Source organism: Nuphar pumila, chromosome 3 (genome assembly GCF_984573655.1).
Source record: "Nuphar pumila chromosome 3, dmNupPumi1.hap1.1, whole genome shotgun sequence".
Lineage (NCBI taxonomy): Eukaryota > Viridiplantae > Streptophyta > Magnoliopsida > Nymphaeales > Nymphaeaceae > Nuphar > Nuphar pumila.
In genome coordinates this window covers 64,319,356-64,391,444 of record NC_143251.1, presented here as the reverse complement: position 1 = coordinate 64,391,444, position 72,089 = coordinate 64,319,356, and positions in this window count along the sequence as shown.

Below are 72,089 nucleotides of genomic sequence, written 5' to 3'. Positions count from 1 at the left end.
ATTTCTCTTCGAAAGTTCGTTTTGCAAACGCCTCCACTTCAAGGAAGAGAGGAGTATCTTTTTATTACCCGTTCAGGTAAGGGTCAATCCTGAGTCTCTCATTTGGGGAAAGAAGAGGAGAATCTAGCCACGGATGTGTCATTTAGATCTCAAGTGATTTCTTTCACCAAGGATTCCAAGAATATTTTGCCAATTTGTCATGAAAAATAGTTGTTGATCTCACAATCTTTATTGCATAAATTGTACCTCGAAATACCTTCAGTATTACTTCCGAAAGGACAAAGCTTTCGCAAAAAAGGATTCAAAGTTCAAAATCTTTCTATTGACCAACCAAGAGGATGAAGAATAAATCCGCGATATGGCCAGCAAAGAATATTCAAGGTTGTTGCAAAGCCATGAGTGATTGATATTGATCGCAGTCAATGACACATTTTTAAAGACCTTTCTTGAAAAATAAAGCAGTCGAAATATCCTGGGTGATACAGAAAAATCCACTCAATCTCCATATCTCCTTAATCACCTAAGTTGTAATTAAATATCTGCAAAAGGGATCTCTCAACTGTCGTCAAGATGAAGGCGAATTAGGCGAGTAGACCCCCGGGGCCAAAGAAGATTTGAATCATCTCCAAGATGACGGAGTTTGTGACGGATCCTTCCAGGGAAAGTTTAGATCACCGTCGAGATGAAGGCGAGTGTGATGGACATACCGACAAACCCTAAAAGATATTTAATTTCTGCTATCATCAAGAGATTCCCAATCAATGAGCCAATAATCATCAAGATAATCCCTGAGAGAAAAGAAGGATCGGAACATCTCTAAGATGGAGTTTGTGATGTACCCTTCCCAAAAAGAGAGAAAAGTCAGGACATCTCCAAAATAAAGGATGATATAATTCCCGAAAAATCCAAGAGAGCTCCAATTCTATAAAAAAGAGAGTGCAGAAAGATCATCATGAGAAAAGAATCCCAGGATATCAGACTGTCGAATCTATCAAGAATCTTCTTTAATTTTGTAAAATTCTTTTATCAATATCCTTTCACCAATAGCTCTCGCAATATCAAGAATATATTTTTTTCCGCCCATATCAAGGAAATTGATAGCTTCCTTGAGAGAAAGTCAATGACAATGATATTTGAATTCGAATCTTGATTCTACGGAGTTAAGCCCAGTCGGAGGTAATACTTCAGGTAGACAAGAGGGAATATTTTTCATAAATATGCTTATCATTTTTTAATTAACTACAATTTTAATCCTATTGGCAATCTTTTCAAGTTATCCTGACATGAAGTGAGAGCTAGATGTCTATTTTGATGTATCCAGGCGTTGTTGTTATCCCTTTTAGGATCGGATGGCGGGAGTTGTCCAAGATCCTTCCCTTCTTGTTTTGATCTGAGCGCCTGGGCTCTCAGATTAGCACACTTCCCTGTGCTCCCCACTGTCCCACCATAGGCAGTTCCCGTTCAGGTTAAGGGTTAAACCTGATTTTTTTGCAAAAGGTCATCTGTTTTAAAATCCATTCAGTCTCAGCGATGAGACGCCCAAGATCAATCCATTTTCAAGCTTTAGGGAAACCCCCTTTCTTCCTTTTGCAAACCCCTCTCGGATTTGTTGTGCAAAATTCGAAGGTCCCATCATGGCTTCTTCATTTGAGGATTCTGTTTATCGTCCTCTTTTAGGTTAAGAGTTAAGCCTGAATCTCGTTTTTCCACGAGGTATTGTCCCCTTTCAGGTTAAGGGTTAAGTCTGAACCCCGTTTTTCCATGAGGTATCGTCCCCTTTCAGGTTAAGGGTTAAGCCTGAGCCTCGTTTTTCCACGAGGTATCGTCCCCTTTCAGGTTAAGGGTTAAGCCTGAACCTCATTTTTCCACGAGGTATCGTCCCCTTTTAGGTTAAGGGTTAAGCCTGAGCCTCGTTTTTCCACGAGGTATCGTCCCTTTTCAGGTTAAGGGTTAAGCCTGAGCCTCGTTTTTCCACGAGGTATCGTCCCCTTTCAGGTTAAGGGTTAAGCCTGAGCCTCGTTTTTCCACGAGGTATCGTCCCCTTTCAGGTTAAGGGTTAAGCCTGAACCTCGTTTTTCCACGAGGTATCATCCCCTTTCAGGTTAAGGGTTAAGTCTGAACCTCATTTTTCCACGAGGTATCATCCCCTTTCAGGTTAAGGGTCAAGCCTGAACCTCGTTTTTCCATGAGGTATCGTCCCCTTTCAGGTTAAGGATTAAGCCTGAACCTCGTTTTTCCACGAGGTATCGTCCCCGATCAGGTCAAGGGGTAAAACCTGAGCCTCATTCTGATGAGGTATTTCATTTGTCGTCCCATCGAGGTTAAGGGCTAAGCCTGAGCCTCATTTCGATGAGGTGAATCTTCTTCTTTACTAAATCTACCACCATCATTTGAACTAATTCTTTCATACCCAGTCAAATTTATCTAACTGGGGCATTTTTATAGTCTGAATTTGGTGTGTTTTTCTTTGCCACTAAGCTCAGCCTCTAACCGGCTTAGCAGCAAAGAGGGGCATCTGTAAACACCCCAAATTTTCCTCCTCATTCAGTATTCATCCATTTCATGTGTCATTGCTTATCATTGCATGAATTCAGCATATCATTTCATTGCATTGCATAGCATTACATGTCATTACATCTCATTTTCGAGATCCAGCACTCGTGTTTTCAAAATATTTAATCCAGATTTGAGTTTTAAAACTCTTTCTTTCAAAAATCAATTTCAAAACCTGGGTTTTTATTCAACATTATGTCATTTTCCAACCCCAGGACTTTATATTTCGAAATATTTTCTCAGAAAACAATTTGGATTTGTTTTAAACTCAATTTTCAACCGATTTCAATTCTCAGATGAGACTCATTTAGGTGGTTTCGCTTCTGGATTCCTTTACTTTTCAAAAATCACCAAAAATTTCAGAGTCCTAGTTGGATTAGGACTCTTTTTCCAAAGTCCAGTCGGATCAGAACTCTACTTTTTGCTACCTTTTTACCTGTTTTCAGAGAAAACCTATTAAAATCTTCTGATTTGGCCAAAATTTTAGAGTCTTGGTTGGATCAGGACTCTTCTTCAAGAGTCTAGTCGGATCAGGACTCTTCTTCAGAGTTTTAATCTGATTAGGACTCTAATCTTTTACAACTATTTTATCTTTTTTCAATCAAATCTTTTAAAATCTTTCAAAATGAGTCAGAAACTCATAGTTTCAGTCAAAGCAGGACTCTGTTCAGAGAATCCTAGTTGGATCAAGACTCTGATCCTGACTTCAATTTTGAGAGAATCTTTCAGAAATCTTTCAATCTACCAAAACTATTACACTTTTATCAAAGAATTTCAAAATTCTGAGATTTTATCTCAGAGTCCTGATCAAATCGGGACTCTCTCCCAGAGTCCTGATCGAAGTAGGACTCTATCCAAAATTGATTTTCTCACTTCATTTTCACTGGTTTTCAAAGGCTTTGCCCAAATTTCATCATTTTCTCATCAGAAAACCAAAATTCTTAGAGTTCTGATCGAATCAGGACTCTTTCTTAGAGTCCTAATCAGATCAGGACTTTGAACCAAAATTCAATTTCATCCTGTTTTTAACTATTTTTCAAAATTCTCTCATTTGTTTTCTTAGAAAATCCGAAGTCTTCAGAGTCTCAGTTGAATCAGAACTCTGTTTTATTCCAATATTTATTATTGTTTTCGCTGCTTTCACAAGTTTTTTCAACTGTTTTTCAGAAAATACTAAAAAAAATCTAGAGTTTCAGTCTGATCAGGACTCTGTCCCAGAGTCCTAATCCAGTTAGGAGTTTGTTCTAGAGTCTGTTTTTACTTCTATTTTCATTTATTTTTATTTGTTTTTCAAAAATTAGGTCATTTTGTAGAGTCTAGTTAATTCACGACTCTATTTCAGAGTTCTGATTGAGTTAGGAGTCTAACCCTGATTGTATTTTCTGACTTGTTTTACCATTTTCGATGAAATCTTTTCAAAAACTCTTTCATTTGGCTTTTAAAAAACCAAAATCACAGAGTCCTAAAAATCTAGGACTCTAGCCCAGAGTATCAGTTCGCTTAGAACTCTATTTTCAAAACTTTGAATTTCAACTGTTGATTTTAACCCTTTTTTAAAAGCCATTTTTAGTATTTATTTCAAGTTTTTCAAAACTTCAATGTGGGGCCCACCCCGTTGGCACCGTATATAGAGGAGTTCTGACTCAGTCAAGACTCTGTACCATTTCAAAACTTTCAATCTCAAAGTTTACTTTTGAAAATCTTTTGAAAACTTTCTCAATTTCAAGTTTTAAAATCGCTTTTTGAAAAACTCAAGTAGGGCCCACTCGGGGTGGCGCCATATTCGAGTAAGTCAAGGTTAGACTTGAGTTAGTCATTGTCCTAGTTAGGTTAGGGGTTTAGATGAGTCAAAATCAATTTTAAAAATACATTTTATTTAAGTTTTAAACCATTGGTTTTTAAAGGTTTTAAATTCAAGTTTTTAAAACGAAATGTGGGTCCATACTAGGTGGTGCCACATTTGGACTTTCTAGGGTTTAATTAGGTGTTAATTAGGGATAAATTAGAGTTCATTTAGGTAAGAATTCTCTAAAAAAATCGTTCTCCCCATGTGGTTTATCAAAAACAATTAAAAAGAGTCCAAAAAAATCAAAACTCTTCCTAAACAAATAAAAAAAAATCTATAAATAGGGGACCTAAAGGGGGTCAAAGGAAACTCTTTTTCTCTCAAATTTTCATGGGTTCTCTCTTCGCTCCAGCACCTCCACCTTCCTCCATTGCAGCTGCAGCCCCAAGGTGAGTTATTTAATATTATTTTATTATTTTTTTATTAGTTTTTCATAATTTTTCAATAGATTTCACCATGGAAACTCTTGTGTTCATGGATTTAACCATGGATTTCATCCAAGAACCCCAAAATCAATTCAAGAAGATGATATAACTCTATTCCATGCTATTTTTCATGATTCTAATCCATTAGAATCGTTTATTGCATTTTTTTTATATTATTAACCAATAAAACATGTGATTTACCTTTTTAATGGGTTAAATCCATGCTTTTAAAGATAACATCAAATTCCAGCCATTGATTCCCTGATTTTTATTTATTTATTTGTTTGTTCATGTTTATTACATGTTTTCCAGCATAGAAATAATTTTTATTTACTGTTTTAGTGTTTATTTTATTGTTTTTATTAGTTAATGCATGTTTTATTAGATTTTTTTAGATTTCTGTGTGTTTTTAGTTTAGAACAGAAAAAAACATGTTGTTTCGGATTGAAATATTTACTGTTAATTCCTGATTTTTTTTATGTGATACATGCGTATGTAAATGAACTACTGTAAAAAAATCAGAGTTTTTGGGATTCGGGAACCCTGTCAGAAAAATCGGACATCAAATTGAGTTTTTAAAACTTTAAAATCGTTGTTAAAATCAGGAAGGTAACTTGCTGTGATGATATTTTTCTCATCCTATATCCGATTTGAGATCTGTAAAGTGCCATGGATTTATATTGATTAGATCTATCTACTATAAAATGTTTAGATTTTTTTATATCTGTTTAGTATTTTTCCTCTGTCAGAGACTCTGATTTTCAATTTGAAACTCGTTAGGGTTTACCAAAACCCTAATCAGACTTGTGTTGGTCATAAATCTCAAACCACATATTCGATTCATGATCTGTAAAAAGTGAGTATTGTTATTTTTCTGTTTATTGTTCACTGCTAAAATTTCAGAGATTTTTGTTTAGGTTTGCTATTTATGTCTGTATTTTCAATCTGAAGTAGCCGTTTTAATCCCTGTTAAATGTGTTATATTTTACTTCAGATTGCCGGAAGGGTTTCTCCCTAACCGGAGATGTTTTTTCCGATCTGTAAATTGGGAAACCTCTGTCTTTCTTCCTAGTTTATCTTTATAAAAATTCAGAAGTTTTCATGGAGGATTGACCCCTGATTCGGGTCTAACTCTGAAACTGGTTTGTGACCTAGGTTAAAAATAGCTTATTTTAGGTTGTTAATGCAATTTTCGGATTAAAATAATGTCAAAAAAATATTTTTGCAATTCCAATCATATTTGAGGATCATAACAAGTGCAGGTACCAATTTTTATGAGTTTTGAAATCCATTTGATATCTGAATTGATCAAATTGCAAAACAGGGTCCCTGAAAGATCCAAAAACACTGCCACAATCACAATTTTTGTGATATTTTTGATTTTCGTGCATAAGTGTGTGGTTTTTAGGGTTACTTATGTCTAGAATCATATTAGGGTGTTTCATGTTTGATTTTGTATTTATTTCCATTATAAATCTCAAGTTTTATCAAAATCTATTTCAGAAAACCCTGATTTCAAGGCCATAGTCTTGCTATCGGAGGCAATTTGGTCATTTGACCTCAATTTAGAAATCCCTAACCCTAATTTTCATATTTTTGATCATGTCATATCATATTTGAGTTAATTTATCCTTATTTGTATTTCAAAACTTGCATTTTACCAAATATCTTTCTGAAAACCCTGATTTCAAGGCCATAGTCTTGTTATTAGGGGTATTTTTGTCATTTTGACCCCAATTTCAAAATTTCATATATTATATTTCTTATTTATTTTATTTTATTTCATATTTCATCATTTTAATTTAAGGGAATCATGGAAAAAAGGCTTATATCTAGCAAAATCCAACAATTTTCAGATATTGTTGGATAAATCTAGAAAAGCCAACATATCATCACTAACAAAGTTTTCTAGTTTTGCAGGAACATTGAAGACTTTATTTATTTCTTGTATTTAAATTTGAATAGTGATGTAATTTGTAATTAAACTTTGGAATAAGAATTTAAATTTCTGCATAGAATAGGATGCATTGCATATAGTTTAATTCTGCAAATTTTAATATCTGATGAATGCATTATTCATGCACATATTACAAATTCACTATGGTCTACACGAATGGCACGTGCACTAGCTCTTATGGAGTTGACAAACTTGGTGAAATATGTATTTATGGCCATAGTCAGAATACGAATGATACCCAGATTCGTAATCTTCGTATTAGCCACATTCAACCTACACTATTAGGCTAACTTCAAAAATGCATTGCATTTCTCAAAAATACAAAAAGATTTTCTCAATTCCTAAAATCTATATTCATTCATTTCATGCATTTGCCAATTCCAATTCAAATTTCAATTCAAAGAAGTTTATTTTCTCAAAAATTTCCTAAGTCTTATTTAAAAATCGATTTTCTCAAAATATTGATTTGCCAATGATATTTCAAGTATTTCCCAAGTTCCAAATTTGATTTTTCTAAGTTATATTTTCAATTTCAAAGTTTGAATTCAAAGAAATCAAGTTTTTCAAAGATATTTCACCTTTCTCAAAATCGATTTTCACAAAATCCTTATATTTCTTCAGAAATCGATTTTCACTTTCTCAAATACAGTATCTCAATCATGATTCACGATTTTCAAAGAGTTTATTTTCCAAATATTTTCCAATCTTTGAAGCAAACATCATGTTTTCAAATATGCATTTTCAGAAATTCATAGCACATGCCTGATTCTTTGTGCATTTAGGAATTAGAATATGGTTTAGACAAGTTGAACAGAGCAAAGCGGTAGATTGATCCTTGGTTCAATTACCCCTGGTAAAGGCGCCAGGAACGGTTGAACCTCGTACCGACAAGTGAGTCCCATTCTTTGGAATTATCCCGCATCTTAAAAACGGAGGCGAATTATTTTCAAAATCTTTTTCAAAGGTCAGTTTGACTCGCAAAAGTAAAAATTTTGCGATGATAACACTCGCTTCCCTTCTTATCTCGAATCTCCAGATCAAACTCTTGTAGTAACAGAACCCAACGAATGAGCCTCGGTTTGGTGTCTTTCTTGTTCAACAAATACTTCAATGCAGCATGATCAGAATAGACAACCACCTTCAAACCAAGCAAGTAGGACCTAAACTTGTCCAATGTGAATACTACAGCAAGTAACTCCTTCTCTGTCGTGGTATAATTCATCTGAGCATCAGACAGAGTTCTACTTGCGTAGTAAATCACATAGGGCTCTCTGTCAATCCGCTGTCCTAAAATAGCCCCCATAGCATAGTCAGAAGCATCGCACATGATCTCAAACAGGAGCGTCCAATCTGGAGGTCTAAAAATAGGTGCAGTAATCAAGGCCTCCTTGAGAATCTCAAAGGCCTTCATATAATCCTCGCTAAAATCAAAGGGTTGATCCTTCTCAAATAAAGTGCAAAGCGGTCGAGAGATTTTGCTGAAATCTTTAATGAACCGCCTATAAAACCCAGCATGCCCCAGAAATGACCTGATCTGCCTCACAGTGGTAGGTGGAGACAAACGAGAAATGAATTCCACCTTCGCTCTGTCAACCTTAATGCCTCTCTTGGACACAATGTGTCCAAGCACAATCCCCTCCTGGACCATAAAATGACTCTTTTCCAAACTCAGAACAAGATTTGTCTCCGCACACCTACTCAGTACTCGAGTAAGTTTTTGGAGGCAATCCTCAAATGAAGAGCCATACACAGAAAAATATTCCATGAACACCTCCATGACATCATCTATCATATCGGAGAAGATAGCTAACATGCACCTCTGAAAAGTTGCCTGGGCATTGCAGAGCCCGAACGACATACGTCTGAATGCGAAGGTGCCATAAGGACATGTGAATGTCGTCTTCTCCTGGTCGTCAGGATGGATAGCTACTTGGTTATATCCTGAATACCCATCTAAAAAGCAATAGTAGCTCTGTCCTGTGAGTCTCTCTAAGATCTGATCAATGAACGACAACGGAAAATGATCTTTTCGAGTTGCCACATTCAGCTTCCTATAGTCAATGCAGACTCGCCATTCTGTAGTGGTCCTCATCGGAATTCTTTCCCCCTTCTCATTCTCCATAACAATGAGTCATGACTTCTTCGGCACAACCTGAATCGGACTGACCCACTGGCTATCAGAAATGGGGTAAATAATCCCGGCATCCAACCACTTCACCACCTCATTCTTCACCACTTCCTTTATGTTGGGATTTAACCTTCTCTGCATATCTCGCACTAGTTTGACTTCCTCATCATAATGAATTCTGTGCATGCAGAATGAAGGATCAATCCCCTTCAAATCAGTCACTCCCCAGCTAATCGTTGCCTTGTGCTCTCGTAAAATAGTCAGCAATCTCTGCTCCTGCTCCTCAGTGAGCAGTGACGAGATGATCACAGGCAGGGTCTCATCACCTTCGAGGTATGCATACTTGAGTGAATCCGGTAAGGGTTTCAACTCAAGTTTCAGAGGACACTCGATCAAAGATTTGGCGGGGGACTCCGCAAGTGGTGGGAGAGGTTCAATGCTAGCTCTCCAAGGTGGTAACTCTGACGACACTCTAGACACATCTACACTAACTATACAACTAATTTTCTCTATATGGTACAAATCTAATGAATCCTCAGTAATATACAAATCGGGTTGCTCCTTGTGAACACCCCAAATTTTTCAAAAATCTATAAATATTCCCTTTTAGTCCTTTATCTTCATTTTTGGGTAATTGAGTCACTTTTAAATCTAAATTCTATTTTATTTCTCAAATTTTACATAAAATTAAATTCATTTTATATATTTGACTCAATTTCGGATCCGAATCCAGATAAAAGATCCAAATCTGAGCTTCGTTATCCAATTTTTAAATCAAATTCTCGACATTCCCAAAATAACTTTTTTGAAAAGCTCAGACAATTCGTCCGGTATCCGTTTGAATCCATCGAGTTGTATTTCTCAATTCGAGGTTTAAAACTCGAATATTTTCTCAAAACTTGGGTCCAAACCCATTTTCTGAAGAAATTTCCTCAAAATAGCCTTGGAAACCTTCTTTTGTAAATATTTCTCCAAAAATACAAAAAAAATAGTTTAAATCTTTGTTTTTCCGTAAATTTTAGGATTTTATTCCAAAAATATCAAAAAAATATAGAAAATGAAGAAAAGAACAATATATATATATATATACATAGAAAAAAATAGTTAAAAAAAAAAAGAATCACTTTTTAGAAAAACTCGTAAAGGAAACCGCCTCTCTGTAAAAACCAGAAAACAAGAAGGTCCCCTTTGAAATTGTTTTTTTAGGGTTTTTGTTGAAGACTTTTTCGTAAAAGAAGACGGGCCTCTTCTCTCTCTCTCTCGCTCTTTCGAGAAACCCATCGAAACCCTCTCTCCCTCTCTCGCCCAAACCCTCCATGGCCGGCCTATCCCCCTTTCGCTTTCGCCCATCCTCCTCATGCTTCGCCTCAGCCCTCCATCGCTAACGGCCTCGCACACCTCCATCAGCCACCCGATCTTCCCCTCCTCCCTCCGACCATCGATTCCTAACAAACCCTCCTCTTTCTCAAACCTTCGGATGCTTATAAAAATGAATATTGAGAAAGGGGGAGGGACAACCCCTCATTCGCCAAAGATCGCATCTCCTCCGATCCTTTCTTCCCCATCTTCTTTTCTCACCCTCTTTCTGGTGCTTCCTTTCTGGGCTATCAAAGAAGGCCTTCTTCTCCATCGACTGGAAGAAATCGATCCTACTACGGGAGCTTCAAGCAGTCTGACTCCCCTTCCTTTGGTCCTCCTCCTCTCCTGTCGGTTTCCCCTACAAGAGCTGAAGAATAATCCCTCAAGGCGCCTCCTCTGTGGCTGTTTGAAGGAAGTCCCATTTCTCTACGAAAAACAGGTAAATACCCCTCTTCTTCTTTGATTTCATTTGAATCTTCCCTTTTAGTTTTTTTTTTTATCTCCAACGAAGCACCCATGGTAACATTGATCTGTTTATAACAAATTAATCTGCCTCTGTGTGACATTAATAGAATGATTTGATTCTAACAATTTTTTTTTTTTTTTTTTCCTTTCTTTTGATTAATGAATTACAGTGGTTTCACGTATGTCGATTTTCTCATTATCATGATGTAGATTATGATTCATGTCTTATTTCAATTTCTTTTCTCATCTTTTTTTTTTTAGTTTCTTTTGGTAGATCGGCTTATATCTGGATCACTTATTGATTCATGGCTTCCTTCTCTCATGTCGGTTTTTTATTCCCTGTTTTACTTCAAATACTTGTTGATATTAGATTTCCTGCTTCAATAGTAGCCGATTGTATTTTTTTTTATATACATATATTTTGCTCATTATATGCGTGCTTTGTCACACACGCACTGTTTTCTTATTATATAACCCCTGCATTTTTTTTTATTGAAATAGCCGCTGCGTGCATCTCATCCTCTGTATTTAGTTACACCCGAGTTGTACATCAGCCATTCAACATCTCTATCTCATCATTTTTAGCTATAATCTTGACATTTGCTTTCATTTCATCCTTCGTTAGAGTTCAGTTCCACAATGAATCGCCATCTGCGGTGAGCTTGAAGCCGAGTTTTGCATGAAATTCATAATAAAGACGTGAAGCTTTTTGTCTTACAAATCATGTAATCCAGCGACCCCTCGATCTCTTGGCCTTGTTCATCTTCGCAAAAAAAAAAATGGAAAAATAGGTTGGATTTGTTGTGTATCATTTGAGTCGCAATGAGTCTGATCTCTAGCATCCCCACTACAGCATCTTTTTTATTTAGTCATTTATTTCATAATGCAGCATCCGAAAGACAGGTTTGCAGTAGCCTTTTGCATCCTATGAGAGCTTGTGGCTTCTTATACCTTCGTTTGGTACAGAATTTCTATAGCTTTTCCGTTGTTCCTCATCACTTACATTTTCTTTACAATGAAAGGAGGTATGTTCACTTACTGTCGTTGTTAACCTCTCTCGCACCTAAAGTTTTTTTTTTTATTTTGTTATTGTCGATTTTGCTTTTAGTTTTCTATTCCTGGAGGGTCATCCATGGTTGTTGTTATTTCATAAAACTCGATTGTATAAACTTGTTCAAGGTATTCCTCAATATATGCATGGTTTGTCTTTTGAGATTTTGATTGGTGTCTGGACCATTCCCTCTAAACCACTGACGTATGATCAGGTTCTGTGATAGACTTGATGTCATTTACATGTTTTCTTTATGAATATCAACATGTAACGATTGCTGTCTTATTGATTAAATACATCTCACACCCACCTACTACACTTACATATCCTTTCATTACAATTCATTTTTTTTTCTTTCTGTGTCCTAAGATTTCCTGGCAGTAACTACCCATTGGTCCATACAATGGTACATCCCCTTCCTGATTCACTGGTTCATCCATTGTTGAAACAATGAATCAGTAAAACCAGAACCACCTTCCCATGTAGTAATTCCAGCTACCGATTACATCAAAATGAACTTATGTGTTGAATTGGATTCAACCCAGAAGCTACTGAGGACCAGCCTTTTATAAAAAAAAAAAATCGAATTTCGGGCTTGCTTGGCAATATTTCTCTGGCTTAAATGTGAAACACCTGTTTTGCCATCGCCACATTAAAATTCTGATTTACTGTGTGATTTGCTTTTGGAGGTCTTATTGATTCGGAATCAGGTTTCTGATCTGCTATAAATCATGCTGATATGCTAACTTAAAACAAAAACTTGCCTTGTTACAAAAATATGTGCTCTGCTGATTCATGGCATGATACCATCCATATGCCCCCAGCAGCAGGTAATTTTATTACTGATATTAGGCTCTAATTCGTGGTGGCGCCATGAATTATGGCTGGAAAGGCATGGCTTGTGACATCCTCCTGGTAAAATCCAAGTGCGGTTCATAAGGGTGAATTCTGAGTGTGTACCATCTTCATTGAAACTCTATAAGCATTCACGGTAAGTCACAATTAACCTAACCTGTGAATTCCAGTCATGTATATGTTTTATCCATTAGCACAAATACTATACATATAATTTCTCAGTTGTTGTATTCCGATTACATGCACATTCTCATATACATATTTTCATTAGCTCGCGGTATTGTATTCTTATTTTTTTTTTTATCAGCATATGCACTTTCAGTATCTTAGTTTCCTTTCACAGTCTTGTGTTTTGCTCTATGCTCACCCTGTTTTGCAGGAGACACATGGAAATACTATTGTCCTTCATAAATTAGAAAATCTTTTGTAAATTCAAATCTATGGATACTAACGAGAATCTTTTTATTTTTAACTTTTAGATAGAATGTATGAGCATTGTAAATATCATGAATTGCTTGTGTTCATACATTTTTTTATTATTATTTTCTTTCTCAAATTCTCACAATGGTGAAACACGAATGGCACGTGCACCGTTTTCGTAAGAGGTAATTGATTCTAAGTTGATGATCCATATCAATGGCCATAGTCAGGGTATGGACAAAACTTAGGATTTTTAGCTTTTACGAAATAACACTGGATCCACACTCGATCCATTTTCAAAATTCATTATATTTTCCCTAAATATTTTCTTTTTTATCAGAATTTAACTTAAAATTAACTCAAAAATATATACCAATGGCCATAGTCAGGGTATGTTGAGAGTTAATTTCATTTTAAATTCTATAAAAGCACCAAATGTGTTTTATTCTTCACTTGAATTTAAATATAGATTATTATACAATACATTCAATGACCATAGTCAGGGATGTATTATATCTTCAATCTTATTTTAATTCAGTTCAAGAATAAGATAGCTTTTCAAAATCTAAATTCAAAATTCTTTAAATTCATTCATCATTTAGGATAGAGTTGCATCATATTTTCCAAATCCTTTTCATAAATCCAAGTGATCCTTTCCTTCATTTCTCAGATCCAAATCCATTCTAGGATCCAGAACCCAATTCAACTTTGGATCTTAGACTTCAGATCTAAATCCATTCTAGGATCCAGAACCCAATTCTATATTTGGATCTCAGACTTCAGATCCAAATCCATTCTAGGATCCAGAATCCAATTCTACTTTGGATCTTAGACTTCAGATCTAAATCCATTCTAGGATCCAAAACCCAATTCTACATTTGGGTCTCAGACTTCAGATCCACTCCATTTTAGGATCAAGAACCCAAGTCCATCTTGGATTCCAAATCTCGGATTTCATTCTGTTTAGGATCCAGAATCCAATTCCAATTCTAGATTTCATTTCTATTTTTCGGATCTAATCTGAATCTCTTAAATCCATTTCTATTCTTAAATACCATTTGATTTTCTCAGTCCATTCCAATTTCAAACTTCAAACTTCAAAATCCAAATTCAATTCCATCTCAAGTATTCATTTCCTTTCCTAAATTCAAGTTCAAAATTCAAAAGTCCATTTCCGACTTTGAAACTTCATCTCCTTTCATTTCAAAACTTCAAATCATTCTTTCTCAAAGTCAAGATTTATTCTTCTTCCAACTCTAAAGACTTAGAACTTCTCCGATCTATCTCAAGTTCTAAGTTAGATTCAATCATTTCTTCACTCCTTTACCAAGTTCATCTAAGAATACTTGGAAATTTCCAAAACATTCTTTTCAAAAGAGCATACATCCTTGCATTGCACAAATATGATTCTTTGTGCATTTAGAGTTAGAATAAATTCTTAGATTATATTTAGGCAAAGCGAAAGGCATAGATTCAATCCTTGGTTCGATTACCCCTGGTAAAGGCGCCAGGAACGGTCGAACCTCGTACCGACGAGCGAATCCCGTCTCTCCAATTTTCCCGCAATATTTTCAAAACGGAGGTGAGTTAAATTTCTAAATATTTTCAAATTGAGGTCAAGTGAGACCGCGCAAAAGAATTCCTCCATTTTCCTTCCTTTCTTTTCTCTTCTCTATTCTTTTCTTTCTTTTATTCTTCTCCCTTCAAAAAGGAGGAAAATAGAGGTTAGAAAAGAAAAAGAGAAGGAAGAGAGAGAAACCACTAGAGAGGAAAAATTTTGCGATGATCACAGTTTTGGCGACCGTGATGGGACCCGTCTTCGTCCGGTCGGATCTATGCCTTTGCTTTGCTTTAATATTATCTAAGTCTTTTTCCTTCTATGTCAGCTTCATTTCCATGCAAACCTTAGTTGCCTAGACTCTGTCCTAAGCTGACATTATTTGCATATAGGATCTAAATATGGTTTGGTAGGACCATATTGAGGAGATTATTCCATGTTCACATTAGACTTAGGTCATAAATACAACTCTCCTCAATTTTAGGGATTGAATGCAAAACAATGTATGCAAATGTATGCAAATGTATGCTTCTCTTTATTTAAATCTATCTCTTTAGGACTTGCATTAGAGCCTTCTGTTTTTTAATTGCATGTTGATCATATTTTGAAAACATCCCTACCTATATTGTCCCGGTCTTCACATTGCTGGGTTGTCTCACTGAACCATAGTTCGGGAGAGAGCCTCACAACTGGACCACTTATTTGGGTTCGCGCCCCCCTACCACGTACCTAAGGGCCATAGTCCGAGGTATATCTGTAGATGCTCAAGGATGTTTGAAAGCCATTACCTTAGAACCGAAGAGATATCTTATATGCCACGTACTTCGAGCTTCGGCTTGAGTATATCGGCATACCTTGATTGGAAATAGATGATATAAATCTTAGAGTTAGGATTAAGGTCCTATAAGTCATTTCAAATATTGCATATAGAGTCAGCTTTAGGGAGTGTTGTTTGCGCATCCTTGCTTGTATATCTGTGATTGTATGATATTTTATATCTTCCTTATATTTTCCAAAACCCTGGGTATATATTTCAAAATTTTCCTTCTTGTTTCTAAAAAACCAGGTGTATTTTCCTTTCTCTTCCTTCTAAATTTCTTCAAAAAATTCTTCTGATCCTGCCTGCAAGTTCTTCAAATTTTAAATCTTTACCATCTATTCTCAAATTCCATTTTTCCTCTTATTTTATATTCTTGTTTATATTTTCATAAAAATCTCTTTCCGTCAAGAGATATCCTTTTCAAAATAATATTTTCTTTTTCATATTTTTAGTTGGTTACTCCCCCTCGCAGAGTAAACAACGCAATTGTCACAAATTTTGTGGCGACTCGATCCCTAGTAATGGGATACAATTGTTTAGATTTCAACCTAAATCCTCCCTCTTGTCAAAACTTCTCCAAAAAAGTTTTTTTGGTCTAAAAACCTCCACTTTTCCTCCACAGAGAGAGCACTGATATTTCAAAAATGGTCACGACAAGAGCCGGAAAAGAAACAGTTCCTCAACACAGTGACAGTGAGGCGGAAGGGATGAGCTCTCCTAAATCAGTCAGGGGACAGAGTCAGAACAGGAAAGATGACATCGACCCCGCTATGTATGATATGTTCCAAAAGATGATGGCGAGGATGATGTCGGAGCAAGCCGAGGCCAAGCTGAAAGAGGCAATGCCTAAAAGCAAGCTGAGGAAGAAGCCTGTAAAAAAGCAAGTCAGAATCATCAGGAAGAAGGTACAGCCGGACACTACTTCGGAAGAATCGGAGTCAGCCGAGGAAGAATCGGAAGAGGAAGAGCAGATCGTCTATAAACAGAATCCTCCGAGACAGTCCGTAAAGATAGCTGCGGAAGAGCCCAAATCTGTCAACAAGCCAAAGTCTGGGACCCCAGTCGAGGACCTGATGAGCAAGCAGATGAAGGAGATGAATCGAGCAATCAAGGATATTCAAGCCAAGGGTAAGGGCAAGCAGACCTACACTGGCGAAGATTTTTACGATGGTCTAGATGGGGATGATAATCTGGAGAACCTTCCTCATAAATTTCTCAAGTTTGATGGAACTGGCAACCCTAAAGCCCATTTAGCCACCTTTTATGCAGAGTGCAGCCGTTTCAGAAAAGACAACCGAGCGTTGTTTATTTGCTTTCCCCGCAATCTGGAGGGTATAGCAGCCAGGTGGTATGATGACCACATCAATCCTAGCGAACTACGAGAGTTCGATAAAGTGGTAAATCTGTTCATTGAGCGTTTTCTATTTAACACTGAGGTTTCACCTACGCTCAATCACCTTTACAACATAAAGCAGAATGAGATTGAAAGAGCAGGAGAATTCATTCACAGGTGGAGAAGTACCTACAACAAGATGAAAGTTTCCATTCCAGAGGAGCATGCATTGCAAATAATCCTCAGCAATTTCTCTCAGCCCCTGAGAAGCCTCATCGCCACTTCTCCAGCAAAATCCTTTATCAAATTAATTGAGTGAGCCGAATGGCTCGAAGCAGGGATAGAAAGTGGGCTTTACGAGGGCATGCCTCTGGCCAAAAGCATCCAAGACCAGAAGAAGAAAACACAGTTCACTCATGCAGCTGATACCTCTGGCAATGATCATGACAGTAGTAGAAGAAACAAAAATGACAGCAAGAATGGCCAGGACCACGGCGCAGCTCAAAGGGAGAAGTCTTCTAAGCAGAATAACAAGTCGTCTCAGTCTAACTTTTCGCAGAAAGAAATGATAAAGCGCGAAGGTTGGAGTAATGATCGTGAATTCACTCCTCTGAAGCAAATGCTCGAAGAAGCCCTTGAATTCATGCTGGCCAAAGGATTGGTTAAACTCCCAAAAGTCACGGATCCCCCCACGGTCATGGGAAGGTTCACAAATCAGTTCTGCAAGTTCCATCGAGCAGTGGGGCATGACACCGATCACTGCTTCGTCTTCAAAAATATTGTTCAGGATTTCGTCGACAAGAGTCTCTTTGTTGAAGACGAAGAGGAAGATGACCTAGCCGTCATGACCAAGTCTCTCCCCGGCTACTCAGAAGATTGAAGATGCCGAAATTCTCCTACTTTTCTCCCCTTTTTACCAGTCACCTTGTAGGGGGGCCAGTCAACGTAGTCCTTTTATGACCTTTTGGTCAAAATACTTGTAAATATTTCAGTTCTTTGTTATCAGTTTTACTCATCAATGAAATGTCAATTTTCCTTTATATCTCTAATATCACAATACTTTCTTCCTCTGCCACATAGGGGCATTTGCTTATAAAAATCATATTTCAAAAATCTCTTCATCAGCTTCTATTAAAACCACATTTTCCTGTTCTTTTCAGAATGCGGGACCAATCCTGACATCATTCATGAGAGAAATGATATTACCTATGAGGGCTTTTTCAAAAAAATCATGAAATTTCAAAAAGACTTCGTTATGACCAAAGAGTTCAAATATTCTTTGGTCAAACCTTTGTCAAAAATCAACCCTCGTGTTGATCATGTTCAAAAATAGGTTTTTCGAACCATTGCATTGAAAAATCAACCCTCATGTTGATCATGCTTTCCAAAATAGGTTTTTGAACCATTGCATTCAAAGATCAATCCTTGCATTGGTCTTATCTTCCAAAAATGGGTTTTAAATCATTATATTCAAAAATCAACCCTCGTGTTGATCATGCTTTCCAAAATAGGTTTTTGAACCATTGCATTCAAAGATCAATCCTTGCATTGGTCTTATCTTCCAAAAATGGGTTTTAAATCATTATATTCAAAAATCAACCCCTGTGTTGGTCTTATCTTCCAAGATTGATTTTTAAACATTATCTTCAAAGATCAACCCTTGTATTGATCTTATTATCAGTCTCGAACTGTTGTTTTAGAAATCAGATCTATTGTTGATCTTCTTCTTCAAAAATAGGTTTTCAAAAACTATTGCCTTCAAAAATTAACCCTCATGATGATCTCTCATGTTTGATTTGAAGGATCAGTTCTCGCACAGATCATTCTTCTTACGGTAGATTTTCTTCCCAAAAAATGATTTTTCACTTATCTTTAAAAGAACATTTTCCTTCCAAGATCCCATATGCAGGCAGGATCGAAAAAACTCCTTTTTCTCAAATCTTATAAATTTTCAGTTAATGTTTGGTATCTTTATCTGTTTTATTCATTTTATTCATATTTTATCAAGTTTACATCAATTTTATCAAGTTTTATCAAGTTTATCAAATATTTCCTCAAATTCCATCAATTCTTATACCTTTTCAGGTTAAGGGATAAACCTGATGCCTCTTTTCCATGAGGTATTTCCTTTATTCTTATTTTCCCGCTCAGGTTAAGGGATAAAACTTGACCCTCGTTGTCCGAGGTGTTCCCATTCAGGATAAGGGAAAATTCTGAGACCCCGCGTAGGAGCAATAACGCTACCTACAAGAATTCTTTTTGCAAATACAAGTAACCTCAATCCTTATTTTCTAAATTTACATCAAATTTTTCTTCATTAATTTTCCTTAAATTCTTTTCTTTTTCCCATTCAGGATAAGGGATAATACTGAAATCCCTCATAGGAGCAACAGTGCTACCTGTGAGAATTCTTTTCCAAAATAAATTCTCAAATAAATTTCTTTTCTTCTTCTCTATTTTTATAAATTTTATTCTTTTTCCCCTTTCAGGTTAAGGGGTAAACCTGAATCATTCCTTTTCAAATTCTCATCAAATGTCTATTCTATTTCCCCTTCAGGAAAAGGGAAAATCCTGAAAACACCGACAACCATTCTCGCTCAAATCTCAAGTATCTTAGAATGTCGGTATCCCCTTTTATCAAATCTCTGTCAGAAAACCCAGTACTCATACTAGGGCATTTTTTTTTTTGAAAAATCCCGTACTCATACAGGTAAGCCTAGCGCTCGTGCTAGTGTCTGGCTGACCGATCAGTTAGCCTCTCAGGATCAGTCTTTGCACTGACCCTTCACCAAAAAAATCAAAGCTCTAAATCCAATTTTGACCTTCGGGTTATTCAAATCTCAATTTCAAGCCTTTAGGTCGCAATCTTTCCTTAATTTTCCCTAAATGCTGTCAATCTTTTGTCAAATACCTTCTCATCAACTCTCCTTTGAGATTCGAGTTTTTTTGACTCGAACTTCCAACTCTTTCCTTTGAAGATTTGAGCCTTGACTCTAATTTTTTAGCTCTCCTTCGAAGTTTTGAGTTTTAACTCAAGTCTTTTGTTCCTTCAAAAATTTGAACCTTTCCAGTTTTCCTTTAAGATTCGAGCCCTCACTCGAATTTTCCTGCTTCCCTTCGAAAATTTGAGTTTTATCTCGAGTTTTCTTGCCTTCAATAAAAGAATTTTCAAGTGTTCCTTCGAGATTCGAGCCCTGACTCGAACTTTCCTGCTTGTCTTCGAAGATTTGAGTTTTATCTCGAATTTTCCTACCTTCAATAAATGAACTTTCAAAATTTTCCTTTGAGATTCGAGCCCTGACTCGAACTTTCCTGCTTTCCTTCAAAAATTTGGGTTTTATCCCGAGTTTTCTTGCCTTCAATAAATGAACCTTCAAGTTGAGATTTGAGCCCTTACTCGAATTTTCCTGCTTCCCTTCGAAAGTTTGAGTTTTATCTCGAGTTTTCTTCAATAAAAGAACTTTCCAAGTTTTTCTTCAAGATTCAAGCCCTGACTCGAATTTTTGTACTTTTTCTTCAAAAATTTGGGTTTTATCTCAAGTTTTCTTGCCTTCAGTAAATGAACCTTCAAAGTTTTGATTCAAGCCCTGACTCGGATTCTCCTGCTTTGCCCAGAAGATTTGAGTTTTATCTCGAGTTTTCTTGCCTTCAATAAATAAATTTTCAAGTTTTCCTTTAAGATTCGAGCCCCGACTCGAACCTTCCAGTTTTCCTTTGAAGACTCGAGTTTCGACTAGAATTTTCCTGTTTTCCTTGTAGAATCCGAGTCCTGATTCAGATATTCTTTCAAAGGCTTACCTTCAAAATCCAGTTTTATGCCAAGCTTACCTTCAGAACTTTAAGTTTATATTTACCTTCAGAATTCAACCTCATGTTGGATTTTTCTCCAGAATCCCACTGATATGTCAAAATTCGATGTTAAGCAAAGGTTTTGTCATCAAGGATTTCAGGAATATCTTGCCAAATTGCCATAAAATAGTTGTTGATCTCAAACTTCTATTACATAAAGAATTTCTTCAAATCTCCTTAGTATTCCTTCCAAAAGGGTGAAACTTCTGTGAAGAAAGGCTCTAACTTCAAATTTTCTGTTGGTCAACCAAGAGGATGAAGAAAAATCTTCGACATAACCGGTAAAGGAAATATTCAATGATGCTGAAGAGCCATAAATGAGCTGATATTCATCATAGCTATGGCACATCCTTAAAGATTATTCTTTTTTGCAATAAGACAGTGGAAATATCCTCGGCAGTCAAAAAAGGACCTACCCAATCCATATATATCCTCAGTCCTTCAAAGCTGCAATCAAATATCCGCAAAATGGATCTTTCAATTGTCGTCAAGATGAAGACGAATAGGCGAGTTAGATCTTCAGGGCCAAAGAAGATTTGAATCATCTCCGAGATGAAGGAGTTTGTGAAGGATTCTTCCAGGGAAAGTTTAGATCACCGTCAAGATGAAGGCGAGTGTGATGAACCTACCGACAAACCCTAAAAGATATTTGATTTCTGCTATCATCTAAAAAAAAAAACCCTTGAGCCTATATCATCAATATAATGCCTAAGATAAAAGAAGAATCGGAGCATCTCCAAGATGAAGGAGTTTGTGACGTACCCTTTCCCTAAAAAAGAGAGAAAAAAGTCAGGACATCTCCAAAATGAAGGATGATGTAAAAGCCCAAGAAAGCCCCATGACTCAAAAGAGTGCAAATAGATCATCATGGGAAAATGCCTAGGATATCAAATTGCCCAAACTGCAAAGAATCTTCTTTATCTATGTAAAATTCTTATATCAATATCTTTTCATTCAATTACTTTTATGAAGCTAAGAATATTTTCTCTCCTTTCATATCAAGGAAATTGATAGCATCCTTAAAGAAAAACCAACAACAAAATTTGACTTTGATTCTAGATTCTATAGAGTTAACCTGGTTGGGGGTAATACTCTAGGTGGAAGAGGGAACATCTTCTGAAAGTGCTTACCTTAAAATTACCTTGAATCAACTATAAATTTTATCACTTTGGCAATATTTTCCAACTTTCCTGATAAGAAACAAGAACTTGACATCCGTTTTGATACATCTTGGTATTGCCTTCTCCGTCTTTTGCTTTGTTGAGAGACTCGCCTTCTCCTTGATGAAAGGATTGCCTTCCTCGTCTTTCGCTTTGTCGAGAGACTCGCCTTCTCCTTGATAAAAGGATTGCCTTCTCCGTCTTTCGCTTCGTCGAGAGACTCGCCTTCTCCTTTCTAAAAGGATTGCCTTATCCGTCTTTCGCTTTGTCGAGAGACTTGCCTTCTCCTTTCTAAAAGGATCGCCTTCCCCGTCTTTCGCTTTGTCGAGAGACTCGCCTTCTCCTTTCTAAAAGGATCGCCTTCCACGTCTTTCGCTTTGTCGAGAGACTCGCCTTCTCCTTTCTAAAAGGATCGCCTTCCTTGTCTTTCGCTTTGTCGAGAGACTCGCCTTCTCCTTTCTAAAAGGATCGCCTTCCCCGTCTTTCACTTTGTCGAGAGACTCTCCTTCTCCTTGATAAGAGGATTGCCTTCTCCGTCTTTCGCTTTGTCGAGAGACTCACCTTCTCCTTGATGAAAGGATCGCCTTCCCCGTCTTTTGCTTTGTCGAGAGACTAGCCTTCTCCTTTCTAAAAGGATCGCCTTCCCCGTCTTTTGCTTTGTCGAGAGACTCACCTTCTCCTTTCTAAAAGGATCGTATTCCCCGTCTTTTGCTTTGTTGAGAGACTCGCCTTCTCCTTGATAAAAGGATTGCTTTATCTGTCTTTTGCTTTGTCGAGAGACTCACCTTCTCCTTGATGAAAGGATCGCCTTCTCTGTCTTTCACTTTGTCGAGAGACCCGCCTTCTCCTTGATAAAAGGATTGCCTTCCTCGTCTTTCACTTTGTCGAGAGACTCGCCTTCTCCTTGATAAAAGGATCGCCTTCTCCGTCTTTCGCTTTGTCGAAAGATTCGCCTTCTCCTTGATAAAAGGATTGCCTTCTTCGTCTTTCGCTTTGTCGAGAGACTCGCCTTCTCCTTGATAAAAGGATTGCCTTCTTCGTCTTTTGCTTTGTCGAAAGACTCACCTTCTCCTTGATAAAAGAATTGCCTTCTCCGTCTTTCGCTTTGTCGAGAGACTCGCCTTCTCCTTGATGAAAGGATCCCCTTCTCCGTCTTTCACTTTGTCGAGAGACTCGCCTTCTCCTTTTTAAAAGGATTGCCTTCTTCATATTTCATATTTTGCCTTCTCCTTGTTAAAAGGATTGCCTTCTTCATATTTCACATTTTGCCTTCTCCTTGCTAAAAGGATTGCCTCTTCATAATTCACATCTTACCTTCTCCTTACCAAAAGGATTGCTATCTTCATATTTCACATTTTGCTAAAAGGATTGCCATCTTCATATTTCACATTTTTGCCTTCCCCTTACTAAAAGGATTGCCAACTTCATATCTTCATATTTTACCTTTCCTTGCTAAAAGGATTGCCGTCTTCATCGCCATCTTCATATTTCGCTTTTACTCTCTCCTGTCCAAAGGATTTACCCTCTTCCATCTTTTTGCCTTGTCAAGAGATTCGTCTCCTTGATAAAAGGTTCGCCTTATTCATCTTTCACCCCATCGAAAGATTCGCCTCCTGTTACCTTATTCATCGTTTATTCTTCCTCACATCTCCTCATTTTTCCATCTCTCACATTCCCAGAAGAGTTACCTCATTTAGTTGAAGTATCTCTCCTGTCCCATCACGGTTTCGAGAAATCCGTATGGTTGTACCCACTCAGGTTAAGGGTCAAACTTGTATTTCTTGCGAGAGGTCATTAAATTCAAAAGTTATTCACTTTTTCAAAGCTTTAGGGAATCTCATCTTCCTCCTTTCCAAACCCCTTCGGATTTGCTCGTCCAAACCCCGAAGGTCCCATCATGGTTTCTTCATCCGAAGATTCCGTATGGTCGTCCCCTTTAGGTTAAGGGTTTATCCTGAACCTCGCCCATCGAGGTATCTTCCTTTTTCAGGTTTCGATTAAACCTGAATCTCGTTCCAACGAGTTTTCCCTCGTTTTGACGAGGTGTTTCCCTCCAGTCCCATCATAGTTCTTCCCATCGTGGAATCTGTGCTTTGTATATTCATCCAGGATAGGATCCTACTCGAGCTTCATCTCATGAGACATTTTCCAAAAGTGTCCCATCAAAGTCCTCACATATTCCTTTCCCCATTTAATTCATCCTGATATATCTTCATCCCATCCAGGTTAAGGACTAAACCTGAGTCATTTTAAAAGATTGATCTTGCCTCACCCATGAGATTTGACCAAGATTCTTGTCTTTCACCATTTTGGGACTCTCACCCAAAGTCCCATCACGATTTCCTCATTTCTACTATTTGATCACATCATTTTCGAGGATTTCATCCCCCCAGGACCATTCAGGGTAAGGTTTTAAGCCTGAAAAATCATGTCTCTTCAAAATAATTCTTCCACACCCAGTTCAGGTTTGCTAAACTAGGGCATTTTTCAAAAATTGGAGTATTTTTCTTTGCCACTAAGCTCGGCTTTCAACCGGCTTAGTAGCAAAGAGGGGCATCTGTGAACACCCCAAATTTTTCAAAAATCTATAAATATTCCCTTTTTGTCCTTTATCTTCATTTTTGGGTAATTGAGTCACTTTTAAATCTAAATTCTATTTTATTTCTCAAAATTTACTGAAATTAAATTCATTTTATATATTTGACTCAATTTCGGATCCGGATCCAGATAAAAGATCCAAATCTGAGCTTCGTTATCCAATTTTTAAATCAAATTCTCGACATTCCCAAAATAACTTTTTTGAAAAGCTCAGACAATTCGTCCGGTATCCGTTTGGATCCATCGAGTTGTATTTAACAATTCAAGGTTTAAAACTCGAATATTTTCTCAAAACTTGGGTCCAAACCCATTTTTTGAAGAAATTTTCTCAAAATAGCCTTGGAAACCTTCTTTTGTAAATATTTCTCCAAAAATACAAAAAAATTAGTTTAAATCTTTGTTTTTCCATAAATTTTAGGATTTTATTCCAAAAATATTAAAAAAATATAGAAAATGAAGAAAAGAACAATACATATATATATATATATATACATAGAAAAAAATAGTTAAAAAAAAAAAAGAATCACTTTTCAGAAAAACTCATAAAGGAACCGCCTCTCTGTAAAAACCAGAAACAAGAAGGTCCCCTTTGAAATTGTTTTTTTAGGGTTTTTGTTGAAGACTTTTTCGTAAAAGAAGACGGGCCTCTTCTCTCTCTCTCGCTCTATCGAGAAACCCATCGAAACCCTCTCTCCCTCTCTCGCCCAAACCCTCCATGGCCGGCCTATCCCCCTTTCGCTTTCGCCCATCCTCCTCATGCTTCGCCTCAGCCCTCCATCGCTAACGGCCTCGCAAACCTCCATCAGCCACCCGATCTTCCCCTCCTCCCTCCGACCATCGATTCCTAACAAACCCTCCTCTTTCTCAAACATTCAGATGCTTATAAAAATGAATATTGAGAAAGGGGGAGGGACAACCCCTCATTCGCCAAAGATCGCATCTCCTCCGATCCTTTCTTCCCCATCTTCTTTTCTCACCCTCTTTCTGGTGCTTCCTTTCTGGGCTATCAAAGAAGGCCTTCTTCCCCATCGACTGGAAGAAATCAATCCTACTACGGGAGCTTCAAGCAGTCCGACTCCCCTTCCTTTGGTCCTCCTCCTCTCCTGTCGGTTTCCCCTACAAGAGCTGAAGAATAATCCCTCAAGGCGCCTCCTCTGTGGCTGTTTGAAGGAAGTCCAATTTCTCTACGAAAAATAGGTGAATACCCCTCTTCTTCTTTGATTTCATTTGAATCTTCCCTTTTAGTTTTTTTTTTTATCTCCAACGGAGCACCCATGGTAATATTGATCTGTTTATAACAAATTAATCTGCCTCTGTGCGACATTAATAGAATGATTCGATTCTAACATTTTTTTTTGTTGTTTTCCTTTCTTTTGATTAATGAATTACAGTGGTTTCACGTATGTCGATTTTCTCATTATCATGATGTAGATTATGATTCATGTCTTATTTCGATTTCTTTTCTCATCTTTTTTTTTTTAGTTTCTTTTGGTAGATCGGCTTATATCTGGATCACTTATTGATTCATGGCTTCCTTCTCTCATGTCGGTTTTTGATTCCCTGTTTTACTTCAAATACTTGTTGATATTAGATTTCCTGCTTCAATAGTAGCCGATTGTATTTTTTTTTATATATATATTTTGCTCATTATATGCGTGCTTCATCATGCACGCACTATTTTCTTATTATATAACCCCTGCATTTTTTTTTATTGAAGTAGCCGCTGCATGCACCACATCCTCTGTATTTAGTTACACCCGAGTTGTACATCAGCCATTCAACATCTCTATCTCATCATTTTTAGCTATATTCTTGACATTTGCTTTCATTTCATCGTTCGTTAGAGTTCAGTTCCACAATGAATCGCCATCTGCGGTGAGCTTGAAGCTGAGTTTTGCATGCAATTCATAATAAAGACGTGAAGCTTTTTGTCTTACAAATCATGTAATCCAGCGACCCCTCGATCTCTTGGCCTTGTTCATCTTCGCCAAAAAAAATGGAAAAATAGGTTGGATTTGTTGTGTATCATTTAAGTCGCAATGAGTCTGATCTCTAGCATCCCCACTACAACATCTTTTCGATTTAGTCATTTATTTCATAATGCAGCATCCGAAAGACAGGTTTGCAGTAGCCTTTTGCATCCTATGAGAGCCTGTGGCTTCTTATACCTTCGTTTGGTACAGAATTTCTATAGCTTTTCCGTTGTTCCTCATCACTTACATTTTCTTTACAATGAAAGGAGGTATGTTCACTTACTGTCATTGTTAACCTCTCTCGCACCTAAAGTTTTTTTTTTTATTTTGTTATTGTCGATTTTGCTTTTAGCTTTCTATTCCTGGAGGGTCATCCATGGTTGTTGTTATTTCATAAAACTCGATTGTATAAACTTGTTCAAGGTATTCCTCGATATATGCATGGTTTGTCTTTTGAGATTTTGATTGGTGTCTGGACCATTCCCTCTAAACCACTGACGTATGATCAGGTTCTGTGATAGACTTGATGTCATTTGCATGTTTTCTTTATGAATATCAACATGTAACGATTGTTGTCTTATTGATTAAATACATCTCACACCCACCTACTACACTTACATATCCTTTCATTACAATTCATTTTTTTTTCTTTCTGTGTCCTAAGATTTCCTGGCAGTAACTACCCATTGGTCCATACAGTGGCACATCCACTTTCTGATTCACTAGTTCATCCATTGTTGAAACAATGAATCAGTAAAACCAGAACCACCTTCCCATGTAGTAATTCCAGCTACCAATTACATCAAAATGAACTTATGTGTTGAATTGGATTCAACCCAGAAGCTACTGAGGACCAGCCTTTTATAAAAAAAAAAAATCGAATTTCGGGCTTGCTTGGCAATATTTCTCTGGCTTAAATGTGAAACACCTGTTTTGCCATCGCCACATTAAAATTCTGATTTACTGTGTGATTTGCTTTTGGAGGTCTTATTGATTCGGAATCAGGTTTCTGATCTGCTATAAATCATGCTGATATGCTAACTTAAAACAAAAACTTGCCTTGTTGCAAAAATATGTGCTCTGCTGATTCATGGCATGATACCATCCATATGCCTCCAGCAGCAGGTAATTTTATTTCTCATATTAGGCTCTAATTCGTGGTGGCGCCATGAATTATGGCTGGAAAGGCATGGCTTGTGACATCCTCCTGGTAAAATCCAAGTGCGGTTCATAAGGGTGAATTCTGAGTGTGTACCATCTTCATTGAAACTCTATAAGCATTCACGGTAAGTCACAATTAACCTAACTTGTGAATTCCAGTCATGTATATGTTTTATCCATTAGCACAAATACTATACATATAATTTCTCAGTTGTTGTATTCCGATTACATGCACATTCTCATATACATATTTTCATTAGCTCGCGGTATTGTATTCTTATTTTTTTTTTATCAGCATATGCACTTTTAGTATCTTAGTTTCCTTTCACAGTCTTGTGTTTTGCTCTATGCTCACCCTGTTTTGCAGGAGACACATGGAAATACTATTGTCCTTCATAAATTAGAAAATCTTTTGTAAATTCAAATCTACGGATACTAACGAGAATCTTTTTATTTTTAGCTTTTAGATAGAATGTATGAGCATTGTAAATATCATGAATTGCTTGTGTTCATACATTTTTTTTTTATTATTTTCTTTCTCAAATTCTCACAATGGTGAAACACGAATGGCACGTGCACCGTTTTCGTAAGAGGTAATTGATTCTAAGTTGATGATCCATATCAATGGCCATAGTCAGGGTATGGACAAAACTTAGGATTTTTAACTTTTATTAAATAACACTGGATCCACACTGGATCCGTTTTCAAAATTCATCATATTTTCCCTAAATATTTTCTTTTTTTATCAGAATTTAACTTAAAATTAACTAAAAAATATATACCAATGGCCATAGTCAGGGTATGTTGAGAGTTAATTTCATTTTAAATTCTATAAAAGCACGAAATGTGTTTTATTCTTCACTTGAATTTAAATATAGATTATTATACAATACATTCAATGACCATAGTCAGGGATGTATTATATCTTTAATCTTATTTTAATTCAGTTCAAGAATAAGATAGCTTTTCAAAATCTAAATTCAAAATTCTTTAAATTCATTCATCATTTAGGATAGAGTTGCATCATATTTTCCAAATCCTTTTCATAAATCCAAGTGATCCTTTCCTTCATTTCTCAGATCCAAATCCATTCTAGGATCCAGAACCCAATTCTACTTTGGATCTTAGACTTCAGATCTAAATTCATTCTAGGATCCAGAACCCAATTCTACATTTGGATCTCAGACTTCAGATCCAAATCCATTCTAGGATCCAGAACCCAATTCTACTTTGGATCTTAGACTTCAGATCTAAATCCATTCTAGGATCCAGAACCCAATTCTATATTTGGGTCTCAGACTTCAGATCCACTACATTTTAGGATCCAGAACCCAAGTCCATCTTGGATTCCAAATCTCGGATCCCATTCTTTTTAGGATCCGGAATCCAATTCCAATTCTAGATTTCAGTTCCATTTTTCGGATCTAATCTAAATCTCTTAAATCCATTTCTATTCTTAAATACCATTTGATTTTCTCAGTCCATTCCAATTTCAAACTTCAAAATCCAAATTCAATTCCATCTCAAGTATTCATTTCCTTTCTTAAATTCAAGTTCAAAATTCAAAAATCCATTTCCGACTTTGAAACTTCATCTCCTTTCATTTCAAAACTTCAAATCATTCTTTCTCAAAGTCATGATTTATTCTTCTTCCAACTCTAAAGACTTAGAACTTCTCTGATCTATCTCAAGTTCTAAGTTAGATTCAATCATTTCTTCACTCCTTTACCAAGTTCATCTCAGAATACTTGGAAATTTCCAAAACATTCTTTTCAAAAGAGCATATATCCTTGCATTGCACAAATATGATTCTTTGTGCATTTAGAGTTAGAATAAATTCTTAGATTATATTTAGGCAAAGCGAAAGGCATAGATTCGATCCTTGGTTCGATTACCCCTGGTAAAGGCGCCAAGAACGGTCGAACCTCGTACCGACGAGCGAATCCTATCTCTCCATTTTTCCCGCAATATTTTCAAAACGGAGGCGAGTTAAATTTCTAAATATTTTCAAATTGAGGTCAAGTGAGACCGCGCAAAAGAATTCCTCTCTTTTCCTTCCTTTCTTTTCTCTTCTCTATTCTTTTCTTTCTTTTATTCTTCTCCCTTCAAAAAGAAGGAAAATAGAGGTTAGAAAAGGAAAAGAGAGAAACCACAAGAGAGGAAAAATTTTGCGATGATCACACTCCTCCACTAAATCTTGTGTAATATCTACATGGAAACAGTCCATATCTCTCGTTGGACCCATCGCGGCATTGAAAATATTCAGCTTGACTTTTCTGTTGCCAAATGATAGATCCATGGCTCAGATCCTACAGTTAATACTTGCATTGGCAGTCGCCAAGAATGGTCTGCCCAAAATGATCGGAGTCTGGTGCTGGCTATCTACTCCTTCCATATCAAGAATGATGAAATTGATGGATAATAGAAATCATCCACCTTAACTAGCACGTCCTCTAAGACACCTCTCGGTACGTTGACATAACGATCTGCCAGCTGACGTGTAATAGGAGTCAATCTCATCTCTCCTAGCCCGAAAGAATCATAGAAATATCCGGGCAGAATGTTCATGCTTGCCCCAAGATCAAGCAAAGTGCGTTCTATCCGAACGTTCCCTATAGTACAAGCAATGATAGGGGCTTCAGGGTCCTTGAGCTTTGGTGGTGTCTGATGCTGAATAACTGAACTCACCTGCTCGGTCAGATGGACCCTGTTAGGAACTTTCACTCTGGATTTCCTTTTCTGCGTACATAGTTCCTTCAGGAATTTGGCATAAGCCGACACCTGCTGAATCGCATCGAGCAAAGGCAAGTTGATCTGCACATGCTTGAAGATGTCAAGCATGTCATGGATCTTCGTGCCCTGCTTCCCTCTGAATCCGGAAGACTCTAATGCTTTGGGATAGGGTGATGGTGGAATATACATCGCGGGTTCCTCCCCTTTGTGAGAAGGCTCACTCCTATCCTTCTTTTGAACTAAGGTGGATGATGATGAGGATGGTGAAGGTGATGGTGATGGGGATGAGGATGGTGATGATGATGATGATTGAGCCGAAGAAGATGGAACACTGGACTCTGGCTCATCGATCCTCTCTCTACTCTCTCTGGTCTCGACGTGATACTCATGTCCACTCCTCAGGGTCATAACAGATTTGGCCTGCTGTTGTGACTCAGTATGAAACAGGCCTCCGGTCATCTGGTCCTTGCCCTTCGGGTTCATGATAGCCTGGCTCGGCAACGTACCCTCGGGTCTCTTACTGATAGCTTCTGCTAATTGTCCCATTTGTGACTCTAACTTCACAATGGACTGCATGTGTGAGCTCAATATTTGGCTACACTTCTCGAAAGCATTCTGGTTAGAGGTTTTCACCTCTTGGAATGCTTGGAGAAGTCTATCCTCAAAAGATGTCTGTGGGGCAGACTCTTGCGAAATGGGAGGAGGAAATGAAGACTGAGGATAACTCGGCCTCTGAAATGTCTGAGTAAATGATGGCGGCCAAGCTGGCTGAGAGTATGTAGGCATCTGAATGGAAAACTGTGGATTCTTCCATGAAAAATTGGGATGATTACGCCAACCCGGATTATAAGTAGATGAAAATGGGTTGTTCTGCGGTCTGGCGTAACCCTGAGCTGCCTGAATTTGTTCTTGAACAAATTCAGGGTACTGAGATGCCGAAGGGCACTCAGTAATCTCATGTGCCAGGCTGGCACACAGAGTGCACACCTGTTGAGTAGTGGATGGTCCTGAGAGAAGCTGGTCCAACTTCTGAGCAATCATGTCTACCTTGCACTGTAGTGCAGTAGATGAACCAATCTCGAGGACACTCCCTTTCTTCTGAATGCTGGGTGTGGCTCTATCCGAATGAGAGCTCGAAGCATGGTGGAGGGAATTCTCTGCCAATGTATCAAACAACCTCCATGCTTCATCCTCGCTCTTCAACATGAATGTCCCCCCACATGAAGAATCGATCATCTGACGATTCCTGTTAGACAATCCGTCATAAAAGCTCTACACCAGTTGCCATCTCGACACCTGATGATGGGGACACTTCCTAAGGAGATCCTTTATTCTCTCCCAGGTCTCATGAAACTGCTCACCATCTAGCTCCGAGAAGCTAGTGATGGCTCGCCAGTACTGGTTCGTCCGACCAATGGGAAAGTACTTCCTGAGAAACTCCTGCTGTAGTTGATCCCATGACCCTATCTCTACTGAATCCAAGGACTTTAGCCAATACTTGGCCTTGTCCTTTAATGAAAATGGGAATAAGGTCAACCTCAAAGCATCATCATCAAAATTCTGTATCTTGACAGTAGAACAGATCTCGAGAAATTTGTCTAAGTGCCGGTAGGGATCCTCGTGACTACGACCATAAAAAGATGGAAGCATCTGTAAAATGCTGGCCTTAATCTCATAGTGGGGCGCTCCAACATCGGGTCTCCGAATGCAGGATGCCTGGACATAATCTGTGGGAATGAAGTATTCCCTCAGAGGGCGTGGAAGAACTGGAGGTGGAGCTGGAGGATCCATATCACCCATTGTTGTCGAACTTCGAGGAGAATGTAAAATTCTCTCTGGGTTGTCAACAAATGGATGTAATGGGGTTCCTAGAGCTCTTCGCCCCTGCATACACTGGTACTAAGACCAGATGTAAGCACATGACCTAAATCTAAATCTAACTAAACTAATCACTAAAATGTAAATAACACAAATAAAGACAACTAAGAAACAATATTCTAAACTAATTATGTCAGAACTAATTAACTAAATAAAAGAACTACAAAACAAACTATTCTAATTTACTGAAAAAAAAAATACAGGAAATCACAAACTAAGTTCTCTAAAACCCACCTGTCTAATTGCTCCTTGCAGAATGAATATAGAGTGAATCCTAGAAAAACAGTACGTGAAACCTATATGTACTAACTATGTTAAACCTATATTCACTTACTAATCCTACTAACTAGAAAATAAAAACAACTAACTAACTAATTAGCTAACACAGATTAATAAATTAAACTCTAAGAAATAAAAGAAGAGATTCGCCGTTCTCCGGCAACGACGCCAAAATTTGGTTGAGTTTTTATGAATGCTCTTTTTAAAAGATAGTTTTTTAATAAAATCTTTGGAAAAATCGTCAACCAAAAGTAAATAACCGACTTTCCACAAAGTGGCAAGCACAGGTCGAATCCACAGGGAACGGGAATTACTCAATTATTTCTAAGGAATTCAATTTATTAATCACAAATACCAGTCAAAAAGTACAATGCTAATAACAATTACAAATTAACACTAAAATAAATAGAAAAGCACTTCAATCTTCTGTTGCACGCCAAGGGTATTTCTGTCTTTTCGCCACTTCTCAAATTTTCGTACTTGGACAAGAATCCCTGGAATTTTTTTTATACTTTTCAACCTAATAACACAGGAAAATGCAAAGTTAGTAAATAATTTAATGAAAGTAAACTAAACTTGAAAATAAACCTAATTCTGAAGAACTTCACATAGACAAAACCTAATTATCACTAAAATAACAAATAAAATATTAAACTAATTCTAAAATTAACTAATCTAAGTCTAATTATGCCAAATGATGAAGATGCAGCAACTACAATGCAGAAAAGACTGAAATTTGACCGAAAATGACTAAATTAATAAAATGACTATCTTACCCATAAATAGTGCAAAATAGACTTCTAACAGCTCTTCGTAAACTGATGGTTTGACAAGGCAAACAAAGTCCAAATTTCCCGAAATTTATTCTATTCCGTAACTAACAGATTAAAAAATTTGACAGTTTTTACAGAATTAAAAAATGATATCCAGAACTCCAGATATAAGCGTTTCAAAACCGGGTAAAATCTGGATATCGCAGGTCCCGAAATTTTAAAATCAGAAAAAGCTGTTTTCACAAAATGCTTAAAAATCAGACAAATCAACTCAGAATGAGTTGAAATTTGGTCTTCAGACAGTTAACACACAGATAAAGAGAACAGAAAAAGAATTTTTGGAAAACTCAAAAATTTTGCACATAAAATAACGAGTGTACGACAGGGCAAAAATCGGGTTTCGAGTTCAATTCACTATTCACTTGGGAAGTCTATTTTTAGCACTAAGAATGCAATCTAACACTAATACAGACCTAAATGATGCCAAATGATAGTTTATATGCAAACAATGAATGCAATTATGCTAAAATGCAAGGAAAATTGAATAAAATATGCAAATCATGACTAAAGCTAAGTTAACTAATATATCAAATGCAACTAATGTAATTAAGGATGCAAACCTAACTCTACGAAATAAAGACAATTAACTGGATGAAATGCACAATTCAAACACTTAAGAAACAATTACACATTAAGTAAGCAATATCTTCTAAAATATAACTATATCAAACAAATAACCAACTGAGTTAACTTACACTATATCTAAGATAAATTAAAACTAAGGTCAACTAAACAACTACAAACTAATGGGGTATGGATATATGGTTGACTTGAAAGATGTTAACGCCCCACACATATGGTTCAACTAGGTTGACCCACTTAACAATGCCTAAATTAGAAACCTAGAAATTAAAACCTAATTAATTAAAAATAACAATTAACACTAATGACTCTATACCTTACACGCCTAATGTATTAAACCCTAGTTAAGACCTACCTAAATAAGGACTCAATCACTAACCTAAAGTTAACACACTTAACTAAAATTAATTGATCCTAAATCTAACTTATACGACTATGAAAAGATAACCAAGAGTAATTGAATGCCTACCAATGATATTTGGAAATGTAATTTATCTAAAATCCGTCCAGCCCAAAATGTTTGTCTTGACTTGCCTTAAATCTCAATTTGGGAAGGTAGGAAGTGGAAACCGTCCAGCTAGAGGGCAGTTACACTTCTTTAATGTCTTTAACAACCAATTTAAGCAATTAGACAATTTGAAACTGTCCAGCTCAAGATAGGCTATGCGGATTTGGCTTTCCAAAATTGTTTGTAAAACAATTTATTACCTTTCTCAAAACCGTGATCCCCTTTTGGCAACTCAATTGGATTTCAAAATAAATTTCCAAAACCAAATAAGTAACTCCCTTCTACCTTGGCTCAATCACAAATTGAATCTTTCTTTAATTGCTCCACACGATTTTTAGAAGACCTCAATATTTCCAAAATGAATTGCACACCACAATTACCCAATTATCCTCTTCCTAAAAACAATTCGAATTACTCTAGATACTAACATTAACTTTGATCTAAACTAATTAAGCTAAGAATTAACTACAATCAAGAAGGGTTAGAATGAGAAACACAATTTTCCGAAATTTAAGAAATAACAACTAATACCCTAATTACCAAATGAGTAAAAACGTCTACACCCAACAACTCCTAATACAATGAACCTAGACACCCTAATAGACTTTCGTATTCAATTGAGCCCTACCAAAAATGGCCTAGAGCTCTAATGGAGCTCTAATGGCTGACGCCCCCCACTTGGAGAAGATGACTAAAAACTTGACTTTAGCTAAACTAAAAGACATCCATTCTAACGAAATTGAAAGAACTAAATTAACTACTAAATAACTCAAATAACATGCTGGACATGACCTATTAGAATTGCAGCACAAAAACATGAACAAAAAATTTTCTAAACACAAAATCCACGCATATAGATCCACATAAACACCAAAGGACTCCACATAACTTAGAAAATATGAAATCCTAAACTACTAAAAACGAGATTTTTGATTTAGCTTGTTGATAAAGCTACAGACCACAAAAAACACAAAAACTGAATTCGGCTAATATGGAGCTAAGCACAGTTCACGTTTTTGGACTAACACAAAAATAAAAAAAACAGACTCAACAACTTATAACTGGACTCAACTGTAGATTTAAGATAATCTAAACAAAAAATAAAATCTAATTAATTCCTAACACTACCACAAAACTCCAGAAATCAGAAAACCGAAAAACGCCAAAATCGGCTAGAGAAGATCTAGCCTATTGTGGATCAAGCAATATTCTAATTTGGATCCAACGATAGTCCTAGACCAAAATGGATTTTGAAATTCATTTTTTCTGCAGAAATAACAACCAGCACAATCGAATTTACTGCTGAACAACAAAATAATAAAAATAAAAGAGCAAAACACAAGATCTATTGTTTATTTTTCTTCAAAACTAAAAACGCCCAAAGTAAAGGAAGAAGACATAAATCCTACGATGCTGGCTTAAAGCATCACACGTCTACACTAAGGTTGAAAATACAAAACACACACCGCACACACAGAAAAATATTAAATAACACACATGCACACACGTTGGGTCTTAACTAGAAGAAAGGAGAGAAGAAGACCTACCTCCAGGGCGATCCGACGATTGTGGGGGAGAAGAGAGCGGAAAATGACTTTAGATTGACATTCCGAATTGTTCAATGATGCTGGAATATCACCACAAGCAGAGGTTTTGCAGTTGCAACACGTTGGAGATCCACCGAGGATGGGAAAGGAGTCGATTCGCGATCGGAGGGCTTAGAAAACTGGATGGTGGTAGAGCCGGTTCGTCTTCTTGGAGTGTCTCGCACTTCCACGCAAGATAAGTGTTCTCCACCTCTGCTACACCTGCAAAAACACAGCAAAACAATGGTTAATACCAGCAAGGAAGATAAAGCAGTGGAAAGAATTGAAAAGGGAGATGAAGCAATGCTTGAGTTTCAAGCAAAACTCGATCTTCAAGGCAAATGATATGAGATGAGAGGTTGGAAGAGGGCTGAATCTAGATTCACAAAGGGGGGCGTCAATTCCAATGCCAAAGACGTCTAGGGCTGAGTGAAAAAGTATATTTATACTTTTGGCAATTTTCAGAAACAAGGTTATAAAAATTTATTTCACTCTACGCCACTTTCTGAGGGCTTTTCTGAAAATATTTTCTAAATAGGTATGGATATGCGTGTGGGTTGGATTTTGGCTTTCTAAAGGTTGATCCAAGGTCCAAAACAGCCTAATTGGGTCGGATATGGATCTGATCCACCTCAAAATCCGTGCCCAAACACTAAAATAGCCATAACTCTCATTTTAACTCTAATTTTTCTGAAATTCGAACCACAACCCCTTGACATCCAAATACATCTAAACATGGGTTTTAAACCTTAAACTCACTACAAAATGCATGAATAACTAGCTAACATGATGTGCATTTCATGCATCATCAATATTAATTGAGGTCTTGAAGAGCACTAAACAATTTATTGGAATTTATTTAGTATTTTAATGCATTAATTAAGCATTGTTTTGAAAGCATATGCATAGATGATTTTGGATTTGGACCCGGATCACTAGAAGAGGACCCAAACCCATTAGGCGTCCTCCCTAGAGGACGTTTTTAGTCATGGTTGACCAACTAGGTGGCGATTTTGTAAAGTTTTGCATGGCTTTTGAAAAGAAGGTCATGATTGGCCCTTGCTCTTTTCAAGACCCTCATAATGAAGCCTAGAGCCCCTCTTTGCTACTAAGCCGGTAAGAAGCCGAGCTTAGTGGCAAAGATAACACTCCAAATTTTGAAAAATGCCCCAGTCAGCAGGTCTGAACTGGGTGTAGAAGAATTATGGCTTTTCAGGCTTAAAGCCTTGTCCTAAATGGCTTGGGGGAGACGAAATCCTCGAAAATGATATGACTGAATCGATTGAAAGGAGGAAATCGGGATGGGACTTTGAGTGAAGGTCTCGAAAATGGTGAAGGATAAGGATTTTGATCAAGTCTCATGAGCGAGGCGAGATCAGCTTTTTGGAATGACGCAGGTTTAGCCCTTAGCCTGGATGGGATGAAGATATATCAAAATGACCTGAACGAGGAAAGGAATATATGAGGACCTTGATGGGACATTTTTGAGAAAATGCCTCATGAGATGAAGCTCGAGTAGGATCCTGTCCTGGATGGATATACAAAGCATGGATTCCTTGATGGGAAGAACCATGATGGGACTGGAAGAAAACACCTTGTCGAAACAAGGGAAACTCGTTGGAACGAGATTCAGGTTTAACCAAAACCTGAAAAAGGAAGATACCTCGAGGGGCGAGGTTCAAGCTTAACCCTTATCCTGAAGAGGACAACGAAATGGAATCCTTGAACGAAGAAACCATGATTGGACCTTCAGAGTTGGACGAACAAATCTGAAAGGGGTTTTGCGAAAGGAGGAAATGGGGTTTCCCTAAAGCTTCAAAAAAGGGGTGAACTTGGGAGTCCCATTGTCGAGACTGAATCAACTTTTAAAATTGACGACCTCTCACAGAAAATACAGGTTTTGACCCTTAACCTGAGTGGGTACAACCATACGGAATTCTTGAAACCGTGATAGGACAGGAGTGATACTTCAGCTGAATAAGGCAACTCTTCTGGGAATGTGAGAAATGAAAAAATGAGGAGATGTGAGACAAAATGAACGATGAATAAGGTAATAGGAGGCGAATCTTTTGATGGGGTAAAAGATGAATAAGGCGAACCTCTTATCAAAGAGACAAATCTCTTGACAAGGCGAAAGATGGAAGAGGGCAAATCCTTTGGACATGAGAAGGTGAAAGCGAAATATGAAGATGGCGATGAAGATGGCAATCCTTTTAGCAAGGAGAAGGTAAAATATGAAGATATGAAGATGGCAATCCTTTTAGCAAGGAGAAGGTAAAATATGAAGATATGAAGATGGCAATCCTTTTAGAAAGGAGAAGGCAAAATGTGAAATATGAAGATGGCAATCCTTTTAGCAAGGAGAAGGTAAAATAGGAAGATATGAAGATGGCAATCCTTTTAGCAAGGAGAAGGCAAAATGTGAAATATGAAGAAGGCAATCCTTTTAGCAAGGAGAAGGCAAGATGTGAAATATGAAGAAGGCAATCCTTTTAGCAAGGAGAAGGCAAATCTTTTGACAAAGCGGAAGACGAATAAGGTGATCCTTTTTAGAAAGGAGAAGGCGAGCCTCTCGACAAAGCGAAAGACATATAAGGTAATCCTTTTGGGAAGGAGAAGGCGAATCTTTCGATCAAAGCGAAAGACGGAAAAAGGCGATCCTTTAATTAAGGAGAAGGCGAGTCTCTCGACAAAGCGAAAGACAGAGAAGGCAATCCTTTTATCAAGGAGAAGGTGAGTCTCTCGACAAAGCAAAAGACGAATAAGGCAATCCTTTTATTAAGGAGAAGGTGAGTCTCTCGACAAAGCGAAAGATGAATAAGGCGATCCTTTTATCAAGGAGAAGGCAAGTCTCTCGACAAAGCGAAAGATGAATAAGGCGATCCTTTTATCAAGGAGAAGGCGAGTCTCTCGACAAAGCGAAAGACGGAGAAGGCAATCCTTTAATCAAGGAGAAGGCGAGTCTCTCGATAAAGCAAAAGACGGAGAAGGCAATCCTTTAATCAAGGAGAAGGCGAGTCTCTCGACAAAGCGAAAGACGGGGAAGGTAAACAACTCTAGGTTGTATCAAAATGGATATTGAATATTTATTTCATTCTTAGAATATCTAGAAAATTTTGCCAATAAGATAAATTTATAGTTGACTTCAACGCTTGAAAATATACACATGTATGAAAAGATATTCCCTCTTTTACCTAGAGTATTTTCTCCAATGAGGCTAATTTCTTGGTTTTAACAGTCAAATTCAATGTTTTTAGCGCTAATGATTTTCTTCAAGGAAGCTATTCATTTCACTGATATGAGAAAAGAAGCAATATTCTCAATTTCATAAAAGCAAGTAGTGAAAAGACATTGATAAAAGAATTTTGCATGAGAAAATATGACTTTTGGCAATTTCGGCAGTTTGATATATGAGTGCTTTCCCATGATGATCTTTTTGCACTCTTTTTGAGTCATTGGGCTTTTCGGGCTTTTACATCATCCTTCATTTTGGAGATGTCCTGACTTTCCTCTCTTTTTCAGGGAAGGGTACGTCACAAACTCTTTCATCTCGGAGATATTCCGATCCTTCATTTTCTCAGGGATTATATATGATGGTATTGGCTCAAAAGGTCTATTGATGATAGCAGACATCAAATATTTTTTAGGGTTTGTCGGTAGGTCCATCACACTCGCCTTCATCTCGACGGTGATCTGAACTTTCCCTGGAAGGATCTTTCACAAACTCCTTCATCTCGGTAGATGATCCAAATCTTCTTTGGCCCTGGGGGTCTACTCGCCTATTCGCCTTCATCTTGACGACAATTGAGAGATCCCTTTTGCAGATATTTGATTTGCAGCTTTAAAAATGGATAAAGAGATATGGATTGAGAGGATTCTTTTTATCGCTCAAGATATTTCCACTGCCTAATTGCCAGAAAATCGTTTTTAAACATGTGTCAAAGCTATGATCAATATCAATTTGTCTATGGCTTTTCAATGTCATTGAATATTTCTTTCGCCAATTTGGTTGATCAACAGGGAAAAGATTTGAATTTTACCTCTTTTTCGCAAAAAGTTTCACCTTTTTGGAAAGGATACTAGAGGTAATCAGAGGTGATTCTTCTATGTAGTAAGAATATTGGAACCAACAAATACTTTTAGCAGATTGGCAAATTTTTCATGACTTCTATATGAATTTTTTTTTTTTACTCAATATAGATTTTGATGTGACCTTTAGTTGCAATTTATGATTTTGGACATTTTGACAAGTAAAACTGGGATCTTTCATTTAACGACCAGCGAAGGAGTTGAAACCTTTCATTTAACGACCAATAAAAACTGGGACCTTTCATTTAACGACCAACGAAGTAGCTGGAACCTTTCATTTAATGACCAGTAAAAACTATGACCTTTCATTTAATGACCAGCGAAGTAGCTGAAACTTTTCATTTAATGACCAGCAAAAACTGTGACCTTTCATTTAACGACCAGCGAAGTAGCTGGAACCTTTTATTTAATGACCAGTAAAAACTGGGACCTTTCATTTAATGACCAATGAAGGAGTTGTAACATTTCATTTAACGATCGGCGAAGTAGCTGGGATATTTCACTTAACGACCAGCGAAGTAGCTGGGACATTTCATTTAACGATCAACGAAGTAGCTGAGACATTTCATTTAATCATTTAACGACCAGCGAAGTAGCTGGGACATTTCATTTAATCATTTAATGACCAGCGAAGTAGCTGGGACATTTCATTTAATCATTTAACGACCAACGAAGTAGCTAGGACATTTCATTTAATCATTTAACGACCAGCGAAGTAGCTGAGACATTTCATTTAATCATTTAACGAACAACGAAGTAGCTGGGACATTTCATTTAATCATTTAAGGACCAACAAAGTAGCTGGGACATTTCATTTAACGACCAACGAAGGAGTTGGAACATTTCATTTAACGACCAACGAAGGAGTTGGAACATTTCATTTAACGACCATCAAAGTAGCTGGGACATTTTATTTAATCATTTAATGACCAACAAAGTAGTTGGGACATTTCATTTAATTATTTAACGACCAGCGAAGTAGCTGGGACATTTCATTTAACGACCAACGAAGGAGTTGGAACATTTCATTTAACGACCAATGAAGGAGTTGGAACATTTCATTTAATCATTTAACGACCAGCGAAGTAGCTGGGACATTTCATTTAATCATTTAACGACCAGCGAAGTAGCTGGGACATTTCATTTAATCATTTAACGACCAGCGAAGTAGCTGGGACATTTCATTTAATCATTTAACGACCAACAAAGTAGTTGGGACATTTCATTTAATCATTTAACGACCAACGAAGTAGCTGGGACTTTTGATTTAATCATTTAACGACCAACGAAGTAGCTGGGACTTTTCATTTAATGACCTGATTTAAGTTCGAAACTTTTGAAAGACAACCAATACGAGGATTGAACTTGATCTTTAGATTTAAAAACTTTAGCAAAATAACCAGTGCAAGCACCAGGCTTTTCCAACTGAGAGTCGGGAAGGAGACCGACATTCTTAAGATATTTAGAGATCGAAGCAGGAATGATTGTCGGGTTTTTAGGATTATCCCTTATCCTGAAGGGGAAATAGAAGATTTTATGAAGAGATAACCTGAGACTTGAATTTAGAAGGGATATGACAAGATTTAGAATTTATGATCTATGATTTAGATGGACCAGGTATGCGGTCCAATTTTCAGAATTAAACCATTATCCTGACGGAGAATATAGAAAAAATAAACTTTGAGAAGACAGAAGGATATAGAACTTTGAAAAAAATAAAGAACATTTGAGGAAATTGATTTATTTTTGTAAAAAGAATTCTCACAGGTAGCATGGTTGCCCCTATGAGTGATCTCAGGATTATCCCTTATCCTGAATGGGAAAAAGAATAGAATTTGAAGAGAAATTGATATAAATTTAGAAATCAATAAGGATCGATAAAACTTGTATTTGCAAAAAGAATTCTCATAGGTAGCATTGTTGCCCCTACGAGAGGTCTCAGGATTATCCCTTATCCTGAATGGGAAAAAGAATTTAAGGAATTTTAATAAAGAGAAATTGATATAAATTTAGAAAATCAATGAAGGTTGACGAAACTTGTATTTACAAAAGAATCCTCATAAGTAGCGTTATTGCTCCTACGAGGGGTTTCAGGATTACCCCTTATCCTGAATGGGAAAAAGAATAGAATTTAAGAAAATTTAATGAAGGAGAATCGATATAAATCTAGAAAATCAATAAAGATTGGCAAAACTTGTATTTACAAAAGAATCCTCATAGGTAGCGTTATTGCTCCTACGAGGGGTCTCAGGATTATCCCTTATCCTGAATGGGAACAAGAATAAAATTTAAGGAAATTTAACGAAGGGAAATCGATATAAATCTAGAAAATCAACAAAGATTGACAAAACTTGTATTTACAAAAGAAATCCTCATAGGTAGCGTTATTGCTCCTACGATGGGTCTCAGGATTATCCCTTATCCTGAATGGGAACACCTCGGACAACGAGGGTCAGGTTTATCCCTTAACCTGAGTGGGAACACATCGGACAACGAGGGTCAGGTTTATCCCTTAACCTGAGTGGGAACACCTCGGACAACGAGGGTCAGGTTTATCCCTTAACCTGAAAGGGGAACACCTCAGACAACGAGAGTCAGGTTTTTTCCTTAACCTGAAAGGGGTAAAAAAATTTGATAAAATTTAATGGAATTGAGGAAAATTTGATAAAACTTGATAAAATTGACGTAAACTTGATAAAAATATGAATAAAATGAATGAAACTGATAAAGATATCCAAATTAACTGAAAATTTATAAGATTTAAGAGAAAAAGAAGTTTTTCTGATCCTGCCTGCATATGGGATCTTGAAAGAAAAAAAAATGTTTATTTAAAAGAGGTGAAAAATCATTTTTGGGAAGAAAATCCACTGTATGAAGAATGATCAGCGCGAGATATGATCCTTTAAAAAGGAGAATCATCATGAGAGATCATCATGAGGGTTAATTTTTGAAGGCAATGGTTTTGAAAACCTATTTTTGAAGAAGAAGATCAACAATAGATCTGATTTCTAAAAATAACAGTTCGAAATTGATAATAAGATCAATACAAGGGTTGATCTTTGAGGATAATGTTTAAAAACCAATCTTGGAAGATAAGACCAACACAAGGGTTGATCTTTGAATATAATGATTTGAAACCCATTTTTGGAAGATAAGACCAATGCAAGGATTGATCTTTGAATATGATGATTTATAACCCATTTTGGAAGAAAAGATCAACGCAAGGGTTGATCTTTGAATACAATGATTTATAACCCATTTTGGAAGATAAGATCAACGCAAGGGTTGATCTTTAAATGTGACGGTTTGAAAAACCACTTTTGGAAAATATGATCAACACAAGATTTGAGACCTATTTTTGGAAGATAAGACCAACACAAGGGTTGATCCTTCAATGCAATGGTTCAAAAACCTATTTTGGAAAACATGATCAACACGAGGGTTGATTTTTCAATGCAATAGTTTGAAAACCTATTTTTGAAAATATGATCAACACGAGGGTTGATTTTTGACAAAGGTTGGACCAAAGAATATTTGAACTCTTTGGTCATAACGAAGACTTTTTTTTTTTATGATTTTTGAAAAGCCCTCATCGGTAATATCATTTCTCTCATGAATGATGTCAGGATTGTCCCGCATTCTGAAAAGAACAGGAATTTAAATGCCTCAGTATGGCAAAGGAGGGAAGTAAAAAAGAACATCGACATTTCATTGATAAGCAAAGGTTCGATAACAAGACTGAATATTTATAAGAACTTTAAAAGAAAGAAAAAAATCATAAAAGACTTGGGCTGACTTGCCTCTACAAGACAACTGACAAAAAGAGACGAAAGCAAAAATTTTGGCTTTATCAATTCTTTGAGTGGTCCGGAAATGGTTCTGTCAAGACTGCTGGCTGCTTTTCTTCCTCGTCCTCTATCAGCTCACTTCTGTCAATGCAGTCTTGTATCATATGTTTGAGGACGAAACAGTGCTCTGTGTCGTGCCCTATTGCCCTATGGTACCTGCAGAATTGGTCCTTGAACTTTCCCAAGATTACGGGAGGATCCGCTATTTTAGGGAGTTTGATCATCTCATGCTTTAAAAGGTAATCCAGAACTGTTTCCAAAGTTTGATCTAATGGAGTGAAGACTCGATCTTTCTCCCACTTGATGTACTTGGGCTTCTCTTGAAGGTCACCCTTTTGCTGAAGGCCAATTGGAGGCGGTTTGTCATTGTTCTTATAGGCTCTCTCCTTTTGCCCCTTGCCTTGATCTACTCTCGGACCACTGCCACTGTTGTTCTTGTTTCCTTTGCTGCTGCTGCCAAGATTATTGCAGGAGGTATCAACTGAATGAGCGAATTGTACCTTTTTCTTCTGGTCTTGGATGTTCTTGACCAGAGGCGTGCCCTCGTACAGCCTGCTTTCTATTCCTGCTTCGAGCCATTCAGCTCGCTCAATCAACTTGATGAAGGATTTCGCGGAGGAAGTGGCGATGAGGCTCCTTATGGGCTGAGAGAAATTGTTGAGGATTACCTCCAATGCGTGCTCCTCTGGAATGGGTACCTTCATCTTATTACAGGTGCTTCTCCACCTGTGAATGAAATCTCCTGCTCTTTCAGTCTCACCTTGCTTTAGGTTGTTAAGATGATTTAATGTAGGTGAGGCTTCAGTGTTGAATAAGAAGCGCTCGATGAACAAATTTACTACCTTATCGAACTCTCGTAGTTCGATAGGATTGATGTGGTCGGCATACCATCTGGCTGCTACACCCTCTAGATTGCGGGGAAAACAGATGAACAGAGCCCTGTTGTCTTTTCTGAAACGGCTGCACTCTGCATACAATGTGGCTAAGTGGGATTTAGGGTTGCCAGTTCCATCAAACTTGAGAAATTTATGAGGAAGGTTATCCAGGTTATCGTCCCCATCTAGACCATCGTAAAAATCTTCGCCAGTGTAGGTTTTCTTGCCCTTACCCTTGGTTTGAATATCCTTGATTGCTTGATTCATCTCCTTTATCTGCTTGCTCATCAGGTCCTCTGCTGCGGCCCCAGACTTGGGCTTGTTGACAGATTCAGGCTCTTCTGCAGCTATCTTTGTGGTCTGTCTCAGAGGATTCTATTTGTAGACAATCTGCTCTTCCTCTTCTGATTCTTCCTCGACTGACTCTGATTCCTCAGAAGTAGTGTCCGGTTGTACCTTCTTCTCGATGATTCTTACTTGCTTTTTTACAGGCTTCTTCCTCAACTTGCTTTTAGGAACTGCCTCTTTCAGCATGGCCTCTGTAGCTGTAAACACCCCAAATTTTCACCCTCATCCAGTGTTTGTCCATTTCATGTGTCATTGCATATCATTGCATGCATTCGGCATACCATTTCATTGCATTGCATGGCATTACATGTCATTACATCTCATTTTCGAGATCCAGCACTCCAGTTTTCAAAACATTCAATCCAGATTTGAATTTTAAAGCTTTTATTTCAAAAATCCATTTCAAAACCTGGGTTTTTATTCAATACTCTGTCATTTTCCAACCCCAGGACTTTATATTTCGAAATATTTTCTCAAGGAAACAATCTGGATTCATTTTAAATTCAAATTTTAATCAATTTCAATTCACAGATGAGACCCATTGAGGTGGCGTCGCTTTTGAATTCCTCTATTCATCAAATTTCTCAAATTTTTGAAAGTTTCAGTCCAATCAGGACTCTGTCTCAGAGTCCTAATCCAGTCAGGAGTTTGTTTTTAAGTCTGTTCTATTTCCATTTTCAATTTTTTTTCCGATTATTTTCAAAATTTAGGTCATTTTACAGAGTCCAGTTAGTTCAGGACTCTATTTTAGAGTTCGGTCGAGTTAGGAGTCTAACCCTGACTGTGTTTTCTGACTTATTTCATCATTTCTTGATAAAATCTTTTGAAAATTCTTTCATTTGACTTTTAAAATCTAAGATCTCAGAGTCCTAAGAGTTCAAGACTCTAACCCAGAGTTCCAGTTCGCTTGAGACCCTATTTTCAAAGATCTTGAATTTCAAATGTCGATTTTAACCCTTTTTCAAAGCCATTTTCAGTGTTTATTTCAAAATTTTCAAAACTCGATGTGGGCCCACTCAGTTGGCACCATATCCAGAGGAATTCTAACTCAGTTAGAACCCTATGCCATTTCAAAAATTCTAATTTTAAGATTACTTTTGAAAATCCTTTTGAAAACTCCTTCAATTTCAAGTTTTAAAATCACTTTTTGAAAAAAAAACTCAAGTAGGGCCCACTCGGGGTGGCGCCATATTCGAGTCAGTCAGGGCTAGACTAGGGTTAGTTGATGTGTTGGTTAGTTTTAGAAAGTTAGAAGAGTCAAAATCCATTTTGAAAACCCATTTTTAAAACTTGATTTCAAACTATTGTTTTTAAAGGTGTTTTAAAAACCCAATGTGGAAAAACGCCAAGTGGCGCCACATTTGGGGGATTCTTAGGTTTAGCTAGGGGTTAATTAGGGATTAATTAGGATAATTTAGGTCAAGGGCATATAGGTAACTCCACCCAAAAATCGCCCCCCCCCCCCTTTAGAGTCCAAAATTTTCAAAATTGTCAATTTTTAAACCTAATTTTTTATTATAAATAGATGCATAAGGGGGGTCAATTTTCTCATCTCTCACCTAGTGGATTCTTGGAGCTTCTCTCTCCTCTCCAGCCCTTCCTCCATTGCTGCAACTCCAAGGTATGACTTCCTTTGCTTTTTCATATTTTATTTAATGATTTTAATGTTTTAAACCTAGATCTAGGCTTAGATACCCCTCCTTATGGAAGATCAACCATGGATTCAACCTCAAGAACCATCAAGAATCAGCAAGAACAATCCAAGAAGGTGATCTAACCCTGTTTTGGGTGATTTACAGGGATTTTAATCCATTAGAATTGATTTAAATATGATTCTTTACATTATTAACCAATAAAATATATGATTTACCCTTTTTAATAGGTTAAACCTATGTTTTAAAGGTGATATCAAATTCCAGCCATTGATTCCCTGTTTTTATTTTATTTTCATGATTTATTCATGTTTGTTTTACGTTCTATAGCATAGAAATAAGTTTTATTTACTGTTTTATGGTTTATTTTATTTATTTACATTAGTTAATGCATGGTTTTCCAAGTTTCTTAAATTTCTGTGTGTTCTAGGTTTAGAACAGTAAAAATAATGTTATTTCGGATTGAAGTTCTCATTGTTTATTTCTGATTTTTTTATATGTGATGCATGCATGAGTTATTGAGTTACTGTAGAAAAATCAGAGGTTTTGGACTTCGAGAACCCTGTCAAAAAAATCAGACATCAAACCGGGTTTTTAAAGTTTTAAAATCGTGGTTAAAATCAGGAAGGTAACTTGCTGTTATGATATTTCTCTCATCTTATATCCGATTTTAGATCTGTAAAGTGATATGGATTCACATTGAGTAGATCTGTCTGCTGTGAAATTTTCGGATTTTTTGATCACTGTTTATATTTTTCCCTTTTTAGAGAATCTGTTTTTTAAATTTAAAACTCGTTAGGGTTTACCAAAACCCTAATCAGACTTGTGTTAGTCATAAATCCCAAACCACAGATACTATTCATGATCTGTAAAAAGTGAGTATCATTATTTTTCTGTCTACTGTTCACCACTAAAATTTCAGAGATATTTGTTTAGAATTGCTATTTATGTCTGTATTTTCAATCTGGAATAGCTGTTTTAATCCCTGTTAAGAGTGATATATTTTAGCTCAGATTGCCGGAAGGGTTTCTCCCTAACCGGAGATGATTTTTCCGATCTGTAAATTGGTAAATCTCTGTTTTTTTTATTAGTTAGTCTCTGTAAAATTTCATAAATTTCCATGGAGATTTGACCCCTGGTTCAGGTCTTGGATTGAGACTGGTTGGTGAATTAGGTCAAAAATAGCATATGTTTAGGGTTTAATGCAATTTTCGGATTAATTTAATGTCAAAAAAATATTTTTATAATTTCAATTCGACATTAGGGTTATAACAAGTGCAGGTACCAATTTTTATGGATTTTGGAATCCATTTGATGGCTGAATCAAGCAAATTGCAAAACCGGGTTCCTGAAAGATCCAAAAACAAGGCTAAAATCACAGTTTTTGTGATATTCTTGAATTTTCGTTTATAAGCATGTATTTTTAGGGTTTAATCATGTTCATAATCATATTAGGATGCTTTAGTTTTAATTTTGTAGGTATTTGATTTCATTTAGGTAAAAAAAAAAACCAAATTTTTACCAAAATCTCTTTCTAAAAACCCTGATTTCAAGGCCATAGTCTTGCTATCGGGGGCAATTTGGTCATTTGACCTAAATTTCGAAATCCTTAACACTAATTTCATATTTTTAATCATGTCATAGCATATTTGGTTTGAGTTTATTTCATTCAAATTTCAAAACTTGCATTTTATCAAAATATCTTTCTAAAAACCCTAATTTCAAGGCCATGGTCTTGTTATTAGGGGTATTTTGGTCATTTGGACCCCAATTTCGAAATTTCATATCTTATCTTCCTTATTTATTCAATTTTATTTTATACTTTATCATTTTTATTTAAGGGAATCAAGGAAAAGGCTTATATCAATCAAAATCCAGTAATTTCTAGATATTATTGGATAAATCTAGAAAAGCCAACATATTTTCATTAACCAAGTTTTCTAGTTTTTCAGGTACATTGAAGACTTTATTTTTCATGTATTTAAATTTCAATAGTGATGTAATTTGTAATTAAACTTTGGAATAAGAATTTACATTTCCTGCTTAGCTTAGGTTGCATTGCATATAGTTTATTTTTATAATTTTAATGTGTGATGGATGATGATTCATGCATATTTTTACAAATTCACCATGGTCTACACGAATGGCACATGCACTAGCTTCTATGAAATTTATAAACTTGGTGGAATTTGTATTTATGGCCATAGTTAGAATACGAATGATACTTAGATTTATGATCTTCACATTAGCCACATTCAGCCTACACTCTTAGGCTAACTTCAAAAATGCACTGCATTTCTCAAAAATACAAAAAAGTATTTCTCAATTCCTCAAATCCATATTCATTCATTTCATGCATTTGTCAACTCCAATTCAAAATCCAAGTCAAGGAAATTAAATTCCTCAAAATCTCCTAAGTCTTATAGCAAAATCGATTTTCCCAAAAGCATTGAATTTCAAAGAATATTTCAAGTATTTCCCAAGTTCCAAATTCAAATTTTCTAAGTTAGAATTTCAATTTCCAAGTTTGAATTCAGAGAAACCAAGTATCTCAGAATCGATTTTCACCAAATTTCAAGGATTCCTCAAAATCGATTTTTATTTCTCTCAGAAGTATATTTCAAATCCCAATTCACGATTTTCCATGTGATACCTATTCTAAATATTTCAATCATTCAAAGCAAACATCATGTTTTCAAAAATGTGCATTTTCTAAAAATTCATAGCACATGCCTGATTCTATGTGCATTTAGAAATTAGAATATGATTTAGACAAGTTGAATAGAGTAGAGCATAAGATTGATCCTTGGTTCAATTACCCCTGTTAAAGGTGGCAGGAACGGTTGAACCTCGTACCAACAGGCAAGTCCATTCTTAGGAATTATCCTGCATTTTAAAAACGGAGGCGAGTTATTTTTAATTTTTTTTTCAAAGGTCAGTTTGATTCGCAAAAAGTAAAAATTTTGCGATGATAACAGGTTTGGCGACCGTGATGGGACCTGTCTTTGCCTGATCAATCTAATGCTCTACTTAGTTCAAATTGTCAAAATCGATTTCCATGGAATGTCAGCTTTTAATTTATGCTATCATGTGAACCTAGGAGCCTAGACTTGAACCCAGCTGACATGGATCTCATATAAACTAGGTATGGTTTGGTAGGACCATATTGAGGAGGAAATTTTCATGCTCACATAGAATTAGGTCTAATACAACCCTCCTCAATCTAGGTTTGATTGAAAACAATGTTTGCTTCTTCAAATTTTTGAAAATCTCTATCTCTTTAGGTTTTAGAGCCTTGTGATTTGATTGCATGTGCTCATGTTTTCAAAAGTCACCCTACCTATATTGTCCCGGTCTTCACGTTGCTGGGCTCTCTTCCAGAACCATAGTTCGGGACAGAGCCTCACAACTGGGCCACCTATTTGGGTGAAAACCCCCCTGCCACGTACCAAGGGCCATAGTCCAACGTATATCGGCAGGTGCTCAAGGATGTTGGAAAACTTGAACCTAGAACCGGAGAATTTGATTTTATGCCACGTACATTGGACCTTGGCGATTTTCCAAAAACCCATAACTGGATTGGATACAGATGATCTGAACCTTAGAGTCAGGATTAAGGTCCCACAGCCTTTTCAAAATTTATGCATCTAGAGTCAGCTTTTAGGGAATGCTGTATGTGCATACTTGTTTGTGCAAAATGTGATTGAATATGTTATAGTCATTTCCTTTTATTTTCCATATTTTCCCAATTTTCTAAAAATACTGGACGATTTTTCAAAATTCCCCAATCCATGTCCATGTACTGTCCATATTTTAAATCCTGGACGATTTTCAAAACACTTCATTTTATGAAGTATTTCCTTATATTTCAATAAACCCTGGACGATTTTCATAAAATTCCTCCATTTTCCTCAAAACTCCAGGTGATTTCCCATCTTTCCTGTCTTCTGGATCTCGAATTTTCTACTTTATTTTTATCCTGCCTGCATTTCCCTCAAATTTCCTGTATTTTCCCAAGTCTTATTCTAATTTTCCATGTTTTCCAGTCTGATGGCATCCAGTCAGCTTGATTCAGTCTTCCCTGAGGGTCATATCTCATACGAGGTGCGACAAAGTCTTCCCGAGCATCGAGTCCTCAGCACCGGATCCTTCTTTCCCCGGTGGTACTATTTATGGTTCAAGAATTTCTCTCGTATGTTTTCGGACCACTTGGTCGATTGTAGGTTAGAACTGGCGTCCGCAGTGGCAAAGCAGACAGTCAACGACAACTTGATCCATGCACTAGCAGAACGGTGGAATCCGAGCACTTCTACCTTTTGGTTCCCGTGGGGCGAGATGACAATACTGATGGATGAATTTTCAGAAATCATGGGATTGCCCGAGCCAGCCGGTCAGCCTGGACATCCATTGGAGAAACAGTTTCTGATTAATGTTAAGGGTCTGGACCCTAAGGATGCCTTAGCTCGCATGACAGGACGCAAGTCTTGGCCATTGATAGAGGAGGATGGAAACGAATATATGGACCTGCTCGAAATCTACAGACAGTATGGAACATTTGCAGAAGTCAGCTCGTTGTTCAGGACAACTCGAGAGAGAATTCAGCACGCGATGGTTCTGTGCACGGTGGGATTAGCTTTCTTTCCAGACGGACGAAATTACATGGATATCAGAATAGTTCAGCTTCTAAGGAGATGGGGAAGTCGACAGACCAGCCGCCTCTCGATAGCCATGGCCGCACTCGCTTTTCTATACCGAGGGTTGACTCGTTTCGCACTCGGAGAGTCGATCCTAGTCGAAGGATGCACCTATGCCTTGCAGTCTTGGTTCCTCCGACATGTGCCAGTCCGAGCCAGTTTGTTCAGATACAATGGAGAGAAGCTTCTTCCAGTTGCGCAATACCGGTTCTTGATCGACAACCTTCAGGAGGAAGAAGTCGTATGGGACTACTTTGATCGTCAGGAATCACCCCCCAGATACACTTATGCTTACGGCAAGCGATTCATACTACTTGGCCCGTTCTTCTGCGCATACTATCAACCCGAGCGGTGTGTCAGGCAGTTCTCTCAGAGGCAGAAGCGCGTAGAGATTCGTCCACTAGCAGGGGTTCTGCCAGAATTCAATCTCACATCAGACCAGTGGTCCGGAGCATACCATTCTGCCAGACATGGCTGGGATTCCTTTGTTAGTCTTACTATTTTTCCTGGTCCTCGTGTGTCTTCTGATTTTGTAGAGTGGTGGAAAATTGTCTGTCCCCCTCCCCTCTGTCAAGTGTATTATTGATAAAATCATGTTTTTTCCCTCAATAAAATTCCTTTATTTTAGATTTCACTTTGGTTTGACGACCTCACCTAGGTAACAAGGCATAGTTTCAGTTGTTTATCTTGCAAAGAATAGCAACGCAATTGTCGTAATCCCAGCGACGACTCAATCCCTAGTAATGGGATATTATTTCAATTGTCTACCAAAATTCTCAACAAATATTTTCCTCCAAACCAAATTTCCTTCAGAAGCCTAACCATCAGTTCTACCTTGCAGAGAGCATCAGCAATATCCAAGAGAAAATTTGTGATACCCGATGGTTCATACAAGATCCAGAAAGAAAACCACATCAGTTGAAGGCGTCGCGTACTCAGTAGCTTCAGAAGAAGAGATGGACTCACCTCGATCCATCCAGAGTCAGGGTCAGCAGGCGGATGATGGCATCGATCCCCAAATGTACGTCATGTTCAAAAAAATGATGACCAAGATGCTGGCAGAGCAAGCTGAGGCCAGTACTGAGCAAATTCAGACCAAACAGAAAGATAAGGGTCATGCCATCAAGAATGTGAAGATCAGCAAAAAGCAGAGTCGTCACGAGGAAATATCTGATGAGTCAGAATCAGCTGACGATGCTGACAAGGAATGTGAAAATAAATATGAATTCAAAAGGTCGACTCAGGGTCAGGGGTCGGCTTACAAATCCAAAAATCAGTCCGTTAATGACCCTACTCAGTCACAGCTAAAAGACATGATGAAAATGGTCAAAGATCTGCAGGCCCGCGACAAGGGCAAGAAAGTCTTCACCAGCGAAGACTTCTATGATGGTTTAGATGGGGACAACAATCTGGATAATCTCCCCAGAAAATTTATCAAGTTTGATGGTTCTGGCGACCCTAAGGCTCATCTTGCCATGTTTTTCGCTGAGTGTTCACGATTCAAGCGTGACAATCGGGCACTCTTCCTTTGCTTCCCTCGCAGTCTGGAGGGAACGACAGCTAAATGGTACTCGGAGCACATCAACCCCATAGAGCTGAAAGAATTTGATAAGGTGGTGAATATGTTCATTGAGCGCTTTCTGTTCAATGCTGAGGCGCTCCCGACCCTCAGCCACCTCTGTGGCCTGAAACAGAGAGAAAATGAAAAGGCCCGAGATTTTATCTATCGCTGGAGGTCAGCTTGCAACAAGATGAGAGACCCCATATCAGAAGGGCATGCTTTGTCCTTAATTCTAAGCAATTTCTCGCAACCACTGAAAGGCCTCATCTCCACCGCACCGTCCAGAACCTTTATTGAATTAACAGAGCGAGTCGAGTGGCTCGAATTAAGTATGGAGAATGGCTTCTATGAAGGTTTCACTTTCATCAAGAACAGCGGCCAGAACGAGTCAAAGAAGAAGACTCACTTCACTAATTCTGTCAGTAATAATAAATGGAATCATCGCAAGGGGTAGAATAGAGACTTCTGTTATGGGGCAGGAGGTTCAAACAGGAATGATCAGAAAGGGAATTCGATCCCGCAATTCAGCAAGCCGCTTCAACTAGAGCAGGGACCAAAACACCGAGAGAAAGTGAAGCACGAAGGATGGAGCTATGACAGGAAATTCACTCCATTAGATCAATCACTCGAGACTCTGCTCGAGTACATGTTGACTAAGGAGATGGTCAAGTTGCCAAGGCTGGCCGATCCTCCCGTTCCTATGGGAAAATTCAAAGACCAATTCTGCAAGTTCCACAGAACAGTGGGGCACAATACCGAGAATTGCTTCGTTCTCAAGAACATAGTTCAAGATCTCATTGACAAGAATCTTCTGGTAGAAGGTGAGGAAGATGAAAATATAGATATTCTAAAAGAGCTATTTCCTCGTCATTCTACAGTAGTCATCACCGAACAGTCGTTTGAACCACAGGAGCATATCAGGTCGTGCTCTGAAAATGACATGCAAGCTCAGCATCAAGTCCTGGTATTGCAGCAGGCTCGATCCAAGGCCCAGAAGATGGACCTTATTTCAACTTTCGGCAAATTGAAAGTATCTGACAAGCCCGCTGGGATATCTCCCGAGGTAGCCAGAAGTATGCCATGGCTCCCTAAGCATCTCATTAAGTCCACCCCAAAGAAAAGCGAGACATCCACTCTAAAGCCTATTACAGCATTATCCAATGTCTCAATTTTGGACTTAACCCAAGCTTCCGCTAAACATCAGCAAGTATTAAATAATCTGTTGCAGAAAATCAAGGTGAAACCAAGCATAACTCCGGAAGACATGGCCCACAGAGTCAATCAGGCCATGACTAATGCTCCAGTTACTTTCTCCGATGAGGATCTCCCTAAGCCTCATGTGTTCCATAACAACGCCTTGTATGTTGTGGTTCGAACCAGAGGGATGACAGTTCCTCATGTACTGATCGATGGAGGCAACAACCTCAATATATGTCCGGAAATGACCGCCAAAGCTTTGGGCATAAAAGAAGAAGAATACATTCCAGACCCAGTCACCATTTATGGGTTCGACAATCACGGCCAGACAGCGAAAGGAAAAATATTCCTAGAAATCTTCATTGACTACTCGGTCCATTCAATTCTCTTTCACGTAGTCAATGTGCCGCCCACTTATAATCTGCTTCTCGGGAGACCATGGATCCAGAACACAAACACAGTACCGTCTACTCTTCATCAGTGCATCAAGTGGTCAAAAGGTGGTATGATCACGGTGGTCTTAGGCGAAGATCCAGAGCAGAGGCTAGCACAGCCCATGGTTCTCAGGCCCTCTTTCACTACTGATATCCCTAGCATTAGGGGTATCGAAGAAGTCAGCTTTGAAAAGAATTCGGGAATAATGCAGACGACAGAGCAACCCGAGCATACAATGGCTGCGACCCGATGGGGAGGTCCACAGTTCTTCAAGATTGGAGGACGAATTGATTACAGCACACTTAAGGATCATCAGCTATTCCCCCAATTTATGAAAGCTATTTGATTTACTAGTGAAGCACGGCTACCAACCTTTCCAAGGCTTAGGCAAAAATGAAGATGGTCGTCTTGAACCAGTGATTCCTCAGCATTGCCCTAAAAGGACCAAATTGGGCTTTAATGGCCGAAGATCTCAGAAAGGGACTGTTTTCATTAAGGGAGCGCATTAGAAGAATTCCTTTGTCTTTCCTTTTCTATTCTTTTGTCGGGATGATATCCCATTTCATTTTCATCCTTGTCATTTTGATTAATTCTATCTTTCAATAAAGTTGCCAGTTTCCTTTGTCTATCTTGGTGCCATTTGTCTCTTTACTCCTCAATATTAGATCTTCACAAAATTGAAATCATTTTGCTCTTTTATCTTTCTAATTATTTTCAATAAAAGCAATTTATTTCATGATGAGCAATTTCCCTAAATCAATTTATCCTTCAATTTTTAGAATGTCTTCCCGATCTATCAAGAAGCTCGTCTTTAATCCAAAAGCTTGTTCGAAATCAGCAATAATTCATCAGGTCAAAATAAGAACAGAATGTGGTCAAACTGCAAAGCAGTCAGAAGAATCCGCAGAGTTCGATTCAGCTCTTCAAGAACTGCCAGAATTTGCATCGGTTCAGAAGCAAGATGAGCCATCATCCTTAGTTCAAGATCCGACTGAGGATATCAATATCGGATCAGAAGACGATCCTAAAATTCTCAAGATTGGCAGTGGTTTGAGTCCAGGAGAGAAAGAAAGGCTCACTAATTTCCTCAAGCAGCATGAAGAAGTATTCGCATGGACTTATGAGGATATGCCAGGTTTAGATCCGAAATTGGTGGAACATCGCCTCGTTTTGAAGCCTGAGGCGAAACCAGTCAAGCAGAAGTTGAGAAAAATGGATCCTCGAATCGAGCAACAGGTCAAGGAAGGACTTGAGGATTTGCTTAAAGCAGGATTCATTCGAGCAATTGATTACCCGGATTGGTTGGCGAATATCGTAGCAGTTCCTAAGAAGAATGGGAAAGTGCGAATCTGTATCGACTTTCGTGATCTCAATAAAGCCACTCCGAAGGATGACTATCCGCTCCCAAACATTGATCTCCTAGTCGATAGCACAGCCAGGCATGCTATGTTTTCCTTCATGGATGGATATTCTGGATATAATCAAATCAAATTGGCCGCTCGTGACCAATCCAAAACATCCTTCACCACGCCATGGGGCACTTTCTGTTATACAGTCATGCCTTTTGGGCTCAAGAATGCTGGGGCAACCTATCAGCGTGCTATGGCTGTTATTTTCCATGATCAAATGCACAAAATCATGGATGCATATGTCGATGATATTCTGGTGAAATCCAAAGAAGAGGAAGATCACATCGAAGCTCTCAATCAAGTTTTCAAGCGACTCATTCTTTACAAGCTAAGACTCAATCCACAAAAATGTGTCTTTGGAGTCGAATCAGGCAAGTTGCTAGGCTTCTTAGTCAGCAAGAAGGGGATAGAGATGGATCCCGCTAAGGCCAAAGCTATCATTGGCATGCCGCCCCTGACTAATCTCAAAGAATTGCGTAGCCTTCAAGGACGCATGCAATCAATTCGGCGATTCATTTCTAATTTGGCAATGAGATGTGAGCCTTTCAATCATTTGCTCAGAAAAGGAGTGAGGTTCGAATGGGGACCAGAGTGTCAGCAGTCGTTCGAACGCATCAAGAAATATCTTCTCAATCCTCCTGTTTTAAAGCCGCCAGAATTAGGGAAACCCCTATTGCTATACATTTCAGTTAATCAAGTTGCTTGCGGCGGATTCTTGGCACAATACGAAGAAGGCAGTTTGATAGAACATGCCATTTACTATGTGAGCAAGACATTTATTGATTATGAGAAGAAATACTCTCAGATAGAGAAGACATGCCTAGCTTTGGTATGGATGTGTAAGACCCGCAATTTTTCAGTATCTTTCTGAAGAAATTCACGAGGCATTTTCAAGTAAAAATAACATCTCAACCCGAAATACAAATCAGATCGATTTGTACGAACCAGTTATACTTGAGATATTCGTCGCTTTGCGAATATATGCTCAAACACTCTGGAAGCCATAACCTCCTAACTAAACGAAATCAATAGATTCGTACGAGCCAACTTTCTTAGTTACGTCAATACGAAGAAAATGGCGTACTCAGATTTTTTCGGAAAAAATCGCCGGAAACCCGAAATTCTTGCGGGACCCACGGAAATATTGGTGGGACCCACAGAAATATTCCTCAGAAAATATCTGGTGGGACCCACAAAAATATCCCATGGAATATCCAAGTGGGCCCCACACCAAGGAACCTCTTGGAATTAAAAAGAAGCAAAGGGGGTAGTTTGGGCATGGAAAAACCCAAGAGGAGGTGGGTTTGGGCTATAAATAGCCCTCCCCACTCTCTCTCTTCTCATAAAAATCGACCCCCCCTCTCTCTCTTGCCTTCTCTCTCTCTCCTAAACCTCCCCTACCTAGCCTAGCCCACCTGAGCCCACCTGACCTGGTCTGAGCCTGCCTGACTTAGCCTGAGCCTGCCTGACCTGGTCCTAACCCACCTGACCTGGGTCTGAACCCACTTGACCTGGTCCAAACCCAGTTGACTTGACTTGAACCTAGTTGGGTTTAAAGTCAAAGTCAAAGTCCTTTTTAGTCCTAATTCCGGTTTGGGTTTCTGAACCCAGACTTAGCCTACTTGAGCTGAGTTCGAACCTGCTGAACCCAGTTGACTTGGATTGAACCCTGTTAGGTTCAAACCACTTAGGTTGAGTAGCTTGACCTGCTCTACCTCTTTCTCAACTAAGTCAGCTTCATCTGACTTAGTCTGACCTCTCGAAGGAAGGCTCGAAGCCAAAGAAGCAACCCGGAGCCGTTTCTTCCACGATTTGAAGTAAGTTCGCTTCGTTGATCCATCTCTCTCAAGTATTTGACTGTTTGTATATAGAATATACTTTCTGAAGTAGTATCTTGCTTTAGTTCTTGGTTGAGCCCTCTAGGACACTTCGGTGTTCACGCGCTCGCCTTGTAACTATCGTCGGATATATATGTTCGAATACGCAGTATATGCGTTCTTCAAAATAGTATCTCACCCTAGTTCTTGGTTGAGCCCTCTAGGACACTTCGGTGTTCACTCGCTCGCCTCGTAACTATCGTTGGATACAGATCTAGGTGTATATCTGCTGATACTGCCGACGCGTCTTATATCGCACAGGCCATGTAATTTACCTTTGCCGTCGCGTCGTATGATGCCAAGGCTCCCTGCTTTCTGTACTTCCGATTACTGCACTTCCGATTATGCATTTACTTACGCCGTCGCGTCGAACGATGCCAAGGCTCCTGCTTTCTGCAATGTCTTTACTTACGCCGTCGCGTCGAACGATGCCAAGGTTTCTGCTTTGTTATATATGTAGAATATTTCGTTCAGTTACACACCCTGAACAATAGTATATGCATTTCTTTACGCCGCCGCTGTATAAAGCACAGGCTTCTGCTTATATTACATATATGGCGCGTAAGTGAGCGTTCAAACGGAGATCAACTCCAAAATCGCCCATGCGATTCCCTTACCGCTCCTCGTACAAGATTCTGCTTGACGAATGAAGCCCCTATTGGAAAGGCTTCGCCTTTTGGCAAAATGCTCTTTACGTAAAGACTAAATCAATTACGTATGGCCTAGCTATGGCCCAAGGTTCCTGCAACCTTGATGGATGCAAAGTACGCACAACGGTGCGCATCCATTTCCCGAGTTAAGCGTAGCGATTTCCCACCAAAGAGGGGAGATGCCGCTGAAATGGATAAAAGAAACGCACGCTTTCTCCGTAAAAGAGAGGAAGTGCTGCTGAAATTCCTGAAGGAGCTAAGAATGGCTCAGAAAGAACGTAGCAGAAGTGCTACCCAGTTATGAAACGCCTTCTACAATGTAGAAAGGTTCGTCGCACCACTGCCGGTAGAGCAGAGAAGGTGTTGACAGAATGGTTGGCAGAAGAGCTGCCAAAACCAGTTAAGTGGCACAATGATGTCCTTTGTTGGAACGATGTCAGAATGACTCGTCTCCCTGACACCTGCAAGGGCATCATACTTGTAAGAGCCGTTGCGCCAAAGTAGTGGTAGCGCCTTGACGAGGTCCTGAGCTCGTTGCGTAAAAATACGCCGAGTAGCCGATCCGTAGAGATCGAGTCATGTGCATGCTCATTGAGAATTATCAGACAACCAGACTCGTAAGGGCCGCTGAGCCGGAGTGTGTTGTTTCCCACCGAAAGAGGTGAAGTGCTCATCAAGGCCGAAGTGCCGAGAGCAGAGTTAAGCATGCATATGAATAAAACCTTTGTTCCACGGTGAAAACCGTGTGGTTGATTGGGGTCGGGTACATACTTCTCAAAGGCTGCCCTATAGGCATGCAATGTTCGTCAAGTAATTGTAAGACCGGCAGGCCCCTTTCAGAATTTCTCACCGAGGAAGACGGTGATGGCGCAGCCTTGAGTGACATATATTTCACCCGAACCTGATAGAGTTCATTGATGGCCTTCGTCACTCAGAGGTATGGAGGTCGTGGTTATCCTTAAATATCTAAGGATTGAACCCAACTACTGCAGTAGCAGAATGCATTCGGATACCTAGTAAGGATCTCTTCCGGTATGCTGTACCGTCCTACTAGGGGGATGGGGTCAACAGGCCTCTGGGGTATCTAAAATACATAGAATAATCAACCCCCAGATCGTCGCGTTGTCGCCCAGATATGAGTCCCCTAAGCCCAGGGGGAGGTGCAATTATCGAAACAAAGCATTAGCTTAGGTACAGCGCTACTTTGAATGTATGAGTGGATGACGTGTTGAGTCAGTCCTGCATAACCTTTGTGAAGGTGTCATGTTCGGTATACTACTGGACCGACTGGGCAAAGACCCGTGTTGTATCCGCACGACTAAGCGAAGCTCGAGGAGTTGTCCTTAGATGCGTGGGATACGGATGTACCAAGTATGAAGACTTGAGCTAGACATCACTTTGAGACCCGGAAGAGGTCATGGCTAAGTCGTGGAGACTTATGCGGCTATTCAAATCACAGCCCTGAAAAGGCTTGCTCTAAGTCATGAAGACTCGAGCGGATGTTCAACTCATAGCCCTGAGGAGGCTCCTGCGATATACGCTAAGTCTTGGAGGCTTGAGCGTCGTTATTGCGCATTGCGACCCTGAGTGGTCATTATCATGCTTGAGTTGAATGATTACATGATTGCATGCTTACCAGACCATCAGTGGTTCTGACCCCGTTTAATGGGGATTTCAGGTGTTGAACCTGCGTGGCGATATGCGGAGCAAGGCGGCATCAAGTTCCAGGGTTTCTCTAGACAGAGTTGTACTGCTTCCTTTTTATTGAACCTTCACTGCTTTTCTAAGCAGTAATGTTGTAATAAACATGTGCTTTCGATAAAATGGAACACTTTGGTGGTCAATGAGTTGCTTGGCCACATACCTGCAACGTGCTCGGAGTTTTCTAAAACCGACGACTCATTATCGTCTTATTCCGCTGCTAAAAGCTTTTCTAAGTTCCGCTGCAAAGAAAAAAAAAAAAGAAATCCATGAAAATTTTAACTTAGCTTTGTTTTGAAAATCCGGGGCGTTACAGAATTGGTATCAAAGCATGAGTCTGAGAAACCTGGTTCAAGATCCGTCGTGTTTGCGGTATCGCACTGTAAGTATAAATTTTATACTTTCTCTGATTTGGGTGTATTTGTGTGAATAGATAAAATGGCTCCTAGGACGAGGAGAACCATGCCGAGTGAGGAGTCCCATACACAGGGCTTCCTGCTGGAAACACTCAACAAACTTGTGTCTGCCATTCATGAATCAAGGCAAGCACCAGCCCCACCTCGCAATGAGAATCTGGGAGGAGTGACTTATGAAAAGTTCCTCAAACTCGACCCACCTGTTTTCGTTGGTAGTGCCGATCCAGAGCTCGTAGAAAGCTGGATCGAGGAGACAGAGCGTGCATTCCTGGTATTGGGAGTACCAGAGGGTAGAAAGACTAACTTCGGCACATATAGGCTGAAGGATAATGCACGAAAGTGGTGGGATACCACTAGGATTATCCAGTTCTCACATCACGAAGTCATCCCTTGGAATGATTTTCGGAGGGAATTTTTGGATAACTACTTTCCGATACACTCCAGAAATAAGAAGAAGATGGAGTTTCTGGAACTAGAGCAGGGTGGTATGAGTCTTATCGACTATACTACCAAGTTTCAGAACCTTGAGCGGTATTGCTCTCGGTTATTCGATACTGACCAAGAGAGGGCCGATAAATATATTAATGGATTTCGGGAAGGGCTACGATCTCGAGTCATAACTAGCATGCCCCAAACATTTCAAGCCGCTGTGGCAGCAGCTTCAAAGATTAGTGCAGACTGGGAGCGATGCAAAGGGGTCGTAGTAAAGCGACCGGTAGCAAGTAATGGGAACAACAAGAGGACGTTCCCCGGTGGCCAAGAATCACGACCAACTTTTTATAAGAGGGATTTTCAGGAGAACAACTTTACTCCACCGGCCGAGCGGCCATTACAGATGGTAGAAGCCAATCAGCCCTACCGACAGTCTAATTTTCGATGCCCGAGGTGTAGCTCAGATCACCCCGGAGGGGTTTGTCCTCGCGATACAGGGGGTTGCCTGTATTGCGGCAAACCAGGGCATCGTGTAACAGAATGCCGCAAGAAGGCCTCAGATCTTCAACGAAGAAATATGGGATCTGGATGACCCTCTCAACAAATACAACAACAACGACTGCCACTACCCAGGATAGAGCAGAAACCTGTGGCAGGTCGTGTCTATGCGGTGACAGCCGAACAACTCACGGATAATGATCGTATCAAGGAATCTGAATACCTTGATAGATAGAGTTGTGTTGGGTAAGAAGCAATTGAAAGACAAGATCCAATGAATGCTTGAGACAAGTGGCTTATGACCTTGTGTACGGTCATCTGGATAGATATGTATCTGTAAGACCCGCAATTTTTCAGAAAATATCTGAATAAAATTCATGAGGCATTTACCGGTAAAAATAGCATTTCTTCTCAGAATGCAAAAACGAATCAATTCCTGCGAGCCAGCTATACTTAGGATATTCGTCGAATCGCGAATATATGCTCAAACACTCGGGAAGCCATAACTTCCTAACTAAACGAAATCAATAGATTCGTACGAGCCAACTTTCTTAGTTACGTCAATACGAAGAAAATGGCGTACTCAGAATTTTTCGAAAAAAATCGCCGGAAACCCGAAATTCTTGCGGGACCCACGGAAATATTGGTGGGACCCACAGAAATATTCCTCAGAAAATATCTGGTGGGACCCACAAAAATATCCCATGGAATATCCAAGTGGGCCCCACACCAAGGAACCTCTTGGAATTAAAAAGAAGCCAAGGGGGTAGTTTGGGCATGGAAAAACCCAAGAGGAGGTGGGTTTGGGCTATAAATAGCCCTCCCCACTCTCTCTCTTCTCATAAAAATCGACCCCCCCTCTCTCTCTTGCCTTCTCTCTCTCTCCTAAACCTCCCCTACCTAGCCTAGCCCACCTGAGCCCACCTGACCTGGTCTGAGCCTGCCTGACCTGGTCCTAACCCACCTGACCTGGGTCTGAACCCACTTGACCTGGTCCAAACCCAGTTGACTTGACTTGAACCTAGTTGGGTTTAAAGTCAAAGTCAAAGTCCTTTTTAGTCCTAATTCCGGTTTGGGTTTCTGAACCCAGACTTAGCCTACTTGAGCTGAGTTCGAACCTGCTGAACCCAGTTGACTTGGATTGAACCCTGTTAGGTTCAAACCACTTAGGTTGAGTAGCTTGACCTGCTCTACCTCTTTCTCAACTAAGTCAGCTTCATCTGACTTAGTCTGACCTCTCGAAGGAAGGCTCGAAGCCAAAAGAAGCAACCCGGAGCCGTTTCTTCCACGATTTGAAGTAAGTTCGCTTCGTTGATCCATCTCTCTCAAGTATTTGACTGTTTGTATATAGAATATACTTTCTGAAGTAGTATCTTGCTTTAGTTCTTGATTGAGCCCTTTTTGGACACTTCGGTGTTCACCCGCTCGTCTCGTAACTATCGTCGGATATATCTATGTTCAAACACGCAGTATATGCGTTCTTCAAAATGGTATCTCGCTTTAGTTCTTGGTTGAGCCCTTTAGGACACTTCGGTGTTCACCCGCTCGCCTCGTAACTATCGTTGGATGCGGATCTAGGTGTATATCTGCTGATTCTGCCGACGCGTCTTATATCGCACAGGCCATGTAATTTACCTTTGCCGTCGCGTCGTATGATGCCAAGGCTCCCTGCTTTCTGTACTTCCGATTACTGCACTTCCGATTATGCATTTACTTACGCCGTCGCGTCGAACGATGCCAAGGCTCCTGCTTTCTGCAATGTCTTTACTTACGCCGTCGCGTCGAACGATGCCAAGGCTTCTGCTTTGTTATATATGTAGAATATTTCGTTCAGTTACACACCCTGAACAATAGTATATGCATTTCTTTACGCCGCCGCTGTATAAAGCACAGGCTTCTGCTTATACTACATATATAGCGCATAAATGAGCGTTCAAATGGAGATCAAACTCCAAATCGCCCATGCGATTCCTTGACCGCTCCTCGTTCAAGATTCTGCTTGACGAATGAAGCCCCTATTGGAAAGGCTTCGGTTTTTGGCAAAATGCTCTTTACGTAATGACTAAGTCAATTTCTTATGGCCTGGCTATGGCCAAGGGTTCCTGCAACCTTGATGGATGCAAAGTACGCACAACGGTGCGCATCCATTTCCCGAATTAAGCGTGGCGATTTCCTACCAAAGAGGGGAGATGCCGCTGAAATGGATAAAAGAAACGCACGCTTTCTCCGTAAAAGAGAGGAAGTGCTGCTGAAATTTCTGAAGAAGCTATGAATAGCTCAGAAAGAACGTAGCAGGATACTCTGACATATAGCAGAGTGCTACCCAGTTCATGGTTTTCCCTCTACAACGTAGAAGGGTTCGTCGCACCACTGCCGGTAGAGCAGGGGAGGTGCTGACGAAATGGTTGGCAGAAGAGCTGCCGGAACCAATGGAACGGCATAATGATGTCCGTTGATGGAACGATGCCAGATCGGCTCGTATCCTTGTGCCTGCAAGGGCACCTTGCTCGTAAGGGCCGCTGAGCCAGAGTACAGGTTGCGCCTTGGCTAGGTTTGGACTCGTTGCGCCTTGGCTAGGTTTGGCTATTTAGATCGAGTCATATGCATGCTCATTGAGAACGGTTACACAACCAGACTCGTAAGGGCCGAAGAGCCAGAGTGTGTTGTTTCCACCCAAAGAGGTGTGATGCTCGTGGTGGCCGAAGTGCCAAAGAGCGGTGTTCTGCATGCATATGAATAAGACTTAAGGTCGCACATACCCCGCGGTTGAAGATCGTGTTAGGGGTACCCCCTCAGTAATGACTGTGTTGGGGAAGACTGAATGGGGTCGGGTACATACTCCCGTAGTGCTGAAAGCACGGGCTGCCTAAATGCCATGCAGATTCTGTCCAAGTAATTGTAAGACTGGCAGACCCCTTCAGGAATTATGCTCACTGTGGAATGACAGTGATGGTACAGCCTTGAGTGACATGTATTTTACTTTGGACCTGATAGAGTCCACGATGGCCTCAGTCACTCATGGGTTTTGGGGTCGTGGTTATCCTTAAGATCTAAGGATTGAACCCAACTACTGCAAGTAGAGGATGCATCCGAATATGGGCCTAGTAGGATTCTCCCAGTTGAAACACACTGCCCTACTATGGATAGGGTCAACAGGCCTCTGGGGTATCTAAAATACATAGAATAATCAACCCCCAGAACGTCGCGTTGATGCCCGGACAATAGCTCTACCTGCGTACCAAAGGCGGGAGCGGTTAATTATCGAAACAATGCATTAGTTCTAGGTTCAGCGATGCTTTGAATGTATGAGTGGATGACGTGTTGAGTCAGTCCTGCATAACCTTTGTGAAGGTGTCATGTTCGGTATACTACTGGACCGACTGGGCAAAGACCCGTGTTGTATCCGCACGACTAAGCGAAGCTCGAGGAGTTGTCCTTAGATGCGTGGGATACGGATGTGCCAAGTATGAAGACTTGAGCTAGACATCACTTTGAGACCCGGAAGAGGTCATGGCTAAGTCGTGGAGACTTAAGCGGCTATTCAAATCACAGCCCTGAAAAGGCTTGCTCTAAGTCATGAGGACTCGAGCGGATGTTCAACTCATAGCCCTGAGGAGGCTCTTGCGATATACGCTAAGTCTTGGAGGCTTGAGCGTCGTTATTGCGCATTGCGACCCTGAGTGGTCATTATTGTATTTGAGTTGAATGGATGTATGACTGCATACTTACCAGACCATCAGTGGTTCTGACCCCGTTTTATGGGGATTTCAGGTGTTGAACCTGCGTGGCGATATGCGGAGCAAGGCGGCATCGAGTTCCAGGGTTTCTATAGACAGAGTTGTACTGCTTCCTTTTATTGAACCTACACTGCTTTTCTAAGCAGTAGTGTTGTAATAAACATGTGGTTTTCGATAAAATGGAACACTTTGGTGGTCAATGAGTTGCTTGGCCACATACCTGCAACGTGCTCGGAGCTTTCTAAAACCGACGACTCATTATCGTCTTATTCCGCTGCTAAAAGCTTTTCTAAGTTCCGCTGCAAAGAAAAAAAAAAAAAAAAAAAAAGAAATTCATGAAAATTTTAACTTAGCTTTGTTTTGGAAATCCGGGGCGTTACAGAATTGGTATCAGAGCATGAGTCTGAGAAACCTGGTTCAAGATCCGTCATGGTACCGATATCGCACTGTAAGTATATGTTTTTATACTTTTGTTCTGATCTGGGTGCATCTTTGTATAGATGGCAACTCATGACTCGCGTGGATATTGCTATCGCTGCAAGGTCATGCACGATGAGTGGATATACCCGTATGAAGTCCAAGACTGCCAATATTGTGGCGAAGATGGGCATTCCGCCAACGAATGCCAAAGGAAATATACCACCGATATGGGTCGGCGGGCTTCAAAGGGTCTCAGGGATGAGACTTCGCGTGTCAGTGGACCGCATCACTCTAGTGTTGGGAGCAACCATACCCCAACATCTTTTGATGAATTACCAAGGCTGAGGGATTTTGATTTGAACTTCCCTGCGGAGGTATATCACTCGCCAAGCTACCATCCGGCACCACATATGCCGAGCTTAAATGGCAGGAACAAAAGAGGGGATTCTTTCTGTTCGCCAATCATTATTCCAGACTCCCAGAGTCTTGATCTTGCTGACTGGGAAAGTGGACTGGAGTCTCTCATATATCCCCAGTATTCGCTTGCTAGTGCGGAAGTGCCGCCCAAGCCAAAGCTAGTAGTGCCTGCACCAAGGCCATGTGGCAATAGATGGACCTTTTGGAGTTCGTCTTCATCAAAGAAATCCAAGTCTTAAAGAGACTGGTGATGTTTTGGAGTCAATAGACTCATGTATATAGTTTCTCAACGCCTAAAGTCTGCCAGTGCGGCGTGACGTTTTGTTTAAGGCGATACTTGTGTAAATGTGATGTATATTAAGTAAATAAGGCTTTTACTTCCTCATATACATCGAGAAACTAAAAACAAGTGCTTGTGTGTGCATAGATAAATGGCTCCTACGACGAGGAGAACCATACCAAGCGAGGAGTCTCATACGCAAGGATTCCTGTTGGAGACACTCAACAACCTGGTTACCGCCATCCGTGAAACGAGGCCAGAACCAGTCGCACCACGAAACGAGCACCTGGGAGGAGTGACTTATGAGAAGTTCCTCAAGCTTGACCCGCCAGTTTTCATTGGCAGAGCCGATCCTGAGCTCGCAGAGAGTTGGATCGAAGAGACAGAACGTGCCTTCTCAGTACTGGGAGTGCCAGAAGAGAAGAAGACCAACTTTGGCACGTATCGATTAAAAGATAATGCACGGAAGTGGTGGGATACCACTAAACTTATCCAGTTCTCACAAGTCGAAGTCATTCCTTGGACTGACTTTCGGAGGACTTTTATGGATAACTACTTCCCGTTGCATTCCAGAAACAAGAAAAAGATGGAGTTTCTGGAGTTGGAACAGGGCGGTATGAGTCTAATGGACTATACCACCAAATTCCAGAATCTAGAGCGCTACTGCTCTCGATTGTTCGAAACAGACCAAGAAAGGGCCGACAAATATGTGAATGGTCTGCGCGAAGGGCTGCGATCTCGAGTGATAACAAGCATGCCTTCAACTTTTCAGGCTGCGGTAGCAGCAGCTTCAAAAATCCAAGAGGACTGGGCACGATCTAAAGTGATCGTAGCAAAGAAGCCCATAGTGAATGGTGGGAATCGTAAAAGGACGTTCCCAAGTGGCCAGGGTTCACGACAACCCTTTCAAAAGAAGAAGTTTCAAGGAGGGAACAACACTCAACAAGTCATGAGGCCAAGACAGAACCCAACTCCGAATGGTCAGCAGTCCAACTTCAGCTGCCCAAGGTGTCGTATGAACCACCCTGGAAAGCCATGTCCTCGTGACATTGGTGGGTGCTTATATTGTGGCAAGATGGGCCACTTTATAAAGGATTGCGCCAAGAAGGCTGCAGATGAACAGAGGGGTAATGCCGGATCTGCCGGACCCTCTCGACCAGCGCCACAACGTTCTCAGTTTCAACAACCTCCACCTAGAGTAGAACAAAGGCCTGCTGCAGGTCGTGTATATGCTGTAACGACTGAACAAGTCGAAAATGGTGACCTGATTGAAGGCACCGTACCTGTTAATGGACATGCAGCTTACGTCTTGTTTGATTGTGGTGCTACTCATACGTTTATCTCTGACGATTTCACCGAACAACTCCACGCTTCGGTACAACCGATTGATAAAATGATCGAAGTATATAACCCGTTGGGTTCACGCACCAAATGTATTCGGTGTGTGAAAAATTTGGATATTGAGATAGCAGGGCAACACTTGCCTACTGACGCCATCCTGATCGATATGATACAGTACGATGTCATTCTGGGAATGAATTGGTTGGCTCAGAATAATGCCAAGATTCTGTGCCGCGAGGGCAGAGTGATTCTATCTCGACCCGGATTGCCTAAGATGGAGTACCGATTATCCAAACCAGTTCCACAGAAAAGGCTCATATCAGCACTTAAGGTACAAAAATACCTTAGGAAGGGTTGTGTGGCCTTCCTGTTGAGTCTCTCGGTGGAAAAATCCAATGACCAAACCCTTGAGAGTTTGGAAGTGGTGCGGGAGTTTCCCGATGTGTTTCCTGAGGAATTGCCAGGACTTCCGCCACTTCGTGAGGTTGAATTTGGAATTCAATCCTTACCTGGAACAGCGCCGATATCCAAAGCCCCGTATCGAATGGCGCCAGCTGAACTCTGTGAGTTGAAGTGTCAGTTGGAAGAACTGATGGAACAAGGGTTCATCCGTCCTAGTGTGTCACCGTGGGGAGCCCCGGTACTGTTTGTAAAGAAGAAGGATGGATCCCTTCGGTTATGCATCGATTATCGGATGCTTAACCAGGCAACTGTTAAAAATAAGTACCCGTTGCCTCGGATTGAGGACTTATTCGATCAACTCAGAACAGCGAGGGTGTTCTCCAAGATCGACCTCAGGTCTGGGTACCATCAGCTCAGAGTAAAGGAAGAGGATATACCCAAGACTGCCTTCAGAACGAGATACGGCCATTATGAGTTCGTAGTAATGCCCTTCGGACTCACTAATGCGCCTGCTGCCTTTATGGATCTAATGAACCGGATATTCAGACCATATTTGGATAGCTTTGTCATCGTCTTTATTGATGACATTCTCGTATATTCTGAGAACAAGGAACAACACGTGGAGCACTTGAAAATCGTCTTGAAAACCCTTCAAGATAACCAACTCTATGCTAAGTTTTCAAAATATGAATTCTGGCTAGATAAAGTGATGTTCCTTGGTCATGTGATCTCGAAAGATGGAATCGCAGTAGATCCTGCGAAGGTGGAAGCTGTGATGGACTGGAAGCAGCCAGAAAATATCACTGAGGTTCGTAGCTTCCTTGGACTTGCCGGATATTATCGGAAGTTCATACAAGACTTCTCCCGAATCGCCGTACCGATGACGAAATTACTTAAAAAGGGAGTCAAGTTTGAATGGACTGACCAGTGTAAGGAGTGCTTTGAGGTTCTCAAACAGAGGCTTACCACTGCCCCTGTCCTTACCTTACCTTCTGGTCAGGGAGGCTTCGTTGCTGATACCGATGCCTCAGGAACAGGTCTGGGTTGTGTGTTGATGCAGCATGGCAAAGTAATCGCCTATGCATCACGACAGTTGAGGGTCCATGAGAAAAACTATCCAACCCACGACTTGGAGCTTGCCGCGGTAGTGTTCGCGCTTAAAATCTGGCGACACTACCTGTATGGAGAGAAATTTGAGGTCATGTCGGACCATAAAAGCCTAAAATACCTCTTTTCTCAAAAAGAACTCAATATGCGGCAACGGCGATGGCTGGAATTCCTCAAAGACTATGAATTCACGCTTTCCTATCACCCTGGAAAGGCGAATGTTGTAGCAGATGCCCTTAGTCGCAAGACTGTTGGCACTCTGGCCAGCCTAACCGGACAATGGAAGTTGATGGAGGATTTCGTCAAGTGGAAGCCATTTTTGGCTGATTCAGGTAGAATCCAAATGTCATGTTTGACGATCCACATTGAGTTCCTCGATCGCATCGTAGCCGAACAGTTCAAGGATCCCCAGTACTTGGAATTAAAAGCTCGTGCTGAAAAAGATGATACTTTCTTCCATTTGAAAGAAGATGGAGGAATATGGATGGAAGAAAGGATTTGGGTTCCAAATAACCCTGAGCTAAGACAGGAAGTACTCCAGGAGGCCCATAGTAGCAAATATACTATCCACCCTGGGGGTACGAAGATGTTCCGAGATTTGCAGAGAAAGTACTGGTGGAAGGGTATGAAGCGTGATGTGGCTACGTTTGTCTCGAAGTGTTTGATCTGCCAGCAAGTTAAGATCGAACATCAGCGCCCTGGTGGAAAGATGCAACGGATCGAGATTCCAGAATGGAAATGGGAAGGCATTACGATGGATTTCATCGTTGGATTGCCTCGATCCAAGAGACAACATGACTCAATATGGGTGATCGTGGACAGACTCACCAAGTCTGCTCATTTTCTGCCAATCAACACTCGATACTCAACTGAACGATTGGCGGAGATCTACATTCGGGAAATCGTTAGACTCCATGGAGTGCCGATTTCGATCATATCTGATCGTGACCCGAAGTTCACCTCTCACTTTTGGGAGCAGCTTCAGAGAGCCCTGGGGACGAAACTCAAGTTCAGTACAGCATTCCATCCCCAAACAGATGGGCAATCAGAACGAACCATACAGACTCTTGAAGATATGCTCAGAGCCTGTATGCTGGAATGGAAAGGTGATTGGGATTCCCACCTAGCGTTGGCTGAATTTGCTTATAATAATAGCCACCACGCTAGCATTGGGATGGCGCCGTATGAAGCCTTGTATGGACGACCCTGTAGATCACCGATCCATTGGGGTGAAGTGGGTGAGCGAACCTTGGACTCGCCCATTGTGTTGCAGCATTATACTGAGCAAGTCCACATGATCAGAAAGAAGCTACTGACTGCTCAGAGTCGACAGAAGAGCTACGCCGATCAGCGGCGTAGGGAACTCACTTTTGCGGTTGGAGATAAGGTTTTTATCAAGGTCTCTCCAACCAAGAGTGTGTTTCGTTTTGGAAAGAAGGGGAAGCTCAGCCCCAGATTCGTTGGTCCCTTCGAAGTTTTGAGCCGGATCGGAGAGACTGCCTACCGAGTAGCATTGCCACCACAATACGCGCAAATACATGATGTATTTCACGTATCAATGCTTAGAAAATACGTTCATGATCCTTCTCACGTTATTCAACATGAAGACATTGACATCCGAGAAGATATGACGGTAGAAGAAAGGCCAGTGGAGATCATGGACCGACGGGAGCAAGTGCTAAGAACGAAGGTCATTCCACTTGTTAAAGTGAGGTGGCAGCATCATGGAATCGATGATTGCACTTGGGAGCCCGAATCGGATATGCGGGATAAATATCCTGAACTCTTCACCGTGTACTCTTAGCTGAATTTCGCGGACGAAATTCCTTTAAGGGGGTAATGATGTAAGACCCGCAATTTTTCAGAAAATATCTGAATAAAATTCATGAGGCATTTACCGGTAAAAATAGCATTTCTTCTCAGAATGCAAAACGAATCAATTCCTGCGAGCCAGCTATACTTAGGATATTCGTCGAATCGCGAATATATGCTCAAACACTCGGGAAGCCATAACTTCCTAACTAAACGAAATCAATAGATTCGTACGAGCCAACTTTCTTAGTTACGTCAATACGAAGAAAATGGCGTACTCAGAATTTTTCGAAAAAAATCGCCGGAAACCCGAAATTCTTGCGGGACCCACGGAAATATTGGTGGGACCCACAGAAATATTCCTCAGAAAATATCTGGTGGGACCCACAAAAATATCCCATGGAATATCCAAGTGGGCCCCACACCAAGGAACCTCTTGGAATTAAAAAGAAGCCAAGGGGGTAGTTTGGGCATGGAAAAACCCAAGAGGAGGTGGGTTTGGGCTATAAATAGCCCTCCCCACTCTCTCTCTTCTCATAAAAATCGACCCCCCCTCTCTCTCTTGCCTTCTCTCTCTCTCCTAAACCTCCCCTACCTAGCCTAGCCCACCTGAGCCCACCTGACCTGGTCTGAGCCTGCCTGACCTGGTCCTAACCCACCTGACCTGGGTCTGAACCCACTTGACCTGGTCCAAACCCAGTTGACTTGACTTGAACCTAGTTGGGTTTAAAGTCAAAGTCAAAGTCCTTTTTAGTCCTAATTCCGGTTTGGGTTTCTGAACCCAGACTTAGCCTACTTGAGCTGAGTTCGAACCTGCTGAACCCAGTTGACTTGGATTGAACCCTGTTAGGTTCAAACCACTTAGGTTGAGTAGCTTGACCTGCTCTACCTCTTTCTCAACTAAGTCAGCTTCATCTGACTTAGTCTGACCTCTCGAAGGAAGGCTCGAAGCCAAAAGAAGCAACCCGGAGCCGTTTCTTC